Raw genomic sequence first — 72,089 nt, forward strand, 5'->3', positions numbered from 1 at the left:
GATGAACTTACCAGCTCGGAATTGGAAGTTGTTCGGTTCAAACGGACGCCCTCGACGCCAAGAATACTCAGGTGTGGTCTGTTGGATGATCGGAAGAAGAAAAAAGTAAAATTTTGTAAAGAGAAGATGAAGAAATCTAGTGAGAAGGAGGAGAAAATGGTTTTCAGAGTTTTTGGAGAAGAAGGTTGCATGTAGAGAAGTGACACGTTGTTTGAAAATTTGGCGTTAACTACTGCCATCACTCAAGGACGAACGTCCACTCTCATGCCGCCACCTGTTTTCCACTCTCTGAAACCCAGACACTCGTTTTGACACTTATAATCCATTCAGATGGGGTTTTTTGGTGGGTTTTAAAATGGGTTCTAAAATAGGTTCTGACAATAAATTACAGTAATATCAAAACATATGATATTTTGTTAATAAATTACTCTATTAAAATGAATTGTGATATGAGAAACCACTGCTTAAGATTATAAGATCAATTTTTACTTGTAATAGTTCCAATGGATCAAATATTATTTTATTTGAAACATGTTTGATATTAGTCTGAAAGACGTTGACTAACAAATTCACTAAAGAATCATTGTGGTACAATTGATGGTTTGAATATATTAGATAAAAGTGATTTAATAGTGATTTGTGGTATTGGTTATATAGAATAAAAATGTAAATGATATTTGTTATAAGATATGAATGATTTTGATACAGTAATGTATATGTTTATTTGACATTGATGTTTGTAAAGTGAACTAATTTTGAACATCTATAATTCCAAACGATTATATTGCTGAATTTATGTACATGTGTATGGAAAATTATTTCCACCCTTTAGTTTTCTTCCACTAGTTCTGTTAAAAAGTTTTTGTGATGTTAAAGTATTCTCCAACTCTAAACTGTAGAAGCAACTTAGCAATAACAAGATGTGACACATTCTTTTTTGTAACAAATTAAGAAAATATGAACACTATGCTAGCAATTTGAAACAAATGCAAACACTTCTTTTTTTGTCTATGAATGTTATAATCAGGAAATTCACATCTTTCTATGATACGAGGAGACTGAACTACACAGACAATTAAGATATAACTGTAATTTGAGGTAAAAAAAAAACCAAAAATTCAGCCCTTATGCAACTAATGGCTTTAGTTACTGCACTGTACAATCACTATCCTTTCCTTTAGGAATATAATGTTTGAAAAAATCCTATTACAAATTCCTCCTTTTGAAAACCACCTCATAATCCTCAAGTAACTCTACACAGAACCTAGCACATTTGTGGTACATGAATCAGTATGGTTTACAAGCATGATCCTAGGTTTATGTCATCATAACATGAAGTGTCATATTTCAACTTTGCAACATCTTGCATCTTTATAAACTTAGGATCCATTGCCTGAAAGCTTTCCCATGGATTGTAGTATAATCCACAAACCAGCTATGTTAACCTTAGAGAGATTAACCATTAACCCTTCAATTGACATCTTCATCTTCATGTTGAAGTACATATATGCTAAAAGGGTCATATTTAATCTTATACTTTTCTTATGTTGATAAACAAACCAAAGAACATTCCATGGTAGAATGTCAGAAAATCTGACTGAAAGTTATTCCACAGATGCAGTGTTTTTATATTCTCAAAATCCGCCTTAACTTGTAAACCTGAAAAGATAGAAAGTCCTTATGCTCAGTACTGTCAAGTTTCAAACACAGGTGATTAATACAAAGATATGCATATTCATGCTCAAGGATAAAGCTACCAAAGTTAAGCTTTAGGTCCAACAAAAGTAATTATTTGCTATTAGTTTTTATAAAGCAAAAAAAGTCATGTGTTGGCCAAAATACCAAACACACGGCTCCCTCATTTATATCTAAAAAAGTTACTACTAAAGTTTGTTTTAGATCTTACACATTGTTGAGCTGGCCCTGCACCACACTGAGAATCTGATTGCAGGTTTGTAATATATTGCAATGAGTAATCCTAATAGGAGTACTATAGTAGTACCTCCGTTTTCATTTATAAGCAACAAAAGACGGGTTAAATATGTTTTTAGTCCCTAAACTATTGGCCGTTTCTGGTTTTCGTCCCTCTTCCAAAGTAAGGTACAATTTGGTCCTCATTCTTTAGAAAAACGTTCGTTTTAGTCCTCAAAATTTTGTTTTTAGTCCTCGTTTTAGTCTTCAAATATTTCGTTTTTTCGACTAAAACGAACGTTTTTTAAAGATTGAGGACTAAATTGTACCTTACTTTGGAAGAGGGACGAAAACCAGAAACGGTCAATAGTTTAGGGACTAAAAACATATTTAACCCACAAAAGACTAAGTTCACATACACTATGGAAATCAGTGAACTTCATTAAATTTTAGCAATTTCCTAATGTTCTTCCTGAATGACCTTCTCATGAAAGAAAAAGCACTACAGCTAATGCCATTAATTAAAGTTAGAGTACTGCGGAAAAAAATAACATTAAATGAAGTAAACGTAGTTACAATTTGATCATATTTGAACAAAAAAAAAGTGTTCTTTTGTTGCATATAACGAAATTCAGTGCTGAAAGGTAGATATGGTTCTATTATCTAAGCAACACGGTTATGTTTCATTCTTTACTTCAACATATTACCCCTGTAAGATCTTAAAATCTAATTAATGCCCTATTATATCCCGTTTCAGAAATCACGACAGTTTGAACCATATCTATATACAGATGAAATGACTAGACTTTTGGGATCACAATTGTGGCCATGTTGTAGGGGAAACATTACACCAAGGGTTAGTTTAATGCCCCATTAAAAAGGGCTGAAAATTTCAAGGGAATATTATATGCTAAGATTGTAAGAAAATTCATTCCTCATAATATTCCTCAGACATTTGAGAGGATACCGAACTGAAATTTTAAAAAGGTGATGGTATGAATCCACACATCAAAAGAGAACAATAACTAAAACCAAAAGGATAGAGTTGAACAATATATCATATGTGATAAGTTTCTCTCTTCTTTTTTCTTATTGGTGATAGTCATTTGAAACTGTTGGAAGATCCACGTCCACTAGAGATTAGGCCAGTTTATAATATATATGTACATGCAAACCTTACCCTACAAGCCGGTTTTGTGGAGTTGAGTTAGACTTAAAGAGTCCACTTCTTAACAGAGATCATGTAGTAGTGACTAATGAGAACTTAGAAAAATGACTTCACATTAGATATATTTCAATTATTTGGTTGCATAACTATGATAAGTAAATGGTCCTTGGGAATAAACTAAAATTTAACAACTAAATTATCAACCTGAGCAGTTCTGCTGGGTAGTGACACTTCTAAGCAGTTTCGAAGGCCATCAACTCTGTCAATAGTCAACAAATTGGTTGCACACATTAAAGATAGTTATCTTTATAAAGGAGAAAAGATGAAAAAGCATGAGTACCTTTTGCTGATAGTTTTGAATAAATATTGATTCTCTTTAAGTTTTCCTTGACCGCCATACTTTATTTCATCTGTGTTCATAATAATCTGCACCATCAAAAAGTGCCAACTAAAATTAGTTCTCCCTTCAGAAGGCCTGATTAAAATGATTAAGAAGTTTGGCCTACAGACAGATTAAAATATGCAAAGATAGCAGTGCATGGATAAAAACAAAACAAAAACAACACTAGTTTACCAATTTCACAAAACTTACTTGATACTCCCCAGCTTCTTCTACACCTATGCTATAACTGTCATAGGACTCCGTTGGATGGAAATTGAAAATAAAGACAAGAGGACCTCTGATGTAAGATATGACCTGCAAATAATGGTAGCGAATACTTTAGTACATACATTATTAACTGATTCAAGTTCGCATGAAAACATAAATGTATATAGCACAAATATGCCATTGGCATATATAAACAGAAGAAAACATGCTTGATGCCATTACACAAATGAAGACAAGAACATATACCATTGAATTGTCACTGAACATGCTAGAAAGTAATGAAGATGAAAATTAGTCACTAGTTATCCTAAAGGGAAAGCAATGAAAAAAATTCAATATACCATTGAACTATCATTCACATGGTGAATGTTTGGAAAGCCTCGTGAGAGCACTCTCTGATTTTCATCCAGCTTCATCATGTCCTGGAAAAAGGGGACAAGTAATTTCATTGCTTAGCATTAATAAGTAAGCCATAATATTAGACGAGATAAGTTAACAGTCACATTAGTAAAATCCATCGAATAAAGATACAAAAATAAAAATGTTAATGAAAATAAATAAACAAATAAAAGTGGTGGTAGAAAGATCTTGAGAACCCATTATCGCACGTTCAAGGAGGGGGAGAAGAAATCCGCAGATTGTGTTGTGCCTACAGTGTCCAATCTGATACCTCAAGCTCATGTGGGACATTTTCCTTTTGGAACAGTGCATAAAACACAACACTTATACTGTTTATGAATAAAAAATTATTTGCAAACTCTAAAACACCATTCATATTGATACAGTTCAGATTAGAACAATTTAATATTCCAATTACCTTCCAAGAACACTTTAACGGCAAGAGATTATTAGATTACCTTATCAAAAGAAAATAAATCACAGTGAACTCCATCTTTGGCCAAAAGATCCCAACATCGATTAGCAAGCAGATATGAGTTGTTGTTGCTTGATGATGGAAATTCAACTCTCTGGCGAAGGAAAAACATCAATATATTATCATGCTCCAAAACAAGTTGTAGATGTCCATATCTAACGAGTGATTCTCACCTTTGGATGCCCAAATTCATTACCCATGAAGTTCAAATAAGCACGACCACCAATTGTTAATGTGATCAATCTGATCATCTAGCCAAAAGTCAAGAAAATTAATAAAGATAAAGAATGATAAGAGTTATAGGAAAAGTCACCCCACATGATACATATCTACCAGAAAAATGTCACTTTTAATATAGAAAAGGACAGAAATTTTGAAAACAAAGTCAGAAGCAGAACCCACAGAATTATTCATGCTAAACCTCCTGCATAGTTACCCTTTTTCTAACAAACAGGTCAGAAACAAAATTTTACTCTGAATGTCAAAATCCTTGTTTACACTTCGAAATAGTAAATTTAGAGGATAGGCAACAGCATACTTTATGGAGTGAAGATCCCCTCGATAAAGATTCCTTATAGTGATGTGAATTCTCATCTATTTCACCGAACAATATTTCTGCAAATGATCGCCTTCCAGATATGGACTGGCAGCGAGAAAAAAATTAGATTTAAAACAATACAAAGAAATAAAGTTCATGGTTCTAGAAATTGAAAATGTGAGTTACCTGGTTGTGATTTTCAGCGTACATAAGCATTTTATCAGCATATTCTCTATTGGAAACTAATGTGTTAACAATCTACAACAATAGAAGTAACGACCACGAAATTATAGAATTTAATAAAGAACAGGACCAACCAAAACATTTCATTTGATGAAGGAATGATAAATTATACTCAAGTATACCTTAGTCATATTCCATTCATGATCAGGTACACTCTCAAGAAAAGTTGACCACATATCAGACACGGAAAGGTTGACATAGTAATCAAATCCTAATCCACCTTGAGAAGTTGGCTCACATAATCCCGGATAAAATGTTGCCTGAGCAATAATGGATACAAACATTATATTATATTATACAAACATTATATTATATTATACAAAAGCAATGTGATGATCTCAGGATAATGACTGCTTAGCTTTCAAAAATATGCACAACAAAACTTGCAGGAACAGGAAACTAGAGGAACAAATGCATATCAATAAAGAAACAAGAGGAGATCAATGAATAAATGCAAATCATCATGTACACCTTAAGAAGATGCATTAAATAATTAACAAAGCACATTTTCAGTACCCCAAGCTCCATCCCAGAGAAAAATGTTAATCTTTTTGAATCATGACAAATGTTCATCTTTTTAACAGGTTAGCCTACTTTATAAACCTTTTTAATCTGAGAAGTAAGCCTTCTCAGAACTAGGTGGGGCCAAAAACATAGATTTAATGATATGAATTACATATGCTTTTGCAAACCCATTTAGAGTAAAGTCTCTTTAACTGATTACTCCAAAAGTTCAGTTTAGTCTTCCTTCATGCCTTCTAGTCACTCTATTTGCATTTGACCAATTCACAATAAATGACTACTTTTTTTTCACTCTTAAGAATTGTGATGTGCATAGGTATGCAAAAGCATCTAAAATTCTAAGTAAATGAAAAGAACATAAATACTTACATCTTCGGCTATTGTGACAATATTCGGGTGAAGATAATGCAGTATCTCATTGGCAAGGATAAGATATACTAGCGCATCCTTGTCAACATATTGGTTGCAATACCTGAATGAAACTAACAGTTTGGAATCAATAATACAATTTTTAATGTCATTACTTATCCTATTTAAAAACCAATCTGAGTAATAGAAATCAGTTGACTTGACATTCTGCAAATGTCAAGTTGTATGACGAGGAGAAACAAACAACCATACAAGAAACTTTAAAGAATAAAAATACAATAATATAAATGCCTTCAGAAACAGCTTTGGATTCAGGCAACGTCTTGGAACTAAAATAGCTTTGTAAGAAACTACTGAACTCAGGTATATTTATCCATAACAAGCAATAAAGTTTGAAAAGGCCTTACTCCTCCAAGTCTCCAGTAAAGGAAGCAAAACCATTGTGAGTGTACAACATCGATGAAACTGAATGGAACTGAAAACCATCAATTTGATACTCTACAATCCACCTGTTCAAATATCAGTTCATGAGTAATTTAGCATATGTCAAATGATGAAGCAATAAAAACTAATAAACAAAAAAGAATAATAAAATAAATCAGGTTCTGTATAAAATAATTAACTAATAAATCAATCAGGTAGAAAAGACAATGGCTTAAAGAAAAAACTACAAGTGTAATCTACAAAACTGACTTCGCAATTGCATATACCAGTTCAAGTTTGATACAAGGAAATGCAAAACATCAGGGTCGCCATATTTGAACATTCTGGTTCCCCAAAATTTGTGTTGCCCTCGTTTTCCTATTCAACAATGAAAGGTGAAATCAAAAGTGGTATTTACAGGTAATGAAATGATGGTAAAGCTGAGTAGGAAAAAACAATACAATGTCCTCTTTTAATAAGGAACCAAAAGAAAATATCATACACAGGAAACATATAAAACTATCTCATCTGACAACAAAAAAGGTTTGTGCAAACAACATGGCTACTCTTTTAACATGTGTACTGTAGTCATGTAAGAGAATTTAAAAAGAAGAGATGAAATTTATTATATCAATAATTGACATCATATAATAGAGGAAGCACCATTCCTCATATAACATAGGATGACAAGGGAAAAACTTGCATGTGACTAAATGAAGAGATTTCAACAGTAAGAACAGGTACCAGTACGAAAAAAACAGTCATTTGATCCATCAAACATTGATAATCCGACCATCTCATCTGCTGCTGCATATGAATGGACAATTTCTAAGAAGACGAGCAGCCCTAGTCCTGTGCAGTTAAAGGTAGAGTTAGCAAAATAGTCTCTTGCACAACAAACACAAAAAAGAGACTTTTGTCGTTTTATATTATACATTTTTTCTATTTATAGCCTTTACTGCAAAATCAGGAAACATATATACTAGTGCAGTTACCATTTATGGTTTAAGTTGCTTTTGTTTCTTGTCTTCTTTTAATTTAGACAAATATGCAGTTAGCCTCATGTGCTCAAGTGAAGGTTATCCTTTTATGGTTTGTCTTGTCTCCAGTCGATATGAGATCTCCAACAGTATTGAAGGCAAATAATTAAACTGGTATAACTTATCATGCTCTTTCTATCTCCAAATTTTGATGTTAACAATTAAGATTAAACTATACTCAATATAAAGGTTTTGGGGGTGTATACGATGTTAAAAATGCCTGATATTGTTCTATTTCACAAAGGATTTTATTGCACTTCACAGGAGCATGATTCCAGGATTTTAAACCGTGGGAAATCATATAGTAAATGCATTAAAGAATAGTATGCTAAAGTATCTCATGTTAAAATGCATTTAGTGTTCATTGGTATTAGTGTCAACGAAGTTTCACTCATTTAATATTAGCCTAGGAAACAGTCTCTACTAAGTCTATATTAAGAGGCTAATGAGCAAATCTCGCATAAGCTATGTAATACATGCATTTGACTAAAATATAAAGCATTTTCATTCTCTAAATATTCTGTTTCTCAAGCTTTCTAAATTCCATATAAACATCAACACATTTCTATACCAACAACTTCAAGGATTTTGCTAGGTTGGACTTATCAAGGAAAGGGCAATCCTTGAGTTAATATTTTCTTTCTTTCCTCTTTTTATTTTCTTCTTAAATTAAGGAGGATTACTGATCCACCTGCATTTGTGTTCTCCCCCTTCAAAGTGAACTATTGTTTTATCCACAAAATAAAAAACAGACATAACTGAATTCAAAGGACATATCAACTTAGATCAGCATGTTATCAAATTTCAGTTCACTAAAGTTTCGTTTTCTCAGAATGGCCAAAACACACTTCTAAGAGCAAAGAACTTATCCAATACCTTAAGAGCTGTAACTGTCAATATGGTCAGTTCAAGCAATAAAAATAAAATCAGTACTGCATAAAAATGCTTACCATGGGCCTCATCAACTAATCGCTTGAAGTCCTCAGGAGTACCATATCGGCTACTAACAGCAAAATAATTTGTAACCTGCACCATCGAATCAATGTTTGAGCATGTCACTAAAGATCAGAGTGGTAATAAAATTCTAACAAAACTTATAAGCAGCATGTACGAGGTGTGCACATAGTTTGTGTCAGTGTCAAGACTTAAAATAAAGCATGTATGCCTTTTGCACAATTCGGACACATAAGTAACTACAATCTGGTTTGTCAAATTGGTATCAATTGCTAACAACTTTGTCGTATATCAATGTTTTATAGACTTAATTGTAGTTTTGATCTCTATTTTACAAAACTGCAAATTTGATTCCTAAAATTATTTTTCAACCATTTTAGTCCCTTAATTATTTATTATCCATAACTTTGGTCCCTTGAATTTTAATTTTCCATAGCTCTGTTCAAATTTTAGTTTTAAAATTATACTAAATCACTATCAACTTACATTTAATAACAACTCTCTAAGTTGCTACGTTTTTCCATCCTGTAAAGAACTCACCAGTATCACACGTTAAGTTCCAATTTCATTGTGTCATGTATTAAGTAATAGAATTAAAATTAAACGATCAAAATTGGGTAAAAAAAATTAGGGACCAAAATACAAATAAGCCTATTCAATAGCACTTATCTTCATAGATTTATTAGGTAATTCTCTATATTCTCCTTGTTGAATATAGTGAAGAACTAGGTCTAGGGTTAATCTCCCTTGTGTAGAAAATACACATAGGGTAATGTATTTTATAATAAAGAGAATAGGGCCCCAAATACAAATGAATGTGTCAAAATAACATAATTAACATAGGGACATGTTTCCCTAATTAACATAAAATGTAATATGTCAAACACTCCTAATTCAAAAGTAGTTAACCTAGAATAGAAGTGTCGCATGCAGGTATGAATCCATGACACTAAATATCCACAACACTAACTTGAAAAACTTCAAAAGAATCTTAATCACTGTATAATTACCATGAGAAGTAAGAATTACAGCATGAACTTACTCTGTAACCAACAGTAAAATAATCCTTATGTTCAACAATTCCAATCAGCTGGATGGTATTGTATCCAGCTTCCTTAATGTAAGGTAGAACCTGCATCGTTTATTGAGAATTTTGCAACAATAAAAAATCAACAGAACCAATTACAAATATAGACATTGAAGATATGCATAATGGAATAATTATAAATTCCAACCAAAAGAAATGGGGGAAAACCTTGTCTGTGAAATCATTGAAAGAGGATATTTTGGGTTCAGAACCACTAATTCCAACATGAGCTTCATATATCCGCAGGGATTTTGGTACTTTGGGACTTTTATTTTTCCACTTGTATGCTTGCTCAGGGGGTGGTTCCCAGTGAATTGCATAAGCTTGTTTCCCATCAACCTCTGCAATGCATTAAATCAGCATTATTGATAACAGAAATCAAAGGACCCCCATCTCCATCCTCCAAAAAGAAAGTGACCAAGAGTCCAGACAAATTTTTCCATAAGCACTTTAAGGAAAAACTATAAGAAAAAAAAAAGGTTACAAATAAAAATTTAGGAACATATGTGGGAGAACTTATATAAATTAGCTTATGCATACAATTATTTTAGCTTATGAAGAAGCTTATTTCATTTTTCTTCTTATTTTTCTCTCTGTAAGTACATATAGAAAAGCTTGTTCAAACTAACCCAGACAATCATGCCTTTTTCTTCTTTTTTATGTATTTGGGCATGGCATCCTGCATTTAATGGCTTTTCATAAAACTGAACTTAACGTAAAACATAGACTCATAGTTTTTAAGTTCTATTCAAACCCCAAAATTGGCATTAATTGAAAAAGGTGTATTATATAACATAAGAAAATTAACATAAAGTTAATAATAAGGAAATGGTGATAATATATGAATTTCTTTAGAGGGTATAAATTTGATCACCGACTGGGACAAGGCTTTTGTTGTTATGAGGTATAAATTTTATACTCACTAGATAAAATATGCCCACGTCAAGGAAGATCTGAACATATCTTCCAAGTCCAAGATGCATTTTAGTTATTATGTAAAAAACAACCATAAGAATCCATATAAGATTGAATAACTTTCAAGAATCCTTATAATATTTACCTGGCTGCACATATGTAGCCCAAGCAGGTACCCTCTCCAATGGTCCATTAGGAGTGTTGAAGTAGACTCTGTACTTGCTACCATGAGGAATGCCAGGACTATACTTTTTCATCCAAGCCTTCCTACCTTTACGTGTCTCAAACCAGTATGCTATAGGAGGTTTCAGTGCACGAATTTTCTCGTGCCATTCAGGATCAACTATAACATTATATATGTCATACTCCTTGCCACTATCCATCGCAGCAGTACGGGAAGGTCCATGCTCTGCTGCCCATTCTTTGTATCTTGTTTTTGGATCTGGTATGTCTGGTAAGTCTTCCATGGTTTGAGGTCCATTAGGACCAAATATCTGCTCATATAACTTAACTGGCCCTTCAAAGCGATTATTTGAGTAACGGTCTTCTCCTGGTTCCCAGTACTCCTCATTTGCTTTCTTTAAGAGCTCTTCCACAGTTACACCACTATCCCCTTTATCATAATCATCTACGTAGTTATACATTTGAAAATAGTATTTATCTGGCTCTTCTCCCTCTCTCAGCTTATCTTGAAGAATGATAAACCAATATCCATAATCATCATGACCAAAGTAATGCTCTCTTGCACAATTTTCTGTAGGTGACCAATCATTGAAGTCACCAACAATTGCACAATAGCGAGCCCCTGCATTTACTTGCTCGTTAAAAACCAAGAAACTATGGACACATTAAGAAATGATTGTAGATGAAAAATAAACAAGATAAACTAAACTACGCATTCAACATTAAAATTTTGAGAACTGGAAAGACCCCAAAATAAAACATAGGGGATAATGTCAAACCTGGAGCCCATTCCATATAATCCACACGAGGTTCTGGATGACGATGCATTCCCAATAATTCAAACCTGGATCAATGCACGTACAGATTTGTAAAATTAATCAATACCAATTTACTAACAACAACTTCAAATATCATAATTCCTTGGCAGAAAATTTCAAGAACACACAGGAAACATAATATACATCACATTATTTTTCAAAACTATGGTAGATGGAATTGATAAAAGTTAAGATGCTAAAATGGAATAATGCAGCTTATAGCTGAGAGAACAAAAAATGCAAAAGGAAGTACCAAATTACAAGCTTAAAGCCACATTATAATGGAACTAACCCAGAGGCTAGAATCATGAAGTTTTCGTGCCTTTTCAAAATTTCATCTTTCATGTCCTTCAATACTTTATACCTGCAAAACCCAACAATTAACATCTTATATCTTATAATGCTAAGCATCAAATTTCCAATCCATCTAGAGGCCAAAAAAGTGTCCAACATGTTCATGTCATTCACTTGGACAACAAAAATAAACGAGACAGTTTTCCCTCATTTTATTAACAAATAAGTACCTTAGCCCTTACTTCATATACTATTCTTAGTCTCAATGACCCTCTTTACTTAAACCAAACTTCCCCAAATTTTCTGTAGGAAGCCTGAACAAGTTGTTCCAAAGAAGGGATTTGACTTTTTCTAACCTGAGCAAGTCCTATTGAAGAATGAAGTTAAGTCTATGTTTGAACGTAAGTTGGAAGAGATAAAAAAAACTTTTCCTTTCAAAGCAATCATTCTTCCGTTTTTTTATTTTGCGTATCAGAAATCGGGGTTGTCCATTACAATTCCTAAAAACACTCTACCAACTTTTCTCTAACATAGCCTCATTTCTTCATGAAAAGAATTCACAGTTGATATCACGAACGCAACCATAACAAATCATGAACGTGCAGAAATATCAACACTTTTTTTCATTAATGATTAAAACTACTGACTTTACCATCCCTAATACTAAACGAGCCTAATGTGGGTGTAATATCATGTGAAGAGTGTCCTCACCCCACTACTAAAAAATCTAATTTTCCATAACAATCACTAAAACCAAACACCCCAGAAAAATCAAAAGAAAATTTCACCAAACACGGCCCAACTTTCATTTTAAATTTTCCAAATTTCATGCCTTTCACGGAGGAACAGGGCAAACGCTTTGTGGGAAATGCCACGTTTGGCGAGAAAGCCAGCAGGGTCAATACCCTTTTCGACATCGTCACTTGTGGTTTCGGTTTTGGCCTCTGTCCGGTTCTTCTTCGGGTTTTGGCGTTGCTTGGGGTTCTCGGAAGCAGTACATGCCGTTTTTGTAGTTGTTCTTGTTCTGCGTTGGAAAGTGAGGTTATGGGGTTTGGTTTGGGAGGGAGGGAAGGAGGTGGCAGTGGTTGGAGGGAAGTAGAATTTGAATGGGATTGAAAGGGCCGACATTGTTTGATTGAGATAAGGAAGAACACAAACCACGATGCTCTGTACTCAGTGTTGAGCTGGGTGGGGGGTCTTAAGAGAGGTTTTAGAGTCCAAAAGTTGGCAAATAATCTGACAAGAGGAAAATAGAAAAGAATATCTTCTGACTTTCAATTTAAAAAATAATATGAAATGAAGAAAAACATTATATTTACACTTACCTTCTAACTATATTTTTTAATATTTAATAGAAATATATTGAGTTAAAAAATTATAGAAACATGTTATTAAATATAAAACGAAAGCATATTTATAAAAATAATTTAATATATATATATTTGTGTTCAAATATATATAAATATAATGTTGTAGGAATATCTGGTATCATTTACATTTTTACATATCTATTTTCTCTTTTGCTGATAAAATAAATATAGTGATAAATTTTTTACCATACAACAAGATGAGTCACGTTATCACACCAAGCATTTTTATTCATAATTAATTGAGGAACAACAACATTTAGGCCATGTTCTTTTGAGTGGATTTGAGGGAGTGGATTTGAGGGGATTTGAGAGGATTTGAAGATAAGTTTTTTTGTTGTTTATCTGAGTGAGTTTGGAGATAAATAAGAGTGAATTTGGAAATAAAATGTATGACAATTAGTGTAGAATTTTATTGACATGACAGATTAAAAAAATTTATTTCCAAATTTATTCTTATTTACCTTCAAATTCACTCAAATAAACAAAAAAAAAATTATCTTCAAATCCTCTCAAATTCCCTCAAATTCACTCCCTCAAATCCACTCAAAAGAACAAGGTCTTAACTTTGTTGCCAGACTTATATTACACACACGTCTTGGTCATGAAGATCTTTTGTACGACTAGAGTTGTTTTGCTACACTAATTAGTTGCACCATTTTTGAATATTAGAGTTTCACATATGTAGAAATGGGAAAGTTTGGAGAATTTCTTACAATCAACTTATGTAAGTCATCGTGCAACAAATCAAAGGATATATGACAATATGTAGTGATTAATTTTGTAAATGTTTTTATAGATTTGAATGTTTGAGTGTAATATCATTGTAGCTTAGGAGGCCATTTGGACCTTTTTGATAAGAGCAAGCTTTTCAGGACATTTGGTAGTTTTGAGGATTCATCATATGATGGCTTGTGCACCAATCTTCTGGAAAGGTGTGCATGACAATTTGGACATGTGTAAGAGATTATTCATTCTGTGTCTTTATGATGAAGCATTTATCAAGTTTTACAATAATTGCATAAAAATATGTTATTGAATGCCCTTATAAATATGCTTAATGCTCACTCTATGATCATTAAACTCAAGTAAATATTTGTTAATACATTCATAAATCACGACTTGATAAAGCTTACTAAAAGAATCTAAGTTCAATATCAAAAAAATTTGAAGCTCGTTACAATATTCTTTTCATTCTTTAGAAGTGCAAATTTCGTTGACACACATGTTTTATCTCTACAAAAAATTGTTGATGAGAAGTATATAATATATTCGTAATTGAATACTATTATTCGTAATTGAATGATTTCATAAAATAACCTTTACACTGCCTCTATTCCAATTAAACTTCAGAGAAGTATATAATATATTTAATATAAAAATTAAAACATGATCTTTAAAACCTCTACTATAGTGAAATTCAATGTACAAATATAATCATAGTTGATCTCCGAAACATAATTAGTAGCCATGTTCCAACAGACCAAAAAAGGAAAAAGAACTTGTTTCGAGACAAGATCATTGAGATGAATCACTCTTTACTAGCAAATTAAAATTTGAAGCAGGACATAAACATGATTATAGTATGCTGCAACCATACAATATTATGTCTGTTAATCATTCTCATATAGACATACACACGGCTCTCACGTACACACATTCTCTAATTAGCATAAACAAGCAATCTGTAAAAAAAACAAAAAATAAAATAAAATTGGGAGATTTTGCATGATGATTGTTTTTATGGTATGTAAACTAAATATGAACTTTTATTATTACCAATTCCATCGCATCAATTACAAAGGTAAATAAATACAATACACTTCAGAACATCTGTGTGCTAATACACAGTTTGTATATATAGAATGAGAGAGAGAGAGAGAGAGAGAGAGAGAGAGAGAGAGAGAGAGAGAGAGAGAGAGAGAGAGATTACATCATCTTCTAGCTATTCTTGTTTCTTTGGATACTCCCTCGGTCCAAATATTGTGGACCCAATTCTCACATTAGTACTACCCATTTCAATCTGGAAAGGCCAAAAATATTTATCAATGTATACAATTGATTAAGAGTAAAAGAACAGTTAGTGGAGAAATCTTTAAGTAGTTCAAACAAAGACTATAGTAACGTATCTATCAACTAGTAATATCTTCAAAATGCTTCACAAACTACATCCAATACTAATTAAAAAGAAATGTGGTAGTGTCATCATCATAACCATATCTATAAAACTACGAAAAATGCTAACACACTCTTTTAAGATTTAATTATTGGGTTAAATTCACGTAAGAATGTAGATCTCGCCATTATTTTATGAACTTCATTTATGATTTAGTGGAATCTTTCCGAATTCCATTCAATAATGAAAAATGTTTTAGAAAATCCGGTGTTAGCATTCTTCGTACACTGTCATCACGGCAAGTATTAAACAAAGGAAACCCATTGACAAGTGCAATCATGCAATGCAACCATCAAGAAAATTATAATTGCTAAACAACTTTAGGACAATAACCCATACCGCTAACTCAAAATCACCAGACATGCCCATTGAAAGTTCACATTGCTCCTCGGGTATTTCAAGTGCCTTGCATACTTCAGTTCTGCAATTTGACAGGGTCTGATTTTTCACATAAGAGAAAACCTTAGTAAATAGACAGAGGGATTTGGAACAAAAGGCACATAAAGCATTACTACAAAAGCAACAAAATAATGGTAAAAATGCTGATCAAATTTCAATAAAACAACATTAAGACAATAAATGAAATACAATTACTAAATGGAAAAGTTATGACAAACAAGAAACGGATCACTTCAAGGAGTGCTCCACACATGCTTCAGAATATAAGAATAGAATCTGTCACCTGAAAGTTCTGTGGAGTTGAGGTATAGTCTGCCATTCCTATTGTCATTAAGCCAGAGAACTCTAGGTTTGGGCAGCTCAATTTCACGTGTTTTGCAAGCTCAACACAATTAGAAGGATCAACACCAGATTTGGCTGCAAAAACATAAGAATCCATACAAAAATTACTTATTTAAAATGTGTAAGAAATAAGAACATTATGTTACGACAAACAGTGCACTCCAAAGTATTTGAAACAATGCCAATACATAATCAAAGAATTTGATACGTTGGGTTAACAAACAATGATGGTATAGCTAAAATTCTCCAATCCAACAGATATCAAACTATCTTAGGAGTGACTGATTAAGTAGCATTACTGTGTCATTATCTGAAATGAATAAATAAAAGTTGAATGTAGTAAAAGAAAACCTGGGATAGGGGGAAATATTTGAATTACTTATATTCTTTATATTTGTGGAATTCCATGGGTAACGTTATTAAAGAAATAAAATGAATGATAAATCAAGAAGTCTCAGTATGGGAAGACACGTCAGTAACACAAATAAACAAGTTACAGTCTACACATGAAGGATTCACAAATACCTCAAGTAAGAATTTTCCTCACATCCAAAGGTAGAGGGGAAACCTCAAAAGATCCAAAAAGTGTAACAAAGAGTTAGAGTAAGTCAAACTTACATTCTTCTCCACTTGTATTTACTTGCACCAAAATCTTCAGAGGATCTCTTCCAAGGGTTGATACCATACGATCAAGATGATTTGCTATCTACAAGAACACTTTAAGGTTAGTCAAATAGCTAATGGTATTAATTAGAAAATTAGCTGTACCAACACCACAATTTGAAATTTTAACTAGCTATTTGCTTGGTATAGCATAATAGACCTTGTCCACAGTAACAGCAATGCGAAAAGTAGTTAACAATTGAGCACAGCATAAAAACAACTTTTATCTAGATTCATTCAAATTTTATTAGTACATAAAATAAAATAATTAGCAAAAAATTCATATCTCCAAGAGCCACAAGTAGCATTGATTTTACATCTCTACCTTCGGATTGTCCACACTCTCAAACATGGCCAGATTTGGAACACCACCTACACAAAGTATGCAAGGTTAAGATTCAGCTAATATAAGGTGCTGAAGAAAGGAACAAACGAACAAGCTATAACAAGATAATGCAATTATAGAAACATTTTCAGCAATCACAGAGCCAACCTAAAAGATGTAGAACAACTATGTACCCAGCTCAGATAGCAAAATTAAACTGGCATCACCACTCAATCCCTTTTACATTGAAATTTAGTGCCTATTTCATCTCTACCATTTGTTGCTGTTGCAATACCATGAGATTGGTATGGTGTGTTAATATAGCATATAAGGATTATAATCATCATGTAATGGAACCAAAAATAGTATTCGGAACTAAAATTAAAATCAATTGTAAATTGAAAATCAAGGTAGCGCGTAGCGGAACCAAATATTTTTAAAAGAAGTATGCGAACAAGTTCTAACATAGGATTTTTCAAACACTTCTAGCGGTGTGTAACTTGCTAAAGCATTCTTTATATAAATTAGAGAAGTGGTAATATACTCCCAGTTATATTTTTCAATAAATAATATATGCATTGAGAGTGGAAACTTTTTCACAAGGTTATCTAATCATAAACTTGTTAACTTTAATAACAACTAACTTAAAACTTGGGTCAAAGAAAACTTTTGACTAGTTGGCGTAGCTTACCTATTAAACTCTAATTTATTTTAAAAGAAAGTATTATATCAACATAGTCTAGCAGTATTGACTCAGTGTAAATAGTAAGTTTGTTAACTTTCACAATATCCATCATACTCCCTCTAGACTCAAATATAAACAAAAATAAATAATTTCACACTCATCCAAAAAGACAATTAACATAATTTCAATTTAAAAATACTCTGTTTTTCTAAAATGTCCTTCATTAATTATCACGAAGAAAAAAGGGTCGTTGAAAATAAAATCATAATTAAACAAAGAGTGTTGTAGGAATGACATCATTAAATAGATAAAGAAAATGAAATTAATTCGATTTCCTTACATTTAAATTCACTACACATGACAATGCTTTTTATCTTATATATTTGAATCCATAGCATTACATACCCATGGTTGAAATTAAACTCTCCTAGTAAAATACTCCCAACGGAGATGGTTTGCTAATATGGTGCTTCTGAAAAAACAAGGTAGAAGCTTTGATATGATGACCAACATTGAAATCAAAAGCAATCAGAGGCCTCACTTGCTATCCAAATCCTACCACCCCAGTGAAAGCAAAGAAGGAAAACCATTCTACATCAATAAAACTAAAGTAAATTCAGAAACAAAATTTTTAAAAAATTACCCAAAAGTGTTTTGACTTTGTTGCTCTGCAAGTGCCCAATGAAATGCCACTCAACGTCTTGTGGAAGCTGCAGGAATGCCCCCAAACCTAATCATTAGAATTTTCTATTCACAACACAAAGGAACAAAACAATGCAGCATTTATAATTTCAATCCTAAATATCAATTAAAAATTGAAAAAAGAAGTAATTATTCTAACACCTGAGGAGCTTTTTCAACGATTTCTTGGACGTAATTTTCGCCGAAGCATCGGTGACCCGCGTCGTAGAGTTGTCGAATCAGACTGATGGGTTTCGTTTTGGAAACCGCCACGACCCGGACCCGGTCCGGTTTAGAGCTGGATCGCTCAGCCGCCTGCTGCACCCGGAGCATCACCGACCGCCACGCCGCCACGGCGGCGCCCTCCGCCACCAACGGAGAAGTCATTAAATCAGTAATTGGAAACAAGTGGCGTTGTCTGTGTTGTTTGATGTCTCTTCTGTTGAGGTGGTTCAACACTGAACACAAAACAAAACCCCAAAGAGCCAGAAAAATAAAAATTAAATAATTAAGAATTTCTCTATTTCTTTTATTTTATAAATAAATATATATATATATATATATATATATATATATATATATATATATAATTGTGTGTCTTTTTAAATAAATAATACTTAAATTGTGTGCCTTTGATTTCAATTTGTTTTAAATTTAGCAATTCTTTTACAGTAAAAACAACTTCACTTTTTAACATTGTTTTATACATTTAAAATATTTATATTATACTTTAATTATATATATAAAAAATATTGTTTCATGAACGCTGGTTAAAAAACTATCTCAATTTTTGGTAAGAAACAATATTAATATCTATAGTTAAAAATGACGAATTTAATTTTTTTTGTGGTACTTTAAATTACACGACAAACACTAACTTTTATGAAGATTTTGTATCATTTAATATTAACGGAGGTTTAACCTTTGTTATCTTATGAGTTTAAAACCCTATATTTAACTATCGTGAGTTATTTAACGTTCGTAAAATGTCATATGTTTCAGAACATTTGTAAAATTATCATGAGGTTGTTTTTCACAACTTCGGTAAAATACTATAGGTTTTCAAACTATTAATATTAGTTTTCTCTACTCATTTAGTATGTAAATAATCGTATTTTTTTTCAACCACAAGTTTATGCCTTTTGTATTTATTTATCTATATTTGGAAAATATATATATATATATATATATATATATATATATATATATATATATATATATATATATATATATATATAACTATATTTAAATAAACGTACACTCGTTAAACTAACACGTATACATATATAACTAAATTTAAATCCCGAAATATTTCAAATATATACATTGAAATTCAAATTCAAGTAGCACTAAACAAAACATTTCAACTATGAAGTACTACAAAAGAAAACTTAATATATAGTTCACCTAGTTTTGAATGACAAATCATTTTCATATCATATAATACTCTTCACATAATATTCTCTTCATATCCATAATTTGTTAAAATTAGTTGACACGTTTCCGTAATTAAAAGCTTACAATATAAATCATAATTAAAAAATGAAAATATAAAAAAGTTTAAGAGTTTCATAAAAAGTCTATTTTAACCATTACATAATGTTTTTTTTTTCATTAATGTCTCTTTGTTCTAATAATTAGAGAAAAAAGAGGGAGTCGTGAAAAGAAAATTCAAGTAACCATCATTAATATTAATATTAATAATAATAATGATATTATTATTATTATTATTATTATTATTATTATTATTATTATTATTATTATTATGTTTGTACTAATTTAAGAGTTATCTATATTAGTTTAGGTGATATGTGCGGTGTTTCGTAGAAAAAGTTCTTAAAAAGAAAATAGAATAAGAAATAAGAAAATGATAAATTTATGAGATTATTTGATAAATTACCAATTTACTTTTATTGCTAACATTTAATCTTTTTTAAAAATGATTTGATTTATTGGATATCACTAAATTTTCTTATAATTAATATTAGTAATTAACAAATAATATTTTACATAATATTTAATATCTTAAAAAATATTTTTTTCTCAACTAAATTTTTTAACTAAAAAATATTTATATTTTAATAAATGCACCAAAAAGAAAATTTTAATATACACTATATATATAGAACAACCTATCAATATTTACTCAAATTCATATTTTTCACCAAAAAATAAATTAAAAGTTTTTCAGAGAAAACATTGCGCATGTCACCAAGAACTTTGAAGAAAACAAAGTAAATCATAATTCTAATCTAGATTTTTGCAAATGAGCTTTGATCAAAATGTGAGACTTAATTGCATTATTCACATTGTTTATTGTACATCTGGTATTTTTCTTCCTTTTTACTCATTTATGAGAGTTATCACACATTTCAATATCATAAACTTTTTTCTAAATAATTTTTTATACCAACATGACATTGATTGGTGAAGCAACCTAATACAGAAAACAACTGTTCTCAGCACATATGCATGCATGTGGACACCCCATTTGCACCAAAATCCATGCCACTTTATTTTGATTCTGATCTGTAAATTGCGTATCTTCGTTTTTCAGAATCGATATAAGTAAAGGTATCTTCTGCTGCTCTATCTGTTTTCTTCAACCCTAAGTTTTCATATTCATGCCACCTTTATTCATCCTACACTCTACATTATTAAAAAAACAACTCTTTTTTTTAAGTCCTCGGATTTCTACAATTACAAATAACTCTTGAAGGATTTACAATTCAACAAATATTCTTAATTAAACAGAAACACACACACACTTGTAATTAGTCTTTTTTGTGTTTAATGATTTGGTGTCTTACCATATATAGAAATACTTTTTATAAGCAATATATTAGCTTTTAAATATAGAAGTTTTCCAAATTAACTTATCTAAGCACTAAACTAATTTTCGATAAGCATGCTTCCAACCAGTGACCACAATAAATCATAAATCGCTAATGAATAAAGAAGAAGATCAAGTTACTCGTTCAATTAATTCACTTAACATTAAACTGTGTCTATCTATATATAAGAGCAATTTTTTACATATAGGTCAAAAAACTTTATCAAAAGAAACTCATTAACCAACCTCTATAATCAAGTCTCAAAGAGTAAATTGTTTTTCCATAACACAATTATAACCAAATGCCATTATCTTACATTCTCGTACATCTAGCTCTATCCAATAAATAGGAAGAAACCAAGAGAAACAGTGCATGACATTGTAACGTGTGGTGATATAATATATATGGGAAACACTTATAAGATTGAAATTGAGGGGGCAATAATAAAGACTATATATATGTATAATATATGTATATATGTTGTGGTATATATTTTGTTAGATAAGCACCACAAATGTGGTTCACTTTATTGAATAGTTTTAATAAAATGGCAAACCTCTTATAGTAATAAGAACATAGGACCCTATTGGGGACTCATGCTGATGATGAACCTTAGGCATAACCACACATTCCATAGACACAATATTCATCTAATTCACATCGATGGTTGCACTCTCCACAATGCCTCTTGTCGAAATTGGTGTCCACACATTGCCCTCTACAACATATCTCTGTGTACTTGCATTTTTTCTTGCATACACCACAGTTGTGTTTGTCGTACCCTACATCAATGCACTTGTTGTTGCAACACGTGGAGTTCTTCACACCCTCCAAAGTGCACACCTCATGGTCCTTGTGGCAGTGATCAGCAGCATTAGGGTTTTTGACTTGTGCAAGGAAGCGACTCACCCTCTTGGAAGGGAGAAGAATGGTGTTTTGACGAGTGGTTGATGATGATGATGATGAGGGAAAATCATGGTGCAGAAAAGGGGGGTTGGATTCCTCTTGGGTGATGGCCTTCATTGTGAGTGTGATGGACAAAGCCATGGTTGTTGCTACGATGAATATTGCCTTTAGGAGCCCCATGGCTTTGCCAGTGTCTAGAGGTGGTTGAAGGTGTACTCAGAAGGAGATGATGAAGATGAGAAGAGGGTTTTTGTTTGTGTTTGATTCTGGTGTGAATGAAAATGTGGTGTAGAAAATGAAGAGGGAGGGGTTAGGGTTTATAAGAAGGGACGTTGGGGGAGAAGTTGACGCCGCAAAAGTGGTTAAAGGTGTATGAAGATGTTGCATGATGCATGATATTGGAAGAGTGTGATGGAATTCTGATGTATATTCTATTGTTTGACCTTAAAAAGCTTCACCCTCTTCTATTACTTGAGCACGACAATACCCTCCATTTTAAACTCTTTTTCCTTCCATGGTCTATTCTACCCTTCTGCTCATGAGTTCTGTGATGCAAACAAAACTTCAACATGGAGAAACTATTGAAGAAAACCACCATATTCGTGCACACTTTGTGAGAGAGTCAAAGGGTAGCAATGAGTTTTCAGCATTGTGTGAGCCACCGCATCTGATGAAACCGCAGTGGACGGCCTGAGGAAATTCAGGCACACTGCTAGGGTAAGCAAAGGCATTTCGTCATACACGTTAACGGCATAACTTACATTTAACAAATTCTACAAACTCACTAAATCCACCTACTACGTTTCTTAGTGCCAAACAAATTTCAGTCAAACTTTAATTCTTTCAATTATTGTTTTACAAAAAGAATGGTTCATTAATTTTTTTTTAGAAATATTCATCATAAGAATAAATAAGTAACTAGAAAGAGAGAATGTGAAAAAAATGTGAAAGGTGTTAATTAAAACTTTGATTGTCACATACTAAAAACATTTGCTCATCTTAAAACTCCATATAAAATAATTGATGTATATCATAAAGGCTTGATCAATACTTAATATATAATCAAAGAAATAATGAGCTTAAAAGGAGTTTAAAAAATAATATTATTAAGATTAATCATCACATTTAACATATTGCTTTTCTTTTTAAATTTGTAATTTCTGTCAGAGTTTTATTCTTAGAAGTCACATCAAAATATCATTAGGTTTTATCTCAATTTCTAATGTGAAACTATTATAAGAACGAAGAGCTTCAAATGCCACCTGTTGATACATACGTAGAGTTTGGATATTGTCCTAATTTCTTTTTAGCTTTGACTAAGGATATTTTAGGTCTTTGTGCTTTCCTTATTGCGATAATTAACGTAGAATGTAATATGTAGCCAACAAAGTTCCAATATATTCTAAATGGTAAACGCGTATTTTGTTTATTACAGCAATTTGCACAAGCAACACCATACGTATATATATGTTATGTTGTTGTTATAGTTGTAATTTCTAACACCTTAAAATTTTATCATGGTAAATAAAACAAGCTCTAAAACCACTAGGCTTCAAATAATGGAGTGAAACGAGCATTCACATGAATTTTTGGAATTTTGTTAAAACATAAAATTTTGAATATGAAGTACAAAACAAAATAAAAATATATATTTTTTAAATATATAGTTACAGTATTAGGAAATAGATTTTTTACATTGGTTAATATTCTCTTTTAGTTTTAGAACTAAGGAAGATTTCAATAGGTATAGATCTTAGTGACTTAGAACATAGACATTATAATAGAGTTTTCACGTCAATTGTTAATCAAGGTGGAAATTAGAAATTTAACATGGATTAGGCATTGAATCAATGTGGTATGTCTATATTTTAACACAAAAATAATTTCTCACCATGAACATTCCATATAATATGATTTTTAGGAAATTGTTTTAAAGTCATGTGCTCCTCAACTTCACCTCTATTATGTCATCTTATAAATCCGGACATGGGCATCAAATTCTATTTCCAACATCTCATTCTCAAAACAAAATCTAAGAATTTTTCTAAACCAATAGAATATTCAATTATATTTGGAGACTTAATATAAGATTTATCCATTCAAAAATATTCCTAAATAAAATGAAATATACTACCACATAAAAAAAGAACACAATATTCATAGAATATACAAATGATTGAATTAATAAATAAAATACTTGTTTACAAATGAATTCAAATGTACTAACCTTGACAACTGTGAAATTCCAAAATTTGATGGCAGTCAAATACTATAACAACCCCGTAAGACCCCTGGCAAACAGAAAAACAGAAATTAGTTCCCAAGCTACTTGATATCATATTTGATTTAGGAAAAAAGAGTAAAAAAATGGAATAAAAAAAAGTGAAAATAATTTTTTCATAAATTTAAATGAGTTTCTTTATAAATTAATTTATAGAAGTTCTCTCATCACTCCAGCAAACCAAACTACATTAGGAAATGGAAATTATTAAATCAAAAGAAATTGACTAAAAGCAAATTCCAAAAGTAAGCACAAAAGCTGTCCAATGCCATTTCCATCCATCATTCAAACCTATTACAAACAGTTGCCATTTTTCAGTTTGACACTCATTCCTCCCACGATAACTGGTATATCTTTGTTTAACAGAAGTGTCCTATATTTTGATCGTTAAGAATGGTGCACCCCATCCAAAGAAAATGAAAATGATATTCCCAGAAAGTAAAATAGGTAAGATTTGAGAATCCTGGTTCACCTTTATCTCTAGAAATATCTCACAGTAAATCCTTAGCATTAAGGTTTACAAACAAACAGTTGATACCATTCAGAGGAATTCCTTTTTACTAATCACTACATTCATTGATTATTTATTTATCTTTGTAATTCTCACCACTATCACCTGAAAGTGTAAATCGAGTTGAATTATTTATTTAATACCCAATTTGTATTTGAAAAATGAATTCAATGGAAATGGGTGTTTAATAAAAAAAAATGATTTCAAGATCGACGCCAATTTTTAGACACATAGGGATACATACAATCAGGAAGAATAATGCGTAACAACGGAAAGTTCCAAGAAAAAAAGACACAATGATCCTCCTACATACAGGCAGAATCTCATGAATGCAAGGCAAAATAAGGAAGATAAAAGAATGATGTGGAATACTACTCGTTGCAGCAATCTCACTACACCTATAATGCAAGCATCAGAATAAACAAAATTTAAATGAAAATAAAAAAGCAGGAATTGATAACATATCCACATCCATCAATGTAAAGTGGAAATGCTCAGCTTCATACTTCATGGTCTAATATTCAATTAAATAATGTTTCCTCTAGAAAAACACAATATCATATCATGTAATAGACCGTCTATCAATAGGCGAACCTGTCCAATCTGTATCACAATACCCAGAGACATGAATGCTTCCTTTATCTTCATATAACAATCCTTGCCTGAGAGCCTTTTTGACATACCTTAGAATGCGAATAAGAGCATTCCAATGGTCAACACATGGAGCCTGCATGAACTAACTAACCACTGCAACTGCAAATGATAGATTTGGCCTTGTAATAGTGAGAAAAATAAGTTTTCCAACCAGTCTCCTATACTCCATCTTTTGATTGCGCTACTTCAATGCCTAAGAAGTATTTGAGACTTTCAAGATCCTTGGCTTGAAAATGTCTACACAAGTACTCTTTCATTGAGATATTCCAACAACATCATTTTTTGTAATGACAATATCATCAACATATACTATTAAGTAAACACATTTCGCAAGAGAAGAATGACAGGAAAAAACTGAATGATCTGATTCACTGTGTTTTAGCCCAAATTTTTGAACAATGGAGCTAAACTTTCCAAACCAAACACGTGGTGATTGCTTGAGGCCATATAAAGATCGATGCAGTTTGCATACCACACCAGACTCCCCCTAAGCAACAAACCCAGGAGGTTGCTCCATATATACTCCTTCCTCAAGATCACACCATATAGGAAAGCATTCTTGATATCCAATTGATGAAGTGGCCAGTGACGAATGGTTGCCATGGCAAAGAAGAGGCAAATAGTAGTCATCTTTGATACAGGAGAGAAAGTGTCACAATAATCAAGACCATAAACTTGAGTGTAACCTTTTGCAACAAGTCGGGCTTTGAGCCGACCAATTTCACCATCAGGACCGACTTTAACTGCATACACCCATTGACAACCAACCGCCTTTTTGCCCAGGGGAAGGGGCACTAGCTTCCAAGTATTACTGTGGTCAAGAGCCTGCATTTCTGCAATCATAACTTGTCGCCATCCAAGATGATCAAGTGCTTCTTTCACATTCTTGGGTATAACAACAGAAGACACTGAGGATAAAAGAGAAAAATAGGAGGACGAATATCTACGATAGCTAAGAAAATTATAAATGGGATAAGGGTTTCGAGTGGAATGAGTACCTTTTTTGAGAGCAATAGGCCATGCTGAATAATTCGCACCAGGAGGCATGGGAGGAGGTGACGAGGGAGAAGAATCTGAAGTAGGAGATTCACCATTGTCTTGGGGAGGTGGACTATCCATTGGGGCCTTGTGTGGCATGATCTCAGTATGTGGAGAAACAGGTTCGGGAGGATTGTGATCAAGACTTGGAATGATAGAGACAGTGCAACTATTTGACTTAGCAACTAGAATAGGAATGACCTGTTGGAGGATAGAAACATCCTGAACAGATGGAGAGAAGTAAGGAGTTTGTTCAAAGAATGTGACATTGGCAGACATGTAATACTTCTTAGTTTCAGGAGAGTAACACTGATATCCTTTTTGAAGTCGAGAATAGCCTAAGAAGACACATTTGAGAGCGCGAGCGGAAAGTTTGTCTAGACTTGGAGACATGTCATGAACAAAACATACACAGCCAAACACTCGGGGAGATGTATGAAAGAAAGGATCATTAGGAAAGAGAATGGAGAAAGAGACTTTATTATCAAGAGAGGAGGAGGGCATCCTATTAATAAGATAACATGCAGTTAAGATGGCATCCCCTAGTGATGGACAGGAATATGGGCACCAAGCAAAAGGGTATAGGCAGTTTCAACCAAGTGTCTATTTTTTCGTTATGCTATACCATTTTGCTGCGGTGTATGAGGACAAGTAGACTGATGTAAGATACCATGGGAACTCAAGATGACAAAAAAGGAGGATGAGAAATACTCTTTTGCATTATCACTTCTTAATATTTTGATTACTTGACCAAATTGATTCTTGATTTGATTCAAAAAGATATAAATATGGCTAACAATTTAAAACGATTTTTCATAAGATAAACCCAAGTACATCTTGAATATTCATCAATGAAGGTAACAAAATATCTAAAACCAAAGGAAGAGATACGACTAGGTCCCCATATATCAGAATGGATGATGGAAAAACTAGAATTACATGTTGATTGAGACCTTTTAGAAAAGGGACATCTAATATGTTTTCCTAATTGACATGACTCACATTCTAAGGTCTGGATATCACTAAGTTCAGGACACGTCTTTTTTAATTTGAACAAATGAGGATGGCCAAGTCGATCATGTAGCAATTTAGGATTAGGAGCAGCAACACAGGACACCCTTGGATGAGATCCAAAATGGTATAATCCGCCAGCTTCATATCCTTCTCCAATCTGTCTTCCCGAACCATGCTCCTATATAACAAAAGATTTGTGATCAAAGGTTATTAAACAATTTAACATTTTGGTCCACTGGCTTAAGGAAATTAAATTAAAAGGACAATTAGGGACAAAAAGAACAGAATTGAGATTGAGGGAGGGAGACAAGGAAACATGACCGACTCCTTTGGAGGAAGTTTTAGATCCATTTGCAAGAGTTATGAAATGAGGTTTTTCTCGAAAGGAAATATATGAGAACAAAGAGGTATTACCAGAAATGTGATCAGAAGCACCTGAGTCAATTACCCATGAATTTTGACCTTCCATGGATTGAGAAACGCAGGTTGTTGATGTACTGGGAGATTGAGATGATTGTTCTAAACTGTTAGACTTTAACCTTAAATACTCTTGATATTCATCCTCAGAAAACTTATAAGTAGAAGTTTCAGTCTTCAAAATATTGGCAGTTTTGGAAAGGAAACCATGTGTATCGTACCTAGTGGAGACCGAACGGTTAACATTTGGCACCGTTCGGTCCATCCACTTAGGACCGTTCGGTTCATCCGCTACAGTCAACCAGGTCAAAGAATGGGCCGTAATTTGGGCAACGTTTAAGTTATTGGACCAATAGTCTAGCAGATGATAAAATAATCAAGAATATCTAATTAAAGATATTGATAAGCAGGTTATAAACAACCAACCAGATTTTTAGGTAATCTGTTTATATCTTATTTTGTTTATATTTTATTGGGCTTATGTCATCTTAAGGTCCATGAGACAACTTATAAATAGAAAGCCAGGGCTATTAGCCAAGTACGTCCCAATCACGTTCAACTCACACTTCATGACACCCAAACATTCAATAGTGATAACCCTTCACTAAATACTCAACTAAGAACCAAGGTTCTTCAAATTCACGTCTAACTTGAGCGTGAGAGTATCTTTTGCAGGTACCTCCCCCCCTCTGGAACACGAAGGTAACCGATCGGCCAAGATTGACGTGACCGAATGACTCAGACAGAAGAAAGGCAAGCAACTCAGGCGATCCCAGCTTTTAGAAGGAAGGAAGACGCATTGAAACAGGTTAGTTTCTCGGTCCCACAAAATTCCTACTGAAACACCATGTAAGGAGTAGCAATTCTCTTGAGTGTGACTCATCCTTTTATAGTATGTGCATTGAGGACGTCCCTGACCTCCTTGTCCTCCTCCTCTAGTGCCACGTCCTCCTCTTCCTCGTGTGACAACCATGACAGATGGTTCCACTAGTTCATGTGCTTCTTGAGTTTAAAGTACCGGAACACGCAGAAGGCGAGTGGTTAATGTTTCCATGGAGGGGACCTCATGACTGGTTAGAAGTTGATCTCTGAGATGATCAAAATCGGGATGTAGGGAACGAAAGATCAACACCATGTAAAATTTGTCTAGTTTCATTTTGATATCCTCTAATGGGTCCGCTTTCGAAAACATCCTCAGTTCTTCGACAACAGATTGGGCTTTAGCCAAGAAGGACACCATATCACGGTATACCATTTTAAGAGATGCAAGCTTGTTTGCAGTGTCATATAGACATTGAATATCGTTGGCATAAATGCTTTGAGCTTTCTTCCAAAAGGAGTGACAAGTTTTGAAAGCCCTCAGAGATATAAGAAGTTTGGGTTCCACTGATTGCCATAACAGTGCACACAATTGGAAATCTGCTTGTTTCCACTGATTAACTTTTTCAGTAGGCACATGGCTTCCAGCTCACTCAAGGTGGTCATAATGCCCTTGGCCAAGGAACCACATTTCAACTGCAGCAGACCATGATAAATAATATTTTCCATTTAGCTTCTCGGAGGTAATTGATGGACTTCTGGAGAAGGAAAGAGTACTGTCAGACATCATTTCTAAAGAAGACGAATTGTACCAGTGAGGAACAAGAAAACCCTAAAGGTTTAGACGGACGGAACTATGACGATGGCTAGCAGCGGCCGGCTGCGAACGGTGGCCGACGGTGACGATGGTGGCCGACGGTGGCCGGCAGCGGGTAGCGATGGACGGTGTCGGGCGACAACGGACTATGGCGCCGAACAAATGCTACGAGACAGAAACCAGAGCGGGATCAATCCGCTCTGATACCAACTTAGAGAATTAAACTGTAAAATAATTCTAGAGGACATGATTGATCTCTTTCATAATCTTCTATTTATAAGAATAAATTGATATAAGAGTACATGATAAATAGGGTAATCCTTTTAATCATAACAAATACGATAACCATTCACACAATATAATGATCATAAAATAGGATAAATAATTTAACAATTTCCTCTCATTTTGGAGGGATTTGCTCGGAGAGGGGAGATGATTTAATTCTTTTTTTAAGTTTATTGACAAAAATAATTTTATTTAAGTTTGAAATCCAAAATTATAAAGTATGAAAATAAATAGATTTTTAAAATATCTCTCGTTTCCTTGTAAAGGAAAGAAAAGTGGACAACCTAGTATCTCCTCCTCTCCCTTCCATTAAAGTGTCTGAACCAAACAAATGTCTTTAAACATACGCATATTAAGAGAATAAAGTTTTATTAGAGTACAGTTAGGGAGTTTGTTATTGTTAGTGTCCAATTTATATGATAAGTAAGAGCACCATTGACACTTATCAATTCAATGTTACCTGATCAAAAACTATCCCACGAAAATGCATAGAACGTGCAAAATGCAAAGCATCCAAAAACTCTCCTAAAACCCAGAAAGCACAGTATTCCAAGAGTTTTAACATAACCAATTAAAACTTTGACGGCCTCCAAGATCAAATCCTTAATGGCAGGCACAGATAAATCCTGCAAAAAGTATTAGCAGAGAAAACAAAATGACTTTGAGTTTGAGTTTGTAATGCAATCATGTGTATCATATCATATTAATGTTTATGGAATTAAATCACAATTCATGAGAAAAGAAAGTTAATTACCATTTTGCCTTCAATACCAAAGTGGAAGAACTTAATATTTTGCTGTGGATAGGGTTCGAGGCACAAATATCTGCACTCATTCACCGTAATGAAACCCAATGCATGGGAAAATTAACGAAGGAGCAAAGAAAAAAAACCGCCTTAAACTTTACGGAACGATTTATTCAGAGTTTCAAGAAAAGAGAAATTTGAAGAGAGGAGGAAATTGGCGCCACGAAGGGAAATTTGTACGGGATGATGGGGGAAATTGGAGATTAGACAGTGTTTTTAAAAATTGAGAAAAAAAAAGTTTTAAGTGTAAAATCTTAGGTTGGGAATAGATGTAAATGATGTAAAAATTAAAGTGAAAAATATATTAATTTGAGTAGGTTTTAAACTTTTATTTTAAAAAAAAAATAAATCTGTATAATCATTATTATTTAGATAATTTATTATAACTATGTTAATTTGGGAAGATTTTTATAATTTTTGAAAATAACATCTATTGTATAACAATTTTTTTTAGAGTTAATTAAAATATGTAAAGATAACAAGGAATTTGCTAACGGGATTTCTTATAGTAAAATATTTTTTAAAACTTTATTCTTTAAATATGTATGTTTTTCTGTCATTGAACCCGATTAAAATACAGAAACTAAAACAAATATAAAACCATACAAAAACTATAATAATGAGAGAAAAATTGAAACTTGTCAAAAAGATACTGAAATGAAAAAAAAAGAAAGATAAAAAGAAAAATGTTTGGAATGTATTATTCCTGCTATGGTCAGAAAAGTTCTAAACTATACAAGACATTCTTGTAGTTTAGAATGTGAGAACTAGAGTGTTTAGAAAAATAAACATTCTTAATTTTGTTGAAAGCATGGAGAGTGAGTAAACTGTCAGAGCCTGCTTGATGACTCTTACCAACTGCCCGATCCAAACACAGAGAGTCAGACACTCGATCCAAACCACCGTGGAGATCAGGACAGAACTTGATGAGATGTTTAACGTCGTATATTGTCTCTCCAAAGAAAAACTTAACCAAATCCATAAAGTGTGACAAGTCCACAGGCAAAAGAGGTTGTGTGGGAAAAAACCTTGAAGTAAGTGCCTTCACAAGATAGCCAAAGTCGTAGGCACCATGAAAAGTGATCCATTGAACATTATTGTTACAAACCATTCCAGAGAACATCAACAGCTCCACAAACCGCTCAATGTCTATTCCGAATCTCCGATTCTTTTCCAAATCGACGCCTTGACGTTGAAGGAGTGCAATAGACTCGGTCGCGTGAGGATCGCATGCGACGTTGAACTCGCGGAAGTTGAATTCCCAGATGAAACGATCAGAAGATTGAAAGCTTGGAAGGTTTCCATCGCAGTCTGAAAGAGTGAGACCAACTTGAATCAGATGCAGACATTCCACGTTAGCTTTCATTAGGGCGTAATTATATTGTGGTTCCCGCATATCGGAGTTGGACTGAAAGATCACGCCGGGAAATTCTGTGTCCATGCTGATCAAAGGGTAGGAGGAGATGACAGAACGGATCAGCTCAAATTCCGTTTCAAGATTAGACGCCCACACTGATCTCGTCACTATAGAATCACCACGAGGAACAACGGCCATGCTTTTCTTGTATTCTTGTTTTCTTTCACATGCAAAATCTCGCACAAGAATAAACCAGGAAGATAACTCAACACGAGGCTCTTCACACCCGCTTTTATAATAGCCGTAAGTGTAAAATTGCATGAAATCTATATTGTGAGAAGATATTCTGTTTCCCTAATTAATCATATATTTTAATTTCTTGTTTCCCGTTTTATATTATTTAGTTTTACTTTTTAGTGTATCTTTATCATATATTCTTGATATTCTTTATATATTAAATTCATGATATATTCTTTAGATAAAGTGTTTGATATAATAATATATTGATTGATTAGATTTTTTATATATTCTTTATATATTAAATTTAATATATTCTTTATATATTAAATTGATGATATATTCTTTAGATAACGTGTTTGATATAATAATATATTGATTGATTAGATTTTTTAAATTATAATAATATATTGATTGATTAGAATTTTTATATATCTTCGTCTGTTCCAAATAAAATCATTTAAAAAAATAATTAATATTTTCTCATGCATTCATCCATTTGGTATTTTCTTATGCAACTTTAATTTTACTTTATTTAAAACTAATTACTTTGTAAAGTAAAATCTAAATTTATACTTCTTTAAAAAAAGTATTTATACAATAGAAATATTGTTAAAGATAAATTTGTTTTATATTAAATTATTTTGACGATGATAAAAGTGTTACATCATTACAAGTATCTAATAAGTTGACTTTACATGTCTAAATTACTTTAATCAAATTTAATTTTATTGACATTTATGAATAACTTACCTTAATTAGAAACAGTAAATTATTAATTACGTGTTATGTATTATCTACTAAGAAATAGTATCTTCAACCAAATCAAATCAAGAAAAATATTTAGATATAATTATCTAATATTAAATTTGTTAACAGAAAGATAAATAAAAGCAGTTACCTACATTAATTCTTTATCAATGATATATTATTTGCAAAGATTTGTTTTCTTTTTCTCATAAATAATTCTCTATATAACCAATGGAATTATAAAAATAAGTGTTAATAAAAATGTAAGATCTAAAAGTTGTAACGTAATATAGAAAAGAACTAGTTAAATTTTATAAAAGCCGAGCCAATTTATAGTTTTATAAATATTTATATTATCTTTTAAGGAGGAGATAGCCAAATAATAGGAATGTTTAATAATAATATACAATTATACCAATTCTTTCATAATTAGGTTATTTTTCGTTTTTTAACTAGAAACTCGTTTTTTTATACTAATTATACCAATTATTTTTTTAACTAGAAACTCGTTTTTTATTCTATTTTTTTAATTTTATAACTTATCATTTTTTATAATTTCATAAGTTATCCTTTTTATTTAAGAAAAACAATACTTAAACAAAAATAAAATAAGAACAAATTAAAAACTTTAGAAAGAAGGATACCATCAGACGCTCTGAAACCATTTACAATTTTATAATTTATCTTTTTAATTTACTTTATACTTTTTAATTTTGTCTTTTGTTTTATAATTTTTTATTGGATATTTATTAAAAAAAATAGTGAATGTATATATTAAGAGTGGGTATGCTGCAAGTAAGTAAAACAATTAGGTAAAAAAAATAAAATAAAATAAAAGTAAAAAAAATGAGAAAATGAATCAATGGAAAACAAGACACCTCTAATTATTCTACTTTTAACCTTCATAAATGTTTTTTTAATTTTTTTGTCTTTCTTTTTAAAATCACTCTACACTTCCTTTAATACACATTTGGAAATCTGATTCATAAATTTTTTAAAATTTTACTTTTAGATTTAAAATTTAATAATAATCTAATCTAATTTAAAATTTCAATATTATTTAATATACATCTATATCTTAATAATTATTTAATATGCATTTTTATAAGATATTAAATATATTAAATAAATGTATATTTAAATAAAATTATATTTAATAACATTTTTAAAAATGTATATTAAATAATTATTAAGATATAAATGTATATTAAATAATATTAAAATTTTAAATTAGATTATATTAGTATTAAGTTTTAAATTTAAAAATAAAATTTAAAAAATTTAAAAATCAGATTTTGAAATCATACTAAAGGAGGAGGTACAGAATGATTTTAAGAAAAAATTAAAAAACATTTATAAAGATTAAAAGTGGAATAGTTGTGGTGTAGAGTGAAATGTTAGAGAAATGAAACACGCAAACAAACAAGAAAAACTATAAGCTAAAAAAAAGGGAGTTTCATCTTTACCTCCAACCCCTTCATCTGAAATTTTTATACAATTCCAAAATCACCTTTATTTAAAACTATTTAATATTTAAAAAAAGAAAAGGAAATGATAATATTCTTTTGAAAACAAAATTTTCAATATACAAGTGCAAATTTCTGAACACATATTTCTTTAAATAAATTAGAAAACTTATACAATTTATTTTATAACAAAATTAAAAATTAATATATAAATTAAACATTTATAATTAAATTATAAAATCAAAAAATAATCTAATAAACTTAGAAATAAAAACACCAAAAAAAGAATAATACTTAAAACTACATAATAATTTTTATAATTTTTTTATATGAAGTTTAAATAAATTTATATTTTTAATAAATTTTAAATATTCATAAAAATTATCTATTTAAACATTTATAAATAATATAATTAAATATTTTAAAATAATCTAATAAACTTTTACATTTAAAATAAACAAACTTTTAAATTTTAAAATAATAAAATAAAAGATTTAAAAAAAAACTTTTACGTATGCGAATGAAAACAATATAATAAAATATTTTAAACATTTTAAACTAATGAAACATAAATTTAATATCCCAAACAAAATTTTTGAAAAACATGTAATGTAATCTAATGAAACTTTTAATAATAGGTACGTAAGGGTAAAATTGAAAAATTAAATTAAATTACTTTTACTCTATACACTTCAATTAAGTCACATTTTTAATAAAAAATTACATATGCCACGTCACATTCTCTTTAACTGTCTTTGATTAATTTGAAAAAAATCTTTAATTGATTTAATTTTACAAAAATAATAACCGATTAAGACCCGAAAAAGAAAGAGATATAATTAAGATTATATACGAAAATAAAAACCCAAATAGACATTAAACCTAAATAATACTAAATAATACAAGGTAACCAACAGTAAATAATATATTAAAAAAATACTTTACAAAGCAAACGTCGAATTTGTAGATAAGAAGCACAAATTTTATAAATAGACTATCATATTCGACAACATCGGATCTTGAGATCGGAAATTTCCTTTTATCGGATTTTCATATGTACATATTTTCAAACCTTTATTTTTATTTTACTTTTCATCAATTTTATTTATTAAATTTAATAAAATCATACAAGTTAGTTTTTAACATTATAAATTATTTAATTAAACATTTATAAATTACTAAAAAATCATATAAAAATTAAAAAAAATTATAAACTAATACAATAATTAAAAAACTAATTTAAAATAATTATTACTTTTATTTTAATTATTTTCATAATACATTTTTTAAAATAATTATTTTAATAATACAAATTATATTTTAATAATTTTTATATGAATTTTTAGTAATTTATAAATTTTTAATTAAATAATTTATAATGTTATTAAAAATTTATAAATTACTAAAAATTCATATAAAAATTATACCTTTTGAATAGAGACTAAACCCAAAATCGCTTGATAGTTTAGAAACTAAAACCATATTTAATCCTTAAAGATACTTCACATTTAAATTTTTTTAATAGATTTTAAAATATGTACCAATTTTAAAATCTGATTCATAATTTTTTAAATTTCATTTTTAAATTAAGAATTTAATAATAATATAATTTAATTTAAAATTTTAATATTATTTAATATACTTTTATTTATTAATTATTAAAATATAATTTATTATTATAATAATTATGTTAAAAAAATAAAAATAAAAGTAGTAATAATTAAAATAAAAGTAGTAATAATTAAAATAAAAATAGTAATAATGAAAATTAAAAAATAATATAAATTTTGGTTTAATATATTTAAATATATTAAATAAAAGCTAATAATTATTAAATTTCAAATAAAAAATAAAATTAAAAAAAAAACTTGTTCATCAGATTTCAACAATATTTTTAAAAATTTATTTTTAATTAAAATTTAATAATTAGTTAATTTAATTAAAATTTTAATATTATTTAATATAATTTAATATTTTAATAATTATTAAAATATGATTTATATTATAATAATAAATATATTAAAAAAATAAAAATAAAAATAAATAATTAAAATAAAAATAGTAATAAAAAAATAATTATATAAATTTGATTTAATATATTTCAATATATTAAATTATATTAAATTATTAACTTATATTAAATAATTGTTCAATTTCAAAAAACTTTGTTTATCGGAAATGTTAATGGATTTTGGTAAACAATTTTTTTTTAAAATTCTAATATTATGTATAGTAGTTTTAAATTATTTTTCTATTTTTTTATTTTTATTATTGCTACTTTTATTTTAATTAATTTATTTTTACTTTTTTAATGTAAAGGCTTGGAAAATAGAGTGTTATAGAGGAGTGTGTTAAAATAATGAGACAGATTATTTTACTTTAAAATAATCTAGTAATATAAATAGAATTTTATTAAACACTTCTTATTATTCTAAGAACACTTCATCTCTTTAGAACTCTATTCCTCAGAGTTTTCTGACTTCTCTCTACAATCTCTCTGTTGAGTTTTCTGTTCGACGATCAGGATGTGCTTAGGTGATCCTAGTGTTGAGGGCTTCAATATTGACCGATCTATTTTGTGTTCTTCAATTGGTAAGTGGTTTCCATTGTTGTCCGTTCTTCAGCATGCAACGTTTCTGTCTTGCATGTGGTTAACAGTTCTTTCTTCAATTTTCTAGCTCAATTTAGGTTCTAAGTGTTGTTCTCTATCACCAATTGTGAGTTGTAGGTTTCTGTTGAGTTCCCTTCCAGTGCAAGGTACGGTTGGTGTATCTGTGAGCTGAATTGTCTGTCTTTGAGGTAAGGGGAGCTAGAAATTTTATTTCAATTGGTTGTATGATATGTGTGTATGATAAATTATGAATTAGTATGCTATTTTGTGACACTATATGTATGCTGAGTAAATTGAGTAGTATGTACTGGAATGTGAAATGTATGAAACTGTAATGTGTTGTTGATGAACTATTTTGGATGAATCTAAATGTTGTGATTGTGCATGTTGGAGGTAGTTGATGTGAGTAATCTGGTGTAGTAGTGATGAGTTGTGAAGTGAATTGTGCTTGTTTAAAATCAATTTAGAGGAAGTGAGGTAGTGAATTTGAGCATTAGAGGTCAAGTGCTGTTAGAGGCTGCTGGGGTAGCTTAGACAAGTCATATGTGACTTGTTTAAGTCATCAAATTGGTTAAAATAAGGTTCAAAGTGGTAAATTAGAATTTGGGTCTCTAAGTTGATGAAATTGAGGTTTTAGAGTAGGATGTGATGCATAAACACTTTAGATTGAGGTTAGGAAGGTCTAGAATCACTTAGTTAAGTCTAATTAAGCATATACAACGAATTAGGAGTGTTAGAAGTTGGGAAAGTTGAGTGGAATTGGTAAGTAGTGGTTGAGTTGCATAATTCTGCAGATTATGCAGACTCGCTGTGCGAATGGATTCGCATAGTGAGTCACCTTGGCGAGGTGCTCTCTGCCAAGGCATTCACATATTAATGGGTGCGCTGTGCGAGTGGATTGAGAGGGTTGCTCTCTGTTTTTCAATCCGCATAGCGAATCAAATCGTTATGCGACTGGTTGGGGTCTGGAACTATTATTCATTTTATTCGAGTAACGAGTGGGTCTCGCTCTGCGAGTAGTCAGGAAGTCTAAGTCTTTGTCTGAGGTTCTCGCATAGCGAGTTGGGACGCTATGCGAGGGGTTTGGGGTCTGATACATTTCACAGTTTATTCGCATAACGAGTGGTTAAGAGAAATTGGTCTCTGTCTAAGGATTTTGCAAGGCAAGTTAGGTCGTTGTGCGAGAAGCTTATGGTTTCGCTATGCGAAGGTGTGCATTGTGCCAGGGGTTCAGTTCTAGTTCAATTCTCTTGTGATCTTAAGTTGTTTTAAATGAAACATTGAGTGTTGTATGAAGTAAGTTGAATTTGTATCATGTAATATCAGTGATTATTGATGTATGTTGTATTTCAAAGTGTAAAGTTCAAGTATGATTAATGGACGTAATTCCATGATCCTTAAGGAGAGGAGACATGGTGGTGCCCTATGTTGTGATTCAAAGTGAAATCTCTAGTTGAGATTCAAGTAAGTTTAGAATTGATGCAGAAGCTTAGTCTTGGGGGTTATCTTGAAACTCCAATGGTCTTTCATTCTCAAGTAGAGAGGATTGATCCATGTCGTGAGGAGTAGCAGGAGGTCCTAGTCTTGGGTGCTTCCAGTATGACCCAAGGTGAGTTATAACGGACTAACCTCGTGAGTGTGGTAGGGTGAAACCCATTGGCAACGAATTTGCAAAGTAGTAGAAGCCATCACGAGTGCACGACCCGCCATAACTCGGCAATCATTCTAAGTTCGGACAGTCAAAGTCAGTATGGTGTTATATGAGAAGAGTTTATGTAATGTGATTGAATAGTATGATTGTATGAAGTTAAATAAATTGATGTATGATTAATCTTTGTTTAACCTAGCTTACCCTGTTGTGTGCTTGTATTTTGTATGTTTTGATGTTCTTCTTCTGCAATGATCATCCTTTGGATGTGAGCAGCGGAATAAGAGGTCTCTCTGGAGCAAGCATTGGATAGAGGTGATACTGCTCATTAGTTGACATAGTTAGTAGGGACCTTGTGTATAGTTTTGAGTCTTCTATAGCATGTATGTATAAAGTTTAAATTTATAGTTGTTTTTGGATGACTGTAAACATATAACTTTATACTTTAGATAAATAACTGTATTATTTTATCATGCATGTGGCTTCTCTTTAATATAGTTTATACTATATATTTTGGGATGTTACATTTAATATAATTATTATAATAGTAGAAATTATATTTTAATAATTATTAAGATATAAACGTATATTAAATAATATTAAAATTATAAATTAAATTATATTATTATTAAATTTTAAATCCAAAAATGAAATTTAAAAAAATTTATAAATCAAATTTAAAAATTCTTACAAATTTCAAAGTCTATTTAAAGGGTGAAGAGTGACTTGAATATGAAAGAGAACAAATTAAAGAAATATTGATTAAGGACAAAAATGGAATTTTTGGATCAATAGGGTAAAAGGTTAGAGGTGTAGGGTGAACACCCATTATTCATTGTTGTTAGTCGCGACGAAGTGTTTCTCCTCTTCAAACCAAAAGGAAAGGGGTTCTTCTTATGACTGACGCTGCCACACACCTCCATGGCTCGCTGAAAGCGCCGCTGGCGTGGCCGCCCATGTTAGAAGTGTCAACGCCTTTCACAACGTTCTTCCTTTCTATTTTTTCGCGTGAAACCTTCTCCCACTAAAACCGTCGCCCCGATGACCTTTATGCCCAGCAGAGGTACTACCGGTGACGTGGGTCGTCATTGCAGTCCTCGTTGGTCGTCACATCAACATCCTCAATGTCAACTCCCTCTTATTCCTTTACAAGCAACAACCCTTTCACTCTTCTTCAAGTTCGAGACCAGCATCCATAACGACATCATGATTGGAGACGCTTATTCTGCGTTGTTTTTACTCCTCGTCTTTGTTTTATTGAGTATATGTGAGAGAGCGAGATTTTGGGATTTCCCCTTTTCTTGCTTTTCTAGTGGTGCTGTTAGGAAGATTATGAAGGGTGGAAGTAGATTCTAATTGCTTTTGGTCAAGTGGGGAGAGTGGAATCTATGTTGAAGAATGACACAGCAAATGGTGATACTTGGTGGAAGATGAAATATGATAATTGGTGATTCTGGAAAATTTTGAGATGATGGTAATCGGGCAATGAGGCAAGAATGGGTTTTCTATTTAATAGAGAAAATGGAAGACGACAAAATAATGAGGGAGGGATTCGGGTCTCTCTCAGTCAGGTTTCTCAACTTGGCATTAGGTGGAGTGACCATGAATAATGAGTGACATTGGGATGTAAATAAAAGCAGTGGAAGCAATGATATTATATTCAAATCAAGTTTAACTCAAACATTCAGGATCTAATTAAGGATGAAGCTAATAATAGTTAGAGACACTTACCTTGAAGATGAATCAATGCACTGATGACCTTGCCTTCTTTTCTGGTTTGGGGCATGGACTCGTTTAGTTCTTCTCTTTTTCTCTTCAGATCCTTACGGCCTTCCTTCTATTCCCTATGTTTGTATCCTTTCTTTTTGTTATCTGAGAATGGGTTTTCATTTTGTTGTAAAATGATAAAGGTGAATGATGGTTGGTGTTGAAGGTAAGGGGAAGTCCAGAGTTGTGTGGCTAGGTAGTGATAATGAGGTGCGATAAATGGAGAATGGAAGAAAAGACTGGATGGCGATGAGTGTATTCTATGGAAAGAAAAGGCTCCTCCCTAAAGCTTTCCTTGGGGGAATATCAAGGAGAAGTCTTTGACTTAGGATCTCTTCATGTTTCTATTTGTCTTTTTCCTTTTGTTTGGTCTCTCGTGACTTTGCCCTGTCATATCATCTTATCGTGACTTTGCCCTGCCAGGATCATCTTGGTCAAAGCCATCCAGATTTAGACACCATTTCCCCTTTGATGTATAAAGACTGGTTTGCATATGGACTCTTCCAGCAAGAGGAACAAATGATTGTGTGTAGACATTTTTGTTGCATATCGTAAGCGTTGCAAGAGGGAAAAACCTGTATGTTGTAAGCATTGTTGTGGCATGTTGTGAAACAAGGGATTTTTATTTATAACATATTTCAATGAGTATAATCTGTGTGTATGACTTACAACATGAACAAGAAAGCAACAAATAAAATGTAACAGAAGAATCAAACACTCTTCAATTCGGTGTTCCCCTAAGCTATATGGTTCTACTTGAAGAAGAAGAGAAATATGAGTGAATGAGATTGATTTTGTTTTAGAGAGAATAGAAGGAGATAAGAGTTCAACAGAGGAAGCAGAAAAGAGGTTCATACCATAGTCCTTCTTTTCTCATCGAACAAAGTCCTGTAATAAAACGTTTTCCTTGCGTGTTCTCACCCTTTTACATGTGTCCCTTCTTAAAGTCTCTTTTTTCACGTGTCCTTTAATAAAACCTAAGGAAGTTACTTGACAGGCTTGTTGAAATTCATTAAGATCTTGTCAAGTAACTTCCTTAGGTTTAGTAGATTGTCATTGCACCAACACCACTTGTTGTATGTTAGTGGAATTATGCTTTATGACTCTTTTATCTAGCACTTTCATTGGACTTATGACATGTCCAAACTCATTAGTGGTCAAAGGTAAGTATGGTTTAGACTGATTTCCCACAAACTTTTTGAGCAATGAAATATGGAAAACAAGGTGAGTTCTAATTGTTTGAGGAAGCTTTAAATTGTAAGCAACTGTACCGATCTTCTCCACTACTTCAAATGGTCCAAAGAACCTCATGCTTAGTTTTTCATTCTTTCTAAGAGGCAAATAATTTTGTCTATATGGCTGTAATTTTACTAATGCCAGATCATCAATTTGCAATTGCAACACTCTTCTTTTCTTATTCGCTTGGAGTTTCATAAAATTTTGAGCTCTCATCAAATTATGCTTGAGCTGTTGCAGCAATTTGTCCCTATTGATTAAAGACTCTTGAATAATAGGAGGATATTTAACATTGACTTCATAATGAATAACCGCAGGAGGTTCCCTACCAAAAATAACTTTAAAAGGACTCATTCTTATGCTATGATGGTAAAAAGAATTATACCAATATTGTGCCCATAGAAGCATAAAATACCAAAGTTTTGGGCTCTAAAAAACATAGCACCGCAAATACATCTCTAATGTCTTGTTAAGTATCTCAGTTTGGCCATCACTTTGGGGTGATATGCCGAGCTTATTGCCAAAGTAGTGTCTTTTAGCTTTGAATAAATGCTGCCAAAAAGAGCTAATATAAATCCTATCTTTGTTTGAGAAAATGGTTCTAGGGAAACCATGAATCTTTGCCATTGTCTTACTGTTATAATCAACTTTCAAAGGAATGAAGTGCCTAAACATGGAAAGTCTATCAATTACCACCATGATCGTAGAAAAAACATGTGAAAGAGGTAGATTTGTAATGAAATCCATAACTATGTCCTTCTAAAATTGTTGAGGTATTGGCAATGGTTGTAATAAGCCATAAGTCAAAGCTTAATCTACTTTAGCTTGTTGGCAAATGCTGCACTTTCTTATATAATTCTTGATATCTTCCTGCATCTTTGGCTAATAAAACTGATTGCAAATTTTGGCTATAGTCTTAATATTGCCAACGTGACCCCTAACATTAGAGTCATGAAACTCTTTTGCAAAATTTGATTCTTCAAATTTAGGTCAACTGGTATCATTAATCTTTCGTTTTTGAAGATTATGCCATATGTAACCACAAACTTATTAGTAGGTAATGTGCTGCACCATCTACTTTCTCAAGTTTGCATCTCCATTGTCATCTTGAAAATTTGTTCATGCCATTTAAAATTGGCTCTGATAAGGCCATAAACAACTCCGAGATAAATAATCAGCTGGGTTGTTCTCTTTTCCTCGCTTATAGTGTATAGTGAAGTCATAGCCTAAAAACTTAGGAAGCCACTACTGCTCTGAAGTTTGTAACTGCTGCTAAAAATATTCTTTTAAGCTTTTCTGATTGATTTTAATGATGAACTTGTGTCCCAGCAAGTAGTGTCTAAACTTAGCCAAAGCCTCTATGATGGCATAAAATTATGTGATATAAACAAATTGTTTCTGAATTTTAAGAGAAAGTTTCTTTGAAAAATAAGCAATTGGATTTTGAGCTTGGCTAAGAACAACTTTAATTCCAAACCCCGAAGCATGAATTTCCAAAACAAATGGTCTTTGAAATTAGGAATGGCAAGTACAAGAGCAAAGGTCATTGCATCCTTCAACTTTTCAAATGCTAGAGATGCATTTTGAGTCCATTTAAATGATTCCTATTTGAACAAATTTGTTAGAAGGTGTAGCTATTGTGGCATAACCCTTGACAAATCTCCTATCATAATCCGTGAGGCCTAAAAACCCTCTCAATTGTTTGACTATCGTAGGTAGAGGCTATTGTTTTATAGCCTCTAATTTAGAAGTTTCCATAATAACACCCGTGTCTGATAAGGTATGGCCTAAATAATCAATTTCCCTCACCCCAAATGAGCATTTTGAAAGTCTAGCATATAATTGTTGCTGTTGTAATGTTTTCGAAACTCATTCCAAATGATACAAATGATTTTTCCATGTGGCACAAAACACCAAAATGTCATAAAAAAGACTAACACAAATTTCTACAAATACGCTTTGAAAATCTCATTCATTAGACTTTGAAAGGAAGCTAAGGCATTAGTTAACCCAAATGGCATTACAAGCCATTCATAATGTCCATGGTGGGTTTTGAAAGCAGTTTTATATCTATCTTCCAAATTCAACAACATTTAGTGAGAACCAGATCTTAAGTCTAGCTTTGGAAAGAAGATTGCTCCAAATAACTCGTCTATAAGTTCATCCACCGTGGGAATAGGTAATTTATCTTTGATTGTAATGGCATTAAGGGTTAAATAACCAGTACATACCTTCCATAAGATATCTTTCTTCTTGAGCAGAATAATTAGAGAAAAAAATGGACTTTTTTGGTTGTATTATGCTTTCCTCAAGGATTCCTTGCACCAATTTTTTAATTTCTGCCTTTTTACTATATGGGTACCTATATGGTTTAACCTTAACAGGTTGAAAGCCTTCCATCAAAGGAATTGAATGATCCTGGAATTTAGGAGGTGCCAAGGATTTAGGTACATCAAAAACAAAATTGTAAGTGCGTAATAGTAGGGCCAAATCTTGTTCTACATCATCAGGCAGTTCAAGCAATGGGAATTAATAAGAATTGTCTTTGAGCAACTGCATACTGAAAACCTCAATAATAGAATCAGTGTTCACCATTCTTCTTATGTGATGCAAATGTTCCTGCGTGGGTGAAGAATCAAGATTCCCTTGTAGAGTTATAAATTTTCCCTCATGTAAAAACTTCAATTACAATGCATCATAACCAACTGGCCCCCGAAATCAAATCAGCACCTGAAATTGTTAATAAAAATACAGGTAATTCAAATCTAGCCCCTTAATATTGAGAGTTTTAATTAGTCCTTCAGCTTTCATAAAACTTCAATTTCCCACCACGACTTTGAACAAAGGAGTTGTTCTATTATCATCTAAAGAAACTTAGCAATCCTTGGCTGTAAAAGTTTATCCAAACTGCCTCCATCTACTAATACCGTGACTGAAAAAGTATTCATATGAGCAAAAAAATGAATGGTGCCAAATCCTAAGCCTCCTTTCATAGCATTTAAAGATAGATGATGAGTATCTTCTAAATGTTCTTCACTATTTGTATGAGTGACAGATTGGAGATTTTCGGTATCATTATCAAGTTCAAAATCCTCCTCTTCTTCTTGTAACATCAACAACTGTCTATTAGCACATTTATGATTAAAAGTAAATTTCTCATCACAAAAATAACATAAGCCTTTTTCTCTCCTTAATTGAATCTCCACAGGTGTAATTTTTTTTAATAGTGGAATGTCAGATTGGTAGACTAATAGGTGAGGGAAGTAGCGGTGGTAATGAATGTTTAACTTTGTTTCTTGACAATAGAGAAAATCTATGAGTATAGTTGGTAGAACGTTGGTGCATAACAGGAGCATACTTTTCTTCATATAATTTGGCCAAACTCACTGCTCAAAGAAGATTAGTAGGACATTGAGCCACCACATTCCTTCTAATATAACGATTTAAACCATTTATAAAGAAATTTAACACTGCTCCATTAGTAAGACCCTCAAATCTATTAACTAGTACCATGAGTTTCAGGTAGTACTCTAAAATAATTCCTGACTGATATAATTTGAACAATTATTCTATGGGAGAATCGAAAGGAGATGGTCCGAAATGGCTGTCCAAAACTCTCGTCAGATTTGATCATATCCGAACTACCATCATATGGTGTAACATTTGAAACCAATAAATCACATCCTTCTCAAAAGAAATAGAAGTTATCTCTATGCACTCTTGATTAGGAGTATGGTGATAAATAAAAAACTACTCATCTTTGAAAATTGACTCTAACACCGATGTTGTGCCATCAAAGTGAGGAAATCCCAAAGAAATGTTTCATACCGGCATCGCAGAAGTAGAAGGGGTTACTAGTAACAGCGAACCAATTGAGTTTGAATCATCAATGTGCCAATTATTGCCATGTGTTAACGAATCAAACAATTGTTGCATCTGATATATTCGGTCGTTGCTTGCTGTTTGAAATTGAATGATCAAATCGCATTGGCTTCATCATGATCCGGTTGTTTCTCAATCCAATTCAAAATGGAACTGAGCTGGGTTTGCATCTCTTTCATCCGAGTATTCTCAGCCATTGACGTCAATGAAAGCACCAATGAAATAAGGAATTTTATTTATAACAAATTTCAATCAGTATAATCTGTGTGTATGGGTTACAACATGAACAAGAAAGAAACAAATACACTGTAACAGAAGAATCAAATGCTCTTCAATTAGGTATTCTCTTGAGCTATATGGTTCTACCTGAAGAAGAAGAGAAATAGGGGTGAATGAGATTGGTTATGTTTCAGAGAGAACAGAAGGAGATAAGAATTCAACAGAGGAAGGAGAAAAGAGGTTCATACCATAGTACATCCCATCTCACCAAACAAAGTCCTTTAATAAAAGGTTTAATTTTCGGTAGATCCCCTTTTTCGTCTAGAATCTCAAATAGGTTCCCTACTTGTTCGATGTCTCAATTAGGTCTTTATTTGACTTAATAGCTTATTTTGTTCCCAGTTTTGATGAGTTGTGTTAATTAGGTTCCTCCTTTTAAAAAAGTGTCAATTGCATCTCCATTTAGTAAAATTTGTCTCAATAAAGTCCCTTCCGTTAAATACTCACCAACGACGTTAAATTTCTTTTCTCTCTCTTTTGCTTTTTTGTGCAAAATAGTTTGTCAGTATATTTTCCTCTGCACCTCTGGGTAAAGTGATACAAAATAAGTTCCCATATATTGTCTCTGCGTACCAACATCTGTCTCTCACAAAACCCTATCCAGTTCACTCTACTGCACCCACCTCCACCCCAATTCCCCACACCTCGCTTATCAGCTTCACGTTGTAGACTTCTGACAGCCCATTATGCATCTTAGTGAATTCAACAAGAAGCATTCCCCGCAACAAGTATAAAAAGCCCAAGGGAATATCATTAGTCAAACAAAAGAAAAAGCCATGACAACGACAACTTAGTATTTGACAAAGGCCAACACTCTAACTTCATCCATATAACATTAAAAAAAAGGCGTGAAAAGCGTGAAACTTTCGGCCCAACAATATTGAAAACGATTGGAACAAAGAGATATCTTACACTGGGTTTTTGATTGAGTCATCATTGTGGCCATTTCATTCAAGAAATCACCCATACCCTGCTCAAAAGAAAAAAATCAAATGGCTTATTACAAAAAGAACAATCCTAAGAATGAAACCACCACCAAATTTTGATTTTGTTTTGTCCATATCCCATGTAGGAAATTCTGGTATGGACTTGATCCACTGGTTGGTTGGGTTGTTCGTAGATCACAACACAAGACAAGACAAGATGTGGTATGCAAATTGAACTTAGCAAAGTTAGTGCCTGGCTAGCTTTCCTAAGTAAAGATGAAAACAAAGGATTTTAATTGGTCTCACATGGTACCTTTTCTCCTGGAAGAAGAAAAATAGACGATGCAAAGCCTAAACAAGACAACATTGCTACAGACGACAGGACACCACACCAACAGAAAATTCATTTTTTAAATAAAGGAAGAAAGAGAGAGAAAGGGAGAGTGTTTACATTAGACAGGAACAAAAATAGAAGATTAACTCTAAGACTACATTTATGATAAACTAAAACAAAAATAGAAGATTAAATGGCATCATTTATCCAAAACACTCACCTATCTAAGCTTCTCATTTAGATGAATAATCTGAAATTTTAAAGAGTGGCATGTTTCCAAATATTACATCAAAAAACAAAACTAATTAAAACAAAAAACTCACTCAAGGATTTAAATAAAAAAATTTCAAATAAAAGAAATAAGAAACAAGTAAAATAATATGTAATATCAAATAACATAAAATAACATGTAATATCAAAGAATTCCAATTTTTTAAAATAACACTTAAATCAAAATACAGAGAATGAACCAGAGAAAGTTTCTTAACTATTATATGCAGATTCAAATCTTACAACATAGAAGGTTAAACCTAAGATGATTTTTAGATTAAACAAATCTTACCAAACCAAAATTCTGGAAATATGAAATGATTAAGAGGAAAAAAAGCAGACTACAAATCTAAGACTAAAATATCGTGTGAGTTTTATATTTAAAAAACCTTTAAGAGTTTCGTATTATCACATCAAAAGAATATGCAAGCAAATTGAAGTCATAAAAGATAAAAAAAAATAATATAAAATAGGCATAGTTAGTTAATGGCATGAAAGTGGAGAAGGATATATTTATAATAAAGGAAACACACAGAAAAAATAGAAACAAAGATCTGAGGTCCCACAGTGCCACACTCTCTACTGTAATTTCCTTGATTACAGAAAATAGTGAATCAAAAACTACAACTTGAAAGATCGGTGACGACAACTGCCGTATCCAATTAAAGGAGGAGCAAGACGGTGGGCAAGTTACCGCTTGGGAGAATAGAATTGAAGGGAGGATAAGCGTGATGGAAGGAAGAGATAATACCTAGGAGAGGAGGACCAGCGAAAGGAGCATGGCAGAATACAGGAGAAATATGGAAGAAATACGACAAGAAACGGCTGCGATGCGTCAAAACATACAAGAAATCATGCAAAGGCTGGGTGGACGAAACAGGAACCAGGATGGACACGCAGATGGGGGCCAAGCTTCCGTCAACGAGAATCGGAGGGTGAGGCGGAAAGAAGAAGGAGGAAGGGAAGGCGAACATACTGAGGGGCAAAACAACTGGCGGAAACGGGTGGCGCTACCCGTCTTCGAGGGGATCGATCCGCTGAATTGGATCAATTGCATAGAGAAATTGTTCGAGTTACGAAGGGTACTAGAGGAGGAAAAGGTGCGCGTAGCCGATATCAGTATGGAGGGGAGCGTTGGCTTCTGGTTCAGAGCATGGAAGGAGAAAGCTAAGAATCGTTCCTGGGATGGCTTGAAGGAAGCCCTTGTGATAAGGTTTGGAACCATTGTTGAGCGTTTCGCGACATCGAAACAGATCGGGACGGGGGAAGACTATGTACAGGGGGTGAAAAGGTAAGGAAAGGGAGCGGGATAGAAGACGAGTCATCTGGGGGACGAACGCGAGGAGGGGTTACCGGGCCGTACGAGGCCAATTACGGTAGACCAGACCGATCAGGATCAGCTGAGCGGTCCGAGACCTATTGCTATAAACCAGGTAAAGATACTTGCTAAGCCATCCGAGGAAAAGTGTTATAGCCCATGCTGATCGGGAGTAGCCGAGCGGTCCGAGGCCATAGAAGACAAGTCGTCTTGGGGACGAACGAGCGGTGAGGTGACACAGTTTGAGGCCGATCGTTATACCCCAGGCCGATCGAGAGTTACCGAGCGGTCAGAGTCCAAGCGCTATAGCCTAGGTCGATCGAGAGTGGCCGAGCGGTCGGTCGGACAAGAGAGGAGGGTTGGACCCGTCGGGAGAGGACTGACGAAACCGAACGTGACAGGACGACTGGAACCGAACGAGCTAACACTACAAGCTGCGAATCCGAGAGGGCTGAAGGAACCGAATAAGAGGATGTCCGAAAGTGAACGAGAGACAACCGCCGAATCTGAACGTGAAAGGATGGGAGGAATCAAACAGTCTTATAGTTGTAGTCAAAGGCGGAACAGTTTTACACTCAAAACGGTCTCCTAGTCATTGGTCGAACGGACTTTCAGTTACGTTCAAAAACCGAACGGTCTTACAGTTCAAAAATCTCTCAGTAATTGGCCGAGCGAGCTTACAATTAGAATGAAGGCTGAGGAGGGAAAGGTGGATGGAAGAATCAATGGTCGAGAGAGAAGTATGGATTTTGGGAAGAGGTGGACCAGCGAACAAAAGAAGGGCCTTGCCATTCGTGAGGCACCTGTGAGGGGAGAGAACTTTTTGAAGCTTTGAAAGACATCGAAGACCATTTCCTTAGGGATTATAAATCTGGAAACACTCCTAGACCTAGTAGATGTTCGCCCTAGAACACCCAGGTGCATTGAATAAAGGGATACACTCCCTCTGGTCGATGTTCGCCCTAGAACACCCAAAAAATTAAACCTAGGGGATCATCCCTTAGTCTAGGTTACGTTCGCCCAAGAACACCTAGCGCACGCAAACATAAAATCAGTCTACCTATTACGGAACCTGGCAGGTACTCGGTCCTTCGGCTTCACGCTTGGCCCTCCATGACCTCAAGCGTTCCAGCATTTGGCCGTTCGGCCTCACATACTTTCAGTCCTTCGACCTCAACCGCTCGGTCATCCATGGCTTCCAATGTTCAAACATTCGACCGTTCAGCCTCATAGGTTTTCGGTCCTTCGGCCTCAATCGTTCGGCCTTTTGTGGCCTCAAGCGTTCCAACATTTGGCCGTTCGGCCTCGTAGGTTTTCGGTCCTTCGACCTCAACCGCTCGGCCATCCATGGCCTCAAGTGTTCAAGCATTCGGTCGTTCGGCCTCAAAGGTATTCGCCCTTTGGCTTCAACCGCTCGACCATCCATGGCCACAAGCATTCCAGCATTCGACCATTCGGCCTCACTGACGTTCAGCCACTCGACCTCCCGTGGCCTCAAGTGTTCCAGCATTCGACCATTCGGCCTCACTGACGTTCGACCACTCGGCCTCTACCGCTCGGCCATACATGGCCTCACGTGTTCAAACATTCAATCGTTCGGCCTTTTGCGGCCTCAAGCTTTCCAGCTTTTGGCCGTTCGGCCTCACATGTTTTTGGTCCTTCGACCTCAACCACTCGGTCATCCTTTGCCTCAAGTGTTAAAACGGCCAACCGCTCGGCCTATGGCAAAGAGAAAACCCATAAAGCCCGTCATTCAGTCCACAGATGAGCAACGACCGAAAACACACTTCCTAACACAGCGAATACAGCCTCCCTCAAACTCACAAGTCCAATAGTTAACCCGTCCATAAAACCAAATGGTTAACTCGAACTTGGGGGGCATTATGTATAGTATGATTAAAGATATTTATTGGATAAAATATCTTATTAAAGATATTTTAAGCGGTTAAGATATTTATGAGTAACTAACCAGATTTCAAGGTAATTAAGGTTATTTTTATTTGGCTTATGAAATACTTATAAATACAATGACAGGGTCAAAAGCTAGGTACGTTCTACTTACGCTATATTGGCACTAGATAACATTCTACACTGATAATAAAATCATTTTCTTGAGAGCTGAGGCTCTATAACTCATGCCTGACTTGAGCGTCGGAGTATCTTCGCAGGTACCTCTCCCCTCCGATGGTGAAAGTGGACGAGCGATAAGAGTTGAAGGAGCGCGAACGACAACAATTGAGGAGAAGCAAGCGTCCGGGACATCTAGAAGCAATAAAGACACATCAGAAAACATCTGCACCGAAACATATATATATATATATATATATATATATATATATATATATAATCCAACCAATATACATATAACTGTTTCAAGTTTAATTGGGCAACCAGATAAATACAGTTATAACTTCTATACAAACTTGAAGAGATCAATTTAGCAAACTTTAGGGAAAACTAAGATATCGAGTTTAGAAAGTTAGTTTTAGTTTATGTATATAGTGTCACCTTGACAGGAACAAAAACCAAGATTCAACATGAGAAAACCTACGCTGATCTTGCATGAACGAGCTTCAACACATTCCACTGTACCAAATCACATGATGTAGAAACAAACGAATATATAATAAAACGATTGTTTTCTACTAACAACAAAATAAAATAAATCCAGTATGGATATATATTTGATATGTGTTGGATTAGATTTATGTATAAAAATTTTTTTAAGCTACTCAATCTTATTTTGTTTCATTTAACCTAGATGGGAATGAGTCTCCTAGGTTAAAAGAGTGTATAAAAATAGTAACATTGGGAAGAGAGAAAAATTGTTAGCATATTTATCATATATGTTACATCAGAGTGAAATTTTGAAAGAGCTTCATAACATAAGGTTTTTCATTTTAACTATGGGAAGTTTATGGTTAGAGAAATCAATATGGAATTGTTGCTCTACTTTAACTTTTTCTTTCTTTGTTCTTTATATTTGAGAACATTATAGATTTAGTGTCTTGATTGCTTCTACATATTTTTTTTATTTGAATTTTTATACCTAGATTTAATCTTTGTGGAGCTTAATTTACTGACTTGTGCTTGTGAGTTTTTACTTATATTATTTGAGAGAATTTTCTCACATTAAAAATATTGGTGTTTTAGTTTGAGATTATTGTTACTCCTAGTAGATTCTTGCAAATTTTAAGAAATTATTTTCACTAATGTATTTTTGGTTATTGTATTGTTGTTTCTCCCATCATAACGACACTAAAGCTCTTTGATTTGGGGTTACATTTACTTGCTTGAATGATGAAGACAAATACAGAGGTGACTATTTTAAATGGCAAACATTATCATTTGTAGCAATGCAAGATGAAAGACTTATTGTTTGTGAAAAAATTGTATATTTTCATCCTTGTTACATAGTAGCCGAATTTTTCCTGATGAAGAATGGGACTTTAAGCACCAACAAATGTATGATTTTATTAGACAATATATGGAAGATAATACTTATAATCACATTCCTAATGAGACATGTGCTAGAACTTTGTGGGCAAAGATTCGGTCTTTGTATGCTTCTAAATAAGACAATAATAAATTATATTTGTTGAATTGTTTGATGAATTTGAAGTAAATAAGATTTCTTCCACTTGAGATAATTTAAAGGAGTTTCAATGGCTCCTAGATCAACGGTCAAGAATTAGTATCAATTTTGATAATGATATTTTGGAATTATGACTATTGAATACTCTACTAAAGTCTTGGGAGATATTTTAGGATTCAATTACAAACTCAATCACTTTCTTCGTAAATGGAAAATGATGGAGCTCTTAATAAAGATAAAAGAAGGAATACACATGGTTCTTCGTCTCAATTTGAGGTGTTTGTTACAAAACATAAGAGGTGAAGTAAAAAGCAAGAACCGAAGGGTGGTAGAGAGAAAAGCAAGGACAAGTCCAAGTCAAAATACACGAATGTGGACTTTCATTATTGTAATAAACATAAGCACATGAAAAAGGAGAACAAAGGCAAGAAGGTAAAATAGAAAGAGAATGATCATGATTATGTTACTACTACCATTACAGGTAGTAATCTTGTTATTCTTTGTGACTATAAGTCTATTAATCTTGTTTCTGATGAGAGCCTTGTGATAATTGATAACATTTATACACTACATGTTACACTAAGGAAGAAGTTCTTCATATCTTACATTTTGGTGATTTTGGAGTGTTAAAGATGGGTAATGATGAAATGTTAAAACTTGTTGGTGCTAGTGATGGCATATTGCAAACCAACATGAGAGTATAGTTATTATTTAGAGGAGTCAAATGATGCTCATTTTAATAAGATCTTTGTGCATTTTCCTGATGAAATTAGTTGTGACAATCACTTTGGTTCTGGTAAATGGAAGCTAACTAAAGGCAACTTGGTTATGGCTAAAGGGGAAAAAAATCTAAATTGTATTATACTAAAGGTATGGTTACTAAAGACAGTGCAATGTTATGTATATGGAAACGTCTTTGTGACACTGAAGGCTTGATCATATAAGTGAAAAATAACTCAATTGGTTAGCCAAAAATGATGTGCTATAGGATTGAAGAGTGTAGAGTTAAGGAAATGTTCTTATTGCATAGATGATAAACAAATTAAAGTATCCTTTAACAAGCATCCTCCTTCAAGGAAGTCACAATTAGGGAGGTTCAACACACACACATACACATAGATATCTCCATAATGATAAGATATTGTCCGCTTTTGGCCAAGCCCTCACGGATTTGCTTTTGGTACCACTCCAAAAGGCCTCTTAACAATGGAGATATGTTATGTGTATATAAACTCATGTTCATCTCTTATTTTATCCGATGTGGGACTTTGTTTATACCCAACATCCTCCCCTCAAACAAAGGACCACCTCCCCTACAACGAAAGTCTTTTTCTTATCCTCGAGTACACCATGGTCAACACTCTCTCTTTCACAATACATGGTCATGCCAAGACTTCACCTGATCATGGAGGGACGTACTCATCTCGATTGAGCCCAGTCACTAGACCTGAACCATGGGCTCTGATACCATTTGTAGGGAGGTTCAACACACACACATACACATAGATATCTCCACAGTGATAAGATATTGTCCGCTTTGGGCCAAGCCCTCACGGATTTGCTTTTGGTATCACTCCAAAAGGCCTCTTAACAATGGAGATATGTTATGTGTATATAAACCCATGTTCATCTCTTATTTTATCCGATGTGGGACTTTGTTTGTACCCAACAAGTACCGTGGAGCCTTTGATGTTTATTGCAATCGACATAATATTAGACATGAAATGACTTCTTTTAAAATTGCTCCCTTGACTGGTTTAGCAAAAAGGATGTACAAAATTTTAATTCAACTAAAACACTAAAATGTTAAATGAACTAAAAATACAAAGTTAAAATAAATATATAAAACAACCCCAAATTTACAATAAAACATTTAGAAAGTACAATCATAATATAATAAAATTATGAAATTGTGTACACAATATATGTTACTACTCTTATCCCAAAAATTATGGTTTTATTTATGTACTAAGGCCACACTTTTTGTGGAGTTCACATGCATAATATAGATAATGTTTTTAGTATAAGAGTATATGGATAAATTTTCCATATCCCATTATAAAATATATATTTTTTTCATTAAATCTTCTCCTTACAAATCAAGCTTCACTAGGATTAAATGTGAGTACAAGAGAGTTAAATCAAAAGCACAAATAAGTTTCTACAACCAACTAGTAATAATGTTTTCAAAAATGAAAAGAAAAAGAAGAGAAACCTAAAATAAAGCAATATTGCAAGACTAATTTCGCTAATCATAGACTTTTAAGATCATAGTGTTCAAAACGAAGAACCATATGCGATAAACCTATTGTGTAAAGTTTAGCCGAATCCAATGATTAATAAAGCGAAAATCTCAATTTTATTGGGGTGATGTGTTAGCAAAACAGGTGATGTTTTGATGATGATAAAATCAAGGATGATGATGAAAACAAGTCTAAGAATTCAACATAAAAAAGATAGTGGAAGAGTTGTAATTTTCTAAGTAAAGCTTTTGTAATAAGTCTAGATTTAATGTATAGGACTTAGCTTAAGAGTAGAATTGTGTTTTCCAAAACCACTATAGCACATCACTATAGAACAACGTTGTAGTAAACCAGTGTAGTAAAACATTATTCACGTGAATAGTAAAATAATTGATTATTATAGGAAATAATCGATTATCACACGCTATTTTTGGAAAACTCTTTCATTTGACAATAATCGATTATTAGGGACAATAATTGATTAGTCCTAATCGATTATCACTTAAAATAATCGACTATCATGCGAGCAGTTTGAGTTTTTAGCTATTAGACTATCCGTTAAACTTGTCCTTTAGTGAATAATCGATTACCAACAGTAGATAGTCGATTATTACAGTAAAAAAGGGCTGAAAACGAAGATTTAGAGGTGTTCATGGCTTGAGTCTATAAATAGACTCACATTTCTCATTCTAGGACATCTAGAACACTGAACATATTGTGAACTCTTTGAGAAAGCTAAAATTCTTGTGAAGCTCTCTAAAGGCTTGGGAAACTTGGTGTTGGTAGAGCCGTTGAAGTGTTATTGTTGTTGTTAAGGAAAAAGTTGTCATCCTTTGTATGTCGAAGGAGGTGTAGAAGAAGTTTTCATCCTTTGCTTGTCAGAGGAGGTGTTCTGAGGTAACTATCATCTTCTGTGTGTCGGAGGAAGTTTTCATCCTTCGTGGAGCATCGAAGTATGTGTTCATCCCTTGTGGTGTCAAGGGAAGTGAGTCATATCTTTTGTGCGTCAAAAGAGATGTTTTCTAAACCTATAAACTTGTATCGGTGTGATTGTATGATTATTGGTTTTGTGATAGTGAATTGTTAATCTTGGTTTCAGATTAAGACTTGGACGTAAGATTGGTAAGATCTGAACCAGTATAAAATTACTTGTGCAATCTCTTTCTCTACACTCTTTAATGTCAATGTTATTATTTACTAAGTAAGAAAGAAGTAAAATAATTTTTAAAGCACAAGAAATCAATTCATCCCGTCATCTTGGTTATTGTCCAATTACCATGCAAAAACAACCATTTTGTTGTTGTTGCTCTCACATGATGCAGTGATTATGCCAGCAAATTTTATCTCTCTTTTGTTTCTTCAAAAGGTTGCAACTTTTACACACTTCCTTGACCTAGAAGACCATCTTCACTTTGGTTAAGTGAGATAAAATGAGTTTGACTAGATTGAACTTTTTATACACATAGAGCCCAACCCTACACATCTCCCTCTTCACAACTTTGTGGAGCTAATGGTCAATTCAATATCTTACAACTTAGCACATTTATGACAAGTGACATTTTCACCCTAGGTGGAAAAATCTCATTTAGATCATCATCCTTTTTCCGTTTAGAACATTTCACCAATAATTTGGTCTTATACATTAGAGACATAAAATTAGCCTCAATCTCACCCTATAAATCCATATGTTCTCTAAAGCTCTTTTGCCTATAGGTAATTTTACCAAGTCATAAGTGTGATTATCATGTAAAGATTTCATCTCATCTTACATTACATTCCACCACTTTTATTTTTCTTCACTTTCCAAAGCTTATTTAAATTATTTAGGTTCTCCACAATCAATCAAGTTTATATACTCACCAAAAGAATACTTAGAAGATGGTTATATCAACCTCTCCTAGAAAGGGCATGTGGTAATTAAGGTGTATCACCAAGATAATCATAATGTAATGTATCATGTTTCTCTTGAGCATCATCAAGAGGAACTTCTACTTCATTTCCAACCAATTGATCATCAACATCACCATTTTGCTCATCATTTTGAAAAGAAAAATTGATCGAGAAGGGTTTGAAAACAATATAAAGATTGGTGTGTATTCTATAGGGTCAAGTTTGTGAGTTGGTTGCCACTATAGTGTGATAAATTTGTGAGGTCGAATGAAAAGAAAAAGAAATTAAGGTTATGGAGTTTATGTGAGATAAAATAGTGTATGGGTGTTGTGCGGAGGTTGTGAATGTTGTGATTGCCATTCTCTAGGTTTTCACATGGAAGGAAGCACATGGTGGAGTGACACGCCAGAGAACCCTCTAGTGGTGACCATCGTGGGCGGCGACAACAACTCATGGAATCTTAAGGTTTGTGAAAAACGAAAAGAGAAGAGTCATATCACAACACACACCTCAGATAAAAAGTTATCATCATAAGAATTGCTCAGTCAGTGTCCTATTAACTATTTGAACACATGAAAAATGATTAAATTGAACAAAATTAACCAAAACAAAAACCTGCCCCTATGCGTAAAAGTTGAGAACAACATTAAACAAAAGAGATCAAAATAGAAATAAAAAAAAATTTAAACCTAATAACAACAATAATGTATAATAACAATAAAAGTAACAACAATAATAATAAGAATAACAACAAGAATAATAATGATGATAACAACCATAATAATAAAAACAATAAACACAATAACAAAAACAAGAATAATAATAATAACAAATTAAAATAAGAACAAGAATAATAACAATAATTTTATCAATTAAAACTTTTTTATTTCAAATAAGAACTCACATTTTATTTTAATATAATTTACCCCAACAATATTTTATTTTAAATTATTATTTAAACATAAAAATAAAATTTTCAATTAAATATATATATATATATATATATATATATATATATATTTAATTTATCAAACCATTTAAAAAATTTCACTGACTTTTCTTTCATTTTTTTTTATTTTTCATCGTCTTTCTTTTAATTCTATCAATTTGACTTTTATCTCTCCTTTAAAATCTACTTATTTTCCGTCTCTCAAATTAAAAAACAAACTAAAAGTCTCATTGATAAATCGATGCCTTCATGACTCAAGTAAGAAGTTCGACAGTGAGCTTCTAGAAAACCTTCCAAATTAAACAAAGCGTCTTATGTCTCCAACATTCATCCTACCTATCTTGAATGTATGAAATACTAAAAGAATGAAAAATCTTAAATATTTAAAATTTTCAATTAATCCTTAATTCTATCCTTTAATAAAATAGTCTTCATTTTACTGACAAATTAATCGTTTAAAAATATTTTAATGACAAAACAGTTTCACAAAAATTTAATAATAAATTGTAATTACATAAGTTTTAACATATTAAGGTATCAAAATAAATATTTCTACAAAAAAAAACTCATAAATAATTACTAAATTTAAATAAAAAACCAATTTTCTAACTAGAGATGAATTTATTTCATAATCAAACCTTAATAACTAATGTTAATGACCAATTTTAGAAACAAATTTATATCATAGACTATTTTAATTATCAATTTAGAGACCAATATCAAAATTGATTATTGTAGTGACTAATTTTTTTGACTAAAATTCAAAGATTTTCTTGTATTCATTTTAATGGATAGATGATAATGTTTTAATATCTTGTGAGAAACTAGTTAAAAAGATCACTTTCTGAAAACATAATTTTAAGGAAATGTTATATATATATGTCTCCAAGGTGACCCCAATAAAGTATGGTCTAAGTTTTTATTCAAATGTAGTCGAAAGAGGACCAAGTGATATTCTCTTGTTCACATTGACAATATCGAAACTTATATTAATGTTTCCATTGACCAACAAATTAATTAGATTATGCTTTGCATATATATATATATATATATATATATATATATATATATATATATATATATATATATATATATATATATATATATATATATATATATATATATATATATATCATGATTTTAAATTAGGGTTACAATTTTTACAATATATTTTGTGTTATTAGAGTAGGAAATGCAGACAATGTAAAATCATGGATTATTCGTATCACTTCGAGCTCGCACCCTATTTTTTTATTAAATTTTGAATACAATATTTTAAAAAAAATTGAATTAAATAGGTTTTACTTGTGAAGTTCGTGAATTACTCGTAGTCCATGTTATTAAATTAAGTCAACAAAAAATTCAATGTTGTTTTACTGATTTTCGTAAAGTTCAACTCAGTACAAAATACAACGTTTTTTTATTGGTTATTATCGAGTTTAATTCAATTTAAAATTCAATATTTTTCTCCCATTAGTTATATTGTTTGATGGATTAAATAAATTGTTATTGTGTATTCATACACAATATTATAGTGCATATTTTCATACAAATATTTTATAGTGCGTATTTCAAGCTATATTTGTGACTATTGGGATGTGAAATTATGATATGATTGTAGTGAATAACTCTGATAAAGAATTGTAAAGAAAACTCTATAGCTAGTTAAAATATAAAATGTTGAAATGATATGAATGGAAATAGTCAATATTCTGAACTACGTGATTAATGGCTCCGATCAAATAGTTGTTTCATTTTCTAAATAAGTGGATATTGAAAAAAAAACATTAAAATTTAAGTAAGTGTTTTCAATTAATTTATCAAAGACTGAGTTAAGAATTAAAAAGGATTGGTTTGTTTTTTGAATCAAAGAAAATTGCACATTGTTAGACAAACTTATCTTCCTTTTAGTTATTAAAAATTGTTTGTATATAATCTGACCATAAAACTGATAGTATGAAATATAGATCGAGTCGATCAGTCTATCTGCTATTAGTCAACTTGGTCAAATAGTTTGAGTCGTAATTGGATTTACAGTGCTAATAAGCTACTTCAAATGGTAATTGGGTCAGCGCTTAAGTTGTTACTAGGCCAATAGTCCAGTGGATGATAAAATAATTAAAGGTATCTGGTTAAAGATATTTGATAAACCAAATACAAAATATTTGGTTGAAGATATTGATAAAGCCGTTTATGGGTAACTAATCGGATCTCCAGGTAAGGTTGTTTTTATTTATGAAACACTTATAAATACATTGACAAGACCAAAAGCCAGGTACGTTCCACTTACGCATTATTCACTCTCCACTACTCTCAAATATTCAAATAGTGCTAACCATTCACTGAGTATTTGATTAAGAGTTAAAGCTCTTCAACAACACACCTAACTTGAGCATCAGAGTACCTTTTGCAGGTACATCCCCCTCGTGAAGAAAGAGACCGATCGATCAGCGGTAGGAGTTTGAAGGTGACTGAGCGGTCCAGGCAGAAGGAAGGCAGGGGATCCATGTATTCGGACACAAGAAAGACGAACATGCGGTCTATATTGTAGGAGAGCGAGCGTTCGGTCTACATTGTAGAAGAGCGAGTGTTCGGAGAGCGAGCGACAAAGTTATCCACGAGCGGTAAAGTCACGTGTCTCGGTCCCACAAAATATCTACCGAAACATTTTGGCGCCCACCGTGGGGCCGGGGGCATCCCTTATAACCAAAGGAACCGGACATGGATGCAATCTCACCATCAACGCCAACAAGCTTCTACGGCTTTACAGATAATTATTTCAATATAAATTTATTTTATTATTTATATGATTTAATTTAAATATCTTAATTCAATATTATAATATTGTTCAAGATTTATTAATGCACTCACCACTTAGCCAAAATTGGCATCAAGTATTCAACCATGCAACAACTCCGCCATTCGACCTCACTGGTTTTGAGTCGTCTAACTTCACAGTACTAGTAACAGGACCATGTAGACCACTCGTCCAAGAGGAGGGCAAGAACAGAGCGGTGATAAAAGTTCTAAACGAACTGTCACTCTCGTAAACAAAACCGAGGGGCGTTATGTGAAAAACATATGGTCCAAACCGAGCGGTGATAAAAGTTCTAAACAAACTGTCACTCTCGTAAGCAAAACTCAAGGGTGTTATGTGAAAAACACCTGGTCCAAACCGAGCGGTGATAAAAGTTCTAAACGAATTGTCACTCTCATAAAAAAAAACCAGGGACGTTATGTGAAAAACACCTGGTCCAAACTGAGCGGTGATAAAAGTTCTAAACGAACTGTCACTCTCGTAAACAAAACACAGGGGCGTTATGTGAAAAACACTTGGTCCAAATCGAGCGGTGATAAAAGTTCTAAATGAACTGTCACTCTCGTTAGCAAAACCCAGGGACGTTATGTGAAAAACAACTGGTCCAAACCGAGCGGTGATAAAAGTTCTAAACGAACTTCACTCTCGTTAGCAAAACCTAGGGACGTTATCTAAAAAACTCCTGGTCCAAACCGAGCGGTGATAAAAGTTCTAAACAAAATGTCACTCTCGTAAACAAAAACCCGGGACGTTATGTGAAAAACACCTGGTCTAAACCAAGCGGTGATAAAAGTTCTCAATGAATTGTCACTCTCGTCACCAAAACCCATGAACGTTATCTAAAAAACACCTGGTCAAAGGCGAACGGTAAAGTCCGTTCCCTAGGAAGAACTCCTAGGTCAAAGTCAAAGCTAAGAGGTAAAGCCCTCTCGCTAGGAAGTTCTCCACGAACTCCTAGTGCAAAGTTGAACGATAAAGCTCGTTCTCTAGGAAGAACTCCTAGGTCAAAGTCAAAGCAAAGAGGTAAAGCCCTCTCGCTATGAAGTTCTCTAGGAACTCCTAGTACAAAGACGAACGATAAAGCTCGTTCTCTAGGAAGAACTCCTACGTCAAAGTCGAACGGTCATTCACACCACAATCACCCAGAAACTTTGGATGGTAGAAGCGAGTGGGACGATCATTATCGACCATTCGCAGTCGAACGGTCTAGATTAATGGTATAACCATCTATTTTCTTTTAATTCGACTATTTTTCCTTCTTGGTATAGGTAAACAAAAAATACAGTCTCCCTCGTACTCATAAGTCCTATAATTAATCAAGGCTAAAGCCGAACGATTACACTCGGACTTGGGGGGCATGATGTATCGTATGAAATATGGACCAAGTGGTTATTGAATAAGGTCGATCGGTCTATCCGCCATTGGTCGATCGGTCTATCCGCCATTGGTCAACCTGGTCAAATGGTTTGGGTCGTAATTGGACCTATAGTGCTAATAAGCTACTTCAAATGGTAATTGGGCTAGCACTTAAGTTGTTACTGGGCCAATAGTCCAGTGGATGATAAAATAATTAAAGATATCTAGTTAATGATATTTGATAAACCAAATCCAAAATATTTGGTTGAAGATATTGATAAAGTCGTTTATGGGTAACTAACCGGATCTCTAGGTAAGGTTGTTTTTATCTATGAAACACTTATAAATACATTGACAGGGCCAAAAGCCAGGTACGTTCCACTTACGCATTGTTCACTCTCCACTATTCTCAAATACTCAAAAGTGATAACCATTCACTGAGTATTTGATTAAGAGTTAAAGCTCTTCAACAACACGCCTAACTTGAGCATCAGAGTACCTTGTACAGGTACATCCCCCTTGTGAAGAAAGAGATTGATCGGTCAGCGGCAGGAGTTTGAAGGTGACCGAGCGGTCCACACGGAAGACCGAGCGGTCCAAGCAAAAGGAAGGCAGGCAATCCAAGCATTCGGACACAAGAAAGACGAATGTGCGGTCTATATTGTGGGAAAGCGAGTTTTCGGTCTACATTGCAGAAGAGTGAGCAATCGGAAAGCAAGCGAAAAAGTTATCCAAAAGTCGTAAAGTCACGTGTCTTAGTCCCACGAAATATCTACCGAAACACTAATGATTATGACTTAATTAAGGGTAAAACTTTTTAAAACTTTTTGAAATCTCTACTATGCTTGCTCGGAATTTCGTAGTCTACCCTTTGAAGAATATTAATGATCAAGAAGTATATTAATTTTGATATATTAAAAAAGTTATTAATATATATTAAAATATCAAAATTAGTGTATATAAATGTTTTGAAAACATAATAGAGGGATAAAAAAATCAGTCGAAAATTCAAATTCCAAAATTATGTAATAAACATATTATTTATGGAAGGTGTTACTTTAAAATTGTGACTATAGTTAAATGTACAAGTTTACTCACAATAAATATTAATTACATATTTGCATTAATATTGGTTGTAGCCTATATATGTGACTTTAATTGTGTTCCCAATTAGTTTAAGTTATTTCTTGCAAGGTATAACCTTTGGCACCGTCCATGTCAATTAAGTCAATTTAATGGGGCCATTAGAAACTAATTGAAAATTATAGGATAATTAAAAAATAGGAGTTTACCCTAATGTTGATGAATTCGAATTTATTCAACGAAAACCATCAAGAAGGACGTGGTGTGATTTCCACCCTTTTCCGCACTTTAAGCGATTTAAAAAGATATTTTCATCAACTCTTCAACAATTAATCTTTGTATGAAAACATTTCGAGAAAATTCTCAAATTTTAAGGGTAAAAATTATAAACATTCTTAAAATATACGTGCTGGAATTTTTTGTGCCACGTTGATGTAAGTTACTGTCGATGAATTTTACTATAACTTATTTAATACAAAAGTTTCATTATTATTTAGTTGAAACTTAAATTATGATAAAAATATATATACGTATACTAAGGTCATTATCCATGATAAATTTATCCCTTCAAGTGTGTTACATGTTTATGTAAATATATATTCTTAACATGTACAAATAACATTATAATTATTAAATAATTAATATAGTAAAGAAAAGAAGTACATAAAAATATTTAAAATAATTGATGTGAAAAAGTTCATAAATCAAAATTTAAATATAAAAAAATATTCACTCATGTCATTTATTTGATACATATATCCAATTATTAAAAAAACTTAATTAAATTTTTAATATTGACTAGTAATCAGATACTCTCAAACACTCATTTTTCAAAAGTATCTTTCTGTCTTTTTATCTAGCGTAGAGATGTGCATACATTATTTTCATTTTTCAATTTATGCATATGGGAAGAGCTAACAACTCACTATAAATATTCTAGAGCATTTATTTTTGTTATTATAGTTATAATTTATTAAAAGTCAGAAAATCATAATTAAAAGAAAGAAAAAAAAAGTGATAAACCCCCCTTTTTTTTTTGGTGTTTTTCATTAACTTTTAATTCGTTAGAGTGTTTTGGAGGGTGTATTTCTAGCATTTCATCTAAAGGTTTTTCACTAATATAATCAATGTACTAGTGACATGGTTTTCTCCTCACCAATGAAAACATGAAGAAATATATATATATATATATATATATATATATATATATATATATATATATATATATATATATATATATAAAATATGACTTTTTTATGAGCGGTTCTTCCTACACCTCACCAACTTCATCCTGCACCTTCCATTCTTTTCTAATTCCAACTGTACCCATATTATTTATTTTGATTATGTAAAAAGCTGACCCATTTACTACAAAAACCACTACACAGAGAAACATTCCTCTGTCGCATCTCAGTTTTGAAACCCTACACCCCTTCATGGAGTTTTTCGCACTCCTCCCGTGCTCCCCTCCTGTCTCCTTTTTCACCATTTTTGTTAACGAGGTGAGCGCTCCTTCCAGTCTTTCGTGTTGGTGTCGTGGTGAGCAGCTATCTTCTTCTCCGACATTTCAGTACATCAAGCTTAGCTTTTTCTGGATTAGTTCTTTTGATCCCTTACTCTTAGATATTATGATGCATGGATTGGTGTGGGAAGTGTGGAACCGTAATTCGAAGTGTGCAACCATTGAACCACACTTCGAAGTGTGGTTTAGGTTTTTAAGATGCACAGTACAACCACAGTTCGAAGTGCGCCACCATTGAACCATACTTCGAAGTGTGGTTAATTTTTTTAAGCTGCACAGTAAAACCACAGTTCAAAGTGCGCCACCATTGAACCACACTTCGAAGTGTGGTTAAGGTTTTTAAAATGCGCAGTGAAACCGCAGATTGAAGTGTGCCACCAATGAACCACAGTTCGAAGTGCGGTTACGGTGTTTAAATATTAAACCAAGAGTTGTGACTACTTCGAGTTTTCTGTGACCACCTTCTTCTCGTCCAATATCCACAATACCACCAACACGCAGCACAACCACTACACTCTATAACCTCTCAACTCTCAACCCAGAAAAAAATCAAACATTGAAAATGTTAGTATCACGTGCAAGTGGAAAAACTGCAAAAGAGAAAGGAGGTGCATGCATACTAGAGTTTATACATAAATTGGTGGTTAGGAGGATGATTGACAGTTAGGACATTATTAAGTCATTATTAATTATGTTTTGACTTTAATCAATGAAGGACAAATATGTAAATTTGGAGGTGCATGGTGAAATAGGTGAGGTACAAGGAGAATCACTCCTTTTTTATTGTTTGGATCACAATTGGCTTCGATTCTAAGTGATGTTATTCAACATAATAGAAATATGAATTTTTAGTTAAAGTCTAAGTGTTTGGTCATTAAAGTTAATCATTATATACATTTAAAATATTATTCATTTTGAAAATTAGAAATTTATCACAGATTTATGTTTAAAGATATCTCATATTATAGAATAGATATTTAGACTATTTTAAACATCTACTTCTAAACAATATAAAATTATTATATACATAAAAAATATTTACTAATTTTAACTTTTGTAAAAATATTTTTGTGCATCCTTTTATTTATATATATCCGTGGTCAACATTTGAAAACGGTTTTTTTGGATAAAATAATTTATTGAAGAAAGAAATTAGTGTTTAGAAATGTGTATTGATTGGTAGTTTTTTATATTTTGGTGTATTGTCAATGCTGAGAATTTAGAAGTCAGACGTGTGTCTCTAATAAAAGTTGATAAAGAAGACTATGTCTCAAACAACTGTCTGTGCTATTTTGTTGGGTGGTTTCCCTATGAGAAAGTGACACGTGGAGAGTGTTACGCACCATCTTACCTCAGTTCCAAAATATTCAATATTAATTAGTATTTGAATCCCTCCACATAACATAATATTTGGTCTTAGTCCAAACCATTTTTGTTGCCGAGTCCATTGCATCTCATTATCTCTGACTTCAACCTCTCAGAATCAAACCCTTCTCTTTCTCTCTTCACATCTTCCTTTATCAATTCATTGCCAGAACTATATAGGACTCTTCTTTCATACTCTTTCTTTCTATCTTCTTCATTAATGCACCCTTTTCTCATTCTATAACCATACTCACTTACACCCACAACATGGAAGAAGCTACCTCCAATCATGACTCTGATCTTCCACCAGTCACACATTCTTCTCCAATCATCTTCTTTGATGGCAAAACACTAGCCATGGATGAGATGGATTTCTTTGCAAACAACAACAACAACAGAAAGAACAAAAATGTATTTCCCGATGATCACGAAATGCTGCACCAAATGGAGCTTCATGTCGATGTACCAAACTCTTTCAATTATTTCTTCTCCTTTGTATTATCTATATAAATCTTATGCTTCTAATATGTTGTGATTTGCAGACTAGTTTAGATCTCCTTACAAAGACTTCTCCTACCAATAGATCAACTGTGGGAGAAGGATCATCGGAAGCAAGGGGGAATGAAAGAGATAATAAGGTACTTGTCTTTCTGTCAATGTATGTGTTTCTTCTTAAAGTTTTTCAAACGTTGGCTTTTGAGATCAAAGAATTTAGATATGCAACATGATTTATGTGTGTTTACTTACAAATTCCCTTTTCTGGGTTCACACAGTTTGCAGCTATGCTAGCTGAATTGCACCACATGAATGCTGAAAATCAACGCTTGAGAGATGAGGTTGATAAGGTGAACGATAAGTACCATGCTTTACACAATCAACTTATCAAACAGATAGAGAAACAACGTAAGAATGAGGTAATCTGCTTTTTTCTAATTATATATCTATTAATTAAAATTAGTTATTCTGTAGAACTATTATTAAATTGCAACAAAATGAATGGTAAAGAGCAAAGACGAAACACTTTTGCTCATGAATTTTGACAAAATCTCGTTCTTTCTCTTGTTTAAATCGATATAATCAACTCATGTTAAATTATTTTTTTTATGTAATTCTCTTGAATGATGATTTGTAGGTATTAATCGTAGTAATTAACAGTGGAAGGTTTTAATCTCCGTTTTATTTAGGATAAAATTACACAATCCAACATCTGTTCAATTGGGTTTTAACAACTTCCGAGTTTCTTTGAATTTTCTTTACTGGTGCTACTGTTATATTCTACCCTACAATAGGGCAATTATATATATAATGGTTTTGGTTTTGGGATATAAGAGTGCATATATAAACCTGAACTCACACCCCATTAGAAGGATTTCATGCAGTGGCTACCATAATAAACTCTCTGAAATGTGGTTTCTATGAAGGGTAAGAAAGCTGATATGATTCCGAGGCCATTCTTGGATATTGGAGTTGCTATGAAGGAAGAGAATTCGCAGCAATATTCGAAGGGAAAACTACAAGAGAGCAAAAACAAGATCGACTTGATTGAGAGCAAGAAACAGAAGATTTACACTAATAAAGATGTTGCTGAGTTAGAGACATCTGAGAAAGCTATTCCAAGGTGGCTCTCAAACGAAGTCTCAAGATCGAGTTCTTTCAAGGATGTTGATGAAGCGTCAGAAACCATGTCAATGATCAAGAAAGCTCGTGTATCAGTTCGAGCAAGATCTGTTTCTTCTATGGTTAGTGTATAATCTGAGTTATGAAGTCTGCATGTAGAAAGTTTTTAATGATGTTATTATAAGCATTAGATACACAGTTTCAAAAGAAAGAAAAAAATGGAATAGGCTTAAGTTGAAAATAGGTCGTGTATGTATTAATATATTGTTGAAAATAATGGTTTAAATGATTATTTGTTTTCATGAATTGGTGTCAGATTTCTGATGGATGTCAATGGAGAAAGTATGGGCAGAAGATGGCTAAAGGGAACCCATGTCCAAGAGCTTATTATCGTTGTTCAATGGGGACTGGTTGCCCAGTTCGGAAACAAGTATATACAATCTACTGTTTATATATATCTACTTACTTTTGTTATGGAAATAATTACTGTTAGATCAAATTGTAAGATGATAACAGAAAGATCAAAGATTATCTGTATGATGAGGTTGCATGAATTAACTATTGGCCAAATGCTCCATTAAAGGTGCAAAGGAGTGCAGAAGATCAAAGTGTGTTGATCACAACATATGAAGGACAGCATAATCATGTACTTCCTCCAGCTGCCAAACCAATGGCATCCACCACATCTGCAGCTGCATCAATGCTTCTTTCAGGATCAATGCCAAGCTCAGATGGCCTTCTACACCCAAACATTTTAGAAAGTGCAACGCTTCCATTTTCACATAACTTAGCAACCCTCTCAGCTTCAGCTCCATTTCCAACTATCACTTTGGATCTCACTCAAACTCCCACCAATAATATTAATACTTCCTCACAACAAGATCCACCACAGGATTACCAACTCAGCCTACTTTCCCCACTTTTGGCACCAAATTTTTTTCACCAGAGTAAGCTTTCTACCTTACATGCCTCTCAGGGAACAGAAACTGCTTCATTTGCTGACACAGTAAATGCAGCAACAGCTGCTATAACCACAGACCCCAAGTTCAGTGCAGCTCTTATGGCAGCCATAACATCTATCATTGGAAGTTCACACCCAGTGGAGACTCAGCATTGCAATAACAAACAAGACTAGTTAATTGCAACTGTTAGTGTTTTGGAACAATGCAGTGGATCATTTTCATATTGTGCAAGGTAGAAATTGAATTTTATGGCATTGCTATGCATTTGAAAAAATTGATAAAAAAAGAAAAGGTGAGCATTTCATCAGAAGGCTAATTAATGATTACTGAGACCTTGTCAGTCCAAGACCTATGAAGCACTGCTGAATGGCTTTTTGAAGAAATCATCTTTTATGAAAATCACTTTCTGATGATTGGCAAGTGTTCTGATACTGCTCATGCTCTCAACATATTCAAAGACACTTCTTTTTAGTCATTAGAAAGGTGTCACATTGACATTCAGAAAATTTTCTAAGTGAAATATCAGAGACAAGACTTTAATGTACAATTGACATCTTCAAATGTTCAAATTGACTGTAAACTTCAACAGTCAAATTTAGATATTTGTCATGAGAGAAGAGTATTGATGTACTGTGAATTGTACAAGAGAGTGACTTGAGGGAGGGTTGAATAACTTTTTTGTTTTCTTATGCCTTTTTCTGCACAAAATATTGGAAATAATTTCTGATTTAGTTTTCTCAAGCTGATTCTCTACAATCAGAAGTTGATTAGCAGCAAGAAAACCTTTCTTACACTTGAATGAAAATTAATACAAGCAACTACAGTAATTCTAAATGTTGATACACAACTTAGAGGGGTGGTTTGTAAAAGGTTAGCTTCTGGTACACATCAGAAACTGATGCTTCTCTTATAATAGTTGTACTATGCATCTGAATTATGAGAAAAGTTTTTGCAATATATTAGTAGTTAGTACAGTTTAAAAGTAATGCTTTTAAAACAGAGAATTTGTAATGAGCAGCAAACTAGAATGTGAAGCAAGAAAGAAAGATACCGCACTCAATTTTTATCTCTCACGTTTCTGTCAACAAAATTAATTTTTTTCAACAACCCTTGACAATTTCTGTCGGTGAATGATTTCCCATTTCTTAATCTCGTTTGCATTCAATAATTCTACTGGACTCTGTGATTTTGGGTCTTGGGCAGTTTTGCTTCTGTTCAAAGATTGAAACTTTCTGTGAACACGTAGGTGGTAAAAGGTTTGGATCGATGATCACTAGCTTCTTGTTTGTTATGGTGGAGTTTTTTAGCTGGTTTTAGTGTTTTGGTCAGAAAAAATTGTCTTGCACCAGTTCAGTGTAAACTTGAAAATGATAAGATTTACGTGCAATTAGCCACACAACACAACCATCCAGCATACTTGTTGATCTAAGTTTCCTATTTTTATTGTAGGGATGTTGATTGAAATCTTCAGAACAGATTTGTTGATAAGTTTAGTGTCTTCTGTTAATGCTTTAATTTTACAACAGATGGAAATTGAGGAGAGGTTCAGAAGCGTGAAACTGCAAATATGATATACACCAAAGATTTTATATTTTAAAGAATAAAAAGAAGGAAAAAATAGGAAAGGATAATGTCAATGGAAAAATAATTTAATGTTGGTAAAAAATTTCCTAAGAAATTGTCAGATGTGACACCTAAAGAAGCAAGCTTTCTTTCTTTTGGCAAAGGCTCTCTCCGTGGCTTTAAAAGTCATATTCTTTTCAATGTGAAAAGGCAAAATGGTATCAAGTTGTCTCAGTCGTTCAATTTTGGTTTGCCAGAGAAGGCAAATTCCTCTCTGAATAAGGATGATTACAACAAAACTAGTGACAGAACAAAACAAAGTGTACCACTGACTGATATATTCTTGAACGAGATAGATTCTAGGAAAAAATCAATCTGTGTCAGAAAGAATCAAATCAAAGTTTCCATAGAAAATCTCATCACCAAGAATCAATCCTTAACAAAGTTAGTGGACACAACAGCAGCTATCATCTGTATCAACCAATGTTGGTATATGTTTAGATAATATAAATGATCCTAAAGAGAATGATTTTGAATATTTTCACTCATATATTTTATATTTTCCTTATATCTATTTATAATAATCTAATCTTTCAAAAAAAAAAATAACTGAAATAAAAACTAGAAGATTCTACAGATAATTTTTCTTCTGACCATAAAGGTTTTCTTCTAATTACAACACTCTTTCTCAAGTTGTTAAATGAATATCAATCATTCTCAACTTGCTTACAAAATCTTGAAATCTATCCTGAGGGAGTCCTTTTGAAAAAGTATCTATTATCTGAAATTTGGTAGAAACATGAGATATAATCACAAAGCCTCCATCTAGATTATCTTTGATAAAATGTTTATCAATCTCATGGTGTTTGATTATATCATGTTGTACTAGATTATGGACAATGCTTATAGCAGACTTATTGTCAAAGAATAGTTGCACAGGGTTGTCCACCTTGACTTTAAGATAATCCAAAATGATTTTCATCAAGAGTCCTTCACACATTCCATAAGTAAGATCTTGGAATTCAGCTTCTACACTAGAACGAGATTAAGTATAGGAAAAACACTAAAAAGGAGGAGCGAGGGGAGGAGGGGTGGTTGAATAGTGTTTTAAAAAAATTTTGTAAGTAAATGCTTTAGTTAGGCATATGCAAATATTATAGAGAGGTTAGGAAAACATTAAGTAATGACACGAGAACTTTTATATTGGTTCCTTCATCCTAAACTATGTCCAGTCTCCCTTAAGAACTCTTAAGGGGTTTCACTAATCTTATCTAAGATTACAATTGAGTTTAACCCACTCTAGATTGCTAGTATAATTAAATCATTCATGGTTCTCTTAGTTAACCTGACTAGTTGAGTATTCTAAACCACTCCCGGTTCCCCTAGTCAACCTAACTATTGAGTATTCTTAAACGACTATTGGTTCCCCTAGTTAACCTGACTAGTTGAGTATTATAAATCACTCCTGGTTCTCCTAGTCAACATGACTAGTTGAGTATTCTAAACCACTACTGGTTCCTCTAGTCAACTTGACAAGTCTGAGTTTACCCACTTCTAATTGTTAGTATTACAACCACTGCTGGTATCAAACTAAGTATTGTCAATCACTCCTAGTTCCTTAGTCAATCCTAATTAGAACATTTAGCTCAATACAATGATTTAATACAAACACATTCAGTGTTTGTTTACAAATACCGATTCAAATAACTGTCAATGAAAGGATAAGTACAACCCAATACAATATGTAAACGTATGAGATTCTTTCTCTTAGGTTCAAGAGCATCAGACGATATATGCTTGAGGTAGAGTAGAGACGATGTTTAATGATTTTTCTTGAGCATGTTCTCTCTCTCCTTTTCTCTTTTCTATTTTCACATTTTTTCAACTTCAACAACATCTTCTCTTCAGTTAATCTTCTTTATATAACCTCCTTAAGAAATGACGGTTGGACACAAAGTTAACTTCTGGATAGACTTAATATCCTCTTTAGATAATAGGTCAGACTCAGGTCTACATTGTAGTGTGACAATGCTTTATTAGTGCTTTTATTCAAATGTAGATTGTACAACCTTTTTAA

The 72,089-nt window shown here is 32.8% G+C and overlaps 4 protein-coding genes and 1 pseudogene across 5 annotated transcripts; 1 reads left to right on the forward strand and 4 right to left on the reverse strand.

The window, feature by feature from the left end:
• Positions 1-1,064: 1,064 nt before the first annotated feature.
• Positions 1,065-13,161, reverse strand: EMB2729 (Alpha amylase family protein). 2 transcript variants are annotated; one of them, XM_047313598.2, is made up of 21 exons: positions 12,782-13,161; positions 11,948-12,019; positions 11,617-11,681; positions 10,800-11,459; positions 9,908-10,080; positions 9,695-9,784; positions 8,649-8,724; positions 7,403-7,510; positions 6,946-7,036; positions 6,643-6,744; positions 6,236-6,338; positions 5,467-5,604; positions 5,288-5,359; positions 5,102-5,206; positions 4,737-4,814; positions 4,547-4,657; positions 4,031-4,111; positions 3,672-3,776; positions 3,420-3,505; positions 3,284-3,338; positions 1,065-1,659 (listed from the first exon to the last, which is right to left on the reverse strand). In XM_047313598.2, exons 1-21 carry the CDS (start codon positions 13,075-13,077, stop codon positions 1,627-1,629), a joined length of 2,700 nt encoding a protein of 899 aa, XP_047169554.1. In that variant the 5' UTR covers positions 13,078-13,161; the 3' UTR covers positions 1,065-1,626. The 2 variants fall into 2 exon arrangements, with proteins under 2 accessions (XP_047169554.1, XP_087947504.1); XM_088091378.1 differs by having other exon boundaries at positions 12,855-12,980.
• A 1,904-nt stretch (positions 13,162-15,065) lies between these two features.
• LOC124838084 (uncharacterized) lies at positions 15,066-19,060 on the reverse strand. Its single transcript, XM_088114822.1, has 7 exons — positions 18,750-19,060; positions 18,550-18,616; positions 17,222-17,268; positions 16,852-16,939; positions 16,175-16,308; positions 15,832-15,930; positions 15,066-15,339 (listed from the first exon to the last, which is right to left on the reverse strand). The coding sequence occupies exons 1-7, from the start codon at positions 18,972-18,974 to the stop codon at positions 15,262-15,264; spliced, it is 738 nt and encodes a 245-aa protein (XP_087970948.1). The 5' UTR covers positions 18,975-19,060; the 3' UTR covers positions 15,066-15,261.
• A 2,638-nt stretch (positions 19,061-21,698) lies between these two features.
• LOC124838081 (uncharacterized) lies at positions 21,699-22,626 on the reverse strand. The gene has a single exon (XM_047313599.2). The coding sequence runs from the start codon at positions 22,505-22,507 to the stop codon at positions 22,034-22,036; it is 474 nt and encodes a 157-aa protein (XP_047169555.1). The 5' UTR covers positions 22,508-22,626; the 3' UTR covers positions 21,699-22,033.
• A 9,057-nt stretch (positions 22,627-31,683) lies between these two features.
• Positions 31,684-32,560, reverse strand: LOC124838079 (putative CCR4-associated factor 1 homolog 11 pseudogene; annotated as a pseudogene).
• Positions 32,561-65,953: 33,393 nt separating this feature from the next.
• On the forward strand, positions 65,954-69,177 carry LOC124838075 (putative WRKY transcription factor 31). The gene is made up of 6 exons (XM_047313593.2): positions 65,954-66,332; positions 66,413-66,508; positions 66,644-66,784; positions 67,292-67,609; positions 67,804-67,917; positions 68,071-69,177. The coding sequence occupies exons 1-6, from the start codon at positions 66,138-66,140 to the stop codon at positions 68,620-68,622; spliced, it is 1,416 nt and encodes a 471-aa protein (XP_047169549.1). The 5' UTR covers positions 65,954-66,137; the 3' UTR covers positions 68,623-69,177.
• Positions 69,178-72,089: the final 2,912 nt, after the last annotated feature.

The sequence above is a fragment of the Vigna umbellata genome, chromosome 5 (genome assembly GCF_029865625.1).
Source record: "Vigna umbellata cultivar VRB3 chromosome 5, Vumbellata_1.0, whole genome shotgun sequence".
NCBI classification, from domain to species: Eukaryota; Viridiplantae; Streptophyta; class Magnoliopsida; order Fabales; family Fabaceae; genus Vigna; species Vigna umbellata.

Bases quoted from the DNA above. Each gene is read 5' to 3' on its own strand.
- EMB2729 (XM_047313598.2), bottom strand. From the start codon at position 13,077: ATGTCGGCCCTTTCAATCCCATTCAAATTCTACTTCCCTCCAACCACT. The intron at 11,460-11,616 runs GTTTGACATTAT...AAGTAAATGCAG, and splicing joins TTATATGGAATGGGCTCCAG to GGGCTCGCTATTGTGCAATT. The intron at 5,605-6,235 runs GTAAGTATTTAT...ATTATTGCTCAG, and splicing joins TTGTCACAATAGCCGAAGAT to GCAACATTTTATCCGGGATT.
- LOC124838084 (XM_088114822.1), bottom strand. From the start codon at position 18,974: ATGACTTCTCCGTTGGTGGCGGAGGGCGCCGCCGTGGCGGCGTGGCGG. The intron at 17,269-18,549 runs GTAATTTTTTAA...TACTTTGTGTAG, and splicing joins CAAAGTCAAAACACTTTTGG to GTGGTGTTCCAAATCTGGCC. The intron at 16,940-17,221 runs GTAGAGATGTAA...GTGTTCTTGTAG, and splicing joins AGAGTGTGGACAATCCGAAG to ATAGCAAATCATCTTGATCG.
- LOC124838081 (XM_047313599.2), bottom strand. From the start codon at position 22,507: ATGGGGCTCCTAAAGGCAATATTCATCGTAGCAACAACCATGGCTTTG.
- LOC124838075 (XM_047313593.2), top strand. From the start codon at position 66,138: ATGGAAGAAGCTACCTCCAATCATGACTCTGATCTTCCACCAGTCACA. The intron at 66,509-66,643 runs GTACTTGTCTTT...GGGTTCACACAG, and splicing joins GGAATGAAAGAGATAATAAG to TTTGCAGCTATGCTAGCTGA. The intron at 67,918-68,070 runs GTATATACAATC...GCTCCATTAAAG, and splicing joins GTTGCCCAGTTCGGAAACAA to GTGCAAAGGAGTGCAGAAGA.